At 38.2% G+C, this 72,089-nt stretch overlaps 2 protein-coding genes across 2 annotated transcripts; one reads left to right on the top strand and one right to left on the bottom strand.

Moving 5' to 3' along the window:
• Positions 1–39,785: 39,785 nt before the first annotated feature.
• Positions 39,786–44,837, bottom strand: en1a (engrailed homeobox 1a). The gene is made up of 2 exons (XM_088930448.1): positions 44,031–44,837; positions 39,786–40,566 (listed from the first exon to the last, which is right to left on the bottom strand). The coding sequence occupies exons 1-2, from the start codon at positions 44,539–44,541 to the stop codon at positions 40,247–40,249; spliced, it is 831 nt and encodes a 276-aa protein (XP_088786574.1). The 5' UTR covers positions 44,542–44,837; the 3' UTR covers positions 39,786–40,246.
• Positions 44,838–58,202: 13,365 nt separating this feature from the next.
• marco (macrophage receptor with collagenous structure) lies at positions 58,203–71,876 on the top strand. The gene is made up of 16 exons (XM_088931072.1): positions 58,203–58,360; positions 58,590–58,685; positions 59,684–59,932; positions 60,997–61,041; positions 61,995–62,084; positions 64,077–64,184; positions 64,761–64,805; positions 65,615–65,713; positions 65,801–65,854; positions 66,444–66,542; positions 66,642–66,695; positions 66,892–66,945; positions 68,798–68,842; positions 69,397–69,480; positions 70,392–70,562; positions 70,804–71,876. The coding sequence occupies exons 1-16, from the start codon at positions 58,231–58,233 to the stop codon at positions 70,932–70,934; spliced, it is 1,554 nt and encodes a 517-aa protein (XP_088787198.1). The 5' UTR covers positions 58,203–58,230; the 3' UTR covers positions 70,935–71,876.
• The last annotated feature ends 213 nt before the right edge of the window (positions 71,877–72,089 follow it).

Genomic DNA, 72,089 nt, shown 5'->3' with positions numbered 1-72,089 from the left:
CTTTCAGCTGGCAGATCAGAATTTTATAGTCTCTTGTTAGCAGGTGTTCTTGCCCTAGATGGACAGCTCTGCTCGTTCATAAATGTCTTATTGATTGAGATCCCCATGAATGTTCTTTTGATTGCCACAAAATTGGAATAGTGGCCATGTAACCAAAATCTATGCGTAATGATTTTTCTTCCACTGTTTGTTTAAATTTAACTAGTCAAGTTATGTTTTTTGCATCTGGGATTGCCCAGTGATGGAATAAGGCATACCTCAATAAATAAAAGAGTACACAAGCTCTTTAAAACTTCAGTAACTGATCGCAATGTTTCTTACCAAAGATGTTCTGATTTCCCACAAAATGAAGATATTTTGGGGTTACAAATTAGATGGTAATGTGAAATCTGTTTTACATGTAGCACAAATCATTTTCTTGATACATGTTGTGTTTAATGTGGTTTGCTTTATATCTCTAAGTTGTCTGTGTATTCTTCATGCTAAAACAGATGTGAGTTGTTTGCTGAAAACATTTCAGATAGTTTGAAATGATTTCAGAGTGGTAGTGCAGAGACAGACAGCACTTTGCTTTCCAAGCTATCTCTTATGTGTCTGCGCTTCAATTCAGATCTGACAATAATGCAGATATTTACATGTGCAAACATGACTGAAGCTGTGAAAAATATTTGTCATGGACACTATAGCCATAGCAATTGTTTATTTTATTACTGGCATTAAATACTGCTGCTGATGAATTCATTTCTATTTGCCTCCGTTTTAATTGCGCTGGAAGACAAAATATTGTTCTTGTGTATCATAATGTACTGCACTTGATGTTTTAGGTTGTGTTGAAATTGTCTACGATTAGTATTGTTTTGTTATAAAAGTGCATCTGATACTATGCAGGATGCAGACATGCAACAGAAGTCACTCACTGCCCAGTATCCATGAGTGGTTAAAGCATCTCAGGAGGAACTATCGTGAGTTCAGGAAAAGACCCTGAACCTGCTGGCTCCCCTGGGCAGACAAACGAAACACATGATCAGTCCATCTGTTACAATAACACCTTGCAATTATGATCTAAAAATCCATTAGAAACTGAAAACAAAGACCTTGACCATTTATAGATGACTGTAAATTCCAGTTTGGTGCGAGTAATGAAAAAAGAATCATGATGGAGGCAAATCCTTGAAATATATAAATAGCGGGTATGTGCTTGGTGTAGCAGTACTGTACTCTAATGCACACTAAAGCTGCTATGATCTTCCAAGTTGCTTTGGCATGGAGCTGTGCTGCAGTGTGCAGCAATCCAGTCCAATCGCACAGTTCAGACTTGAAGGGGCCAGTGCCTATTTGACACTGATGACCCCTTTACATTTCGCAACAAAACATTCCAAGCAGATTGTGGGCAAGACAAAAATGCACAAAAGGCAACCAAACTGGATCAACTTAGCATAAATGCCATATTTAATCAATCAAAAGCAAACTTTAATTATTCTTGCTCCTCTATGCTTAGCCTTATATACGGAGAAAGTCATGAACCTTGGGAAAAGTAGGCAGCTTGTTCAAATTGCTCAAGCTTTGGAATAATTTAGAGCAGATTTTGGATAAAAAGCACTCATCATAATTTTCTTTCATGCTCATCTTCAATCCTATAGGTCGCCCAGAACATAAACATAAGGAATCCAGATGGAAGCTGTGATTTGATGTTCCGTAATTGCTCAATTATTACATTTTTAGTATACACAAGCACAAAGCACTGTGCTGCTCCTGGGCGTGCACGCTCTAAGATTTCATCGTCTGGCAGATTCTTCCCTAACATTTCTGAGTGAGCAGATTAAGTTTTGGAAGCCCATGGCTTTGATTTTCAGCCTCAAAAGGTTCATTAAAACTTAACCTTATCTTCTGAGTTTGGAACACAGCAGAAATCTGCCCAGTTTTGGAAAGACATCTAAATAGGATCTTCAATAAAACCATGGAATACTTAATGGTGTCCCACACTAATTAAAATGCAAGATTTCTTGTTTCAGATGAAAAAATTGCAAGCAATTTAAATAGTTTGTGCTGCCCACTCTTTAGGTCAAAAACCGTGTTATTTCAGTTGATCAGCAAATCAGTACAATTATCACATTCAGGTTTGTTTATACATTATAACAGTGCATTAATATGTTTTTAGTACACCATGCAAAAGGACTGCCAGCTGGGTTATGGTCTGGCTGGTTATGGATGGCTTATGACCCTCTTATGATTAAGTGCTTTTTGAAGATGGATGGAGGGATGATTGAATAGATAGTAAAAATCCACACAACCATCCATTTTCTAACTGCTTTATCCAATACAGGGTGGCAACAGGCACAAAGCAGGATACACCCTGGACTGGACACCAGTCCATCACAGAGATAATAATAATAAAGTAGGAAATATTTTGTTTTTCATCTCATGTGATGTGAATATATAATATTCTAAAATATATCAGCAAGTTAAAAAATAATGACCAAGAAACATATCACCTATCATTCCTAAGGTTGTCAATACTTATACAGAATAAATGATTTATGGATATTCTAGGCCTGCCCACCTCACAAAATGGTGTTGGAACAGGGACACCTACTGTACAGTATGTGCATCTCACAAAGGAGGAGTTCCTCAGGGGTCTGTGCTCAGAACAATGGTCTCCTCCCAGGGCTGGAGAGCATAACACATTGAGACACAGTAATAGTAACACTGCAAAATTATGGAGTTAGACATGGCTTCAGATAAATAAAAATTATCACACATTCAATGAACAATCAACCAAAAAGAAACTGGTAACATGATGCTCAAAATCTAAAATTTGCTCTATAATTTCAGAAAGTCATGTTTGCAACTGGCACAGAACTCAAGGTAGAGAACAGAAGAATCATTCAGTACAAAATTTAAATAAATCTAATCAATCAATTTGCTTAACCTTTTATACTGTTACAATTCTAGGGAAATATTTGTTTGCAGTTACAAATATTAATACATTTTATTTCCATAAGTAATTCAGACAAATTCTAATAAAAGCAGAGAAGAGGCGCAAATAGTGATCTTTATTGGAGTAACTCACCTGGATGAAGAGAACTACAACACATCCAAAAGGAGGGATTGTTGGAATCCCCCTCTTAAACAAGGATGAGGGATTGATATGAAGGCAGGTGGAAGACGGCGAGATTAGGGTCTGACCTCCTACCAGACTTTTATTTTAAATTCCATTTCTTTCAAATCCAAGCCAAGAAAAAGGTGTAACACAACAGACTGTACTGAAACACCTCAAATACCGTGCTGTTGCACACTGTTATTAACCTTTTCTTGATTGTTTTTTACAACAAATGAATTAAACAAGACTGATAGAGCAAGGAAGATAATTGAATTTGTTATACAGATTTACTGTCCCTGATTTTTCACTTGCTGGAAAGGAAGATTTGAATGACCAGAGACAGGATGTTTTTACAGACAAGGAATCCACCCAATTTGTATGCAATTAATAAAGATGAGTAAGAATTAGTCCGGCTTTCAATAGGATTTCCTAATAGTAGATCCTGAAATGCAAAGATGTTTAAATATAACCACTTTTTTGGTCCAGACAGTCTCCAGAAGGAAAATAAAATGTAGAGAATGTTGAAATGTAGGAATAAGTCAAATTGGTATTATATTGCACACATGAAAGATTCATCTGGTAGTGATTTGTTTTGATTGTTAAAGTATATCTCATGAGTATCTTTCATCAGCTCATTACCTTTTTTCCAAAACACCCTTTTTACATTTGTAATGATGAATACAGTGTCTGCCTGTCGTTCTTAAATTCATTGCATCTGCTTTGATAACAAGGCACATACAGATATGGTCAAATTCCACGGCTATATGCTAACTAAAATATAACCCTTTTGTGTTTTTTGTACTTCTTACTGTGAAAAACATAATTTAAGGAAAATTACATTTCACTATTTTGGGGTGAAAATATATTCAATATATCTTACAAACCATACATATTTCATTCTTTTTTTACAAAATTAGTATACAGTATTTGAAAATATTCCTGGATAGATAGCGCTTACTTAGAATACTGGAATGAATATGCTTTCACTAGTCTCCAGCTGACAAGTGTTATTGTTATTAAATGTCACCAGTTTGAACATTTGAGACACATCTTAGGTATCAAGTTTAAAATCCCACTGATCAGATTTAAATTAGGGCTGCAGATGAATTCTCTTGGTATGAAGAGTAACCCTTTGAAAGAGCTAATATTTGGATCACAAAAATCCTGCAAGGATTTAATCACAAGTCCGCATAATTGCATTGGACACCTTGTGGATGTATGCTCTAATTTGTGTAATGCCACTTTAAAATGAAAGGCAAAAGCTTTCTCATAAAAAAGTCCTAGAGTACTGACTGTGTTGAAAAATGCAAAAATGTCCAATTATTAATGGCTTTAAGCAAGCGAAGGTTCTGCAGATGTCAATCATTTTACGCTGAAATAAATTGAATAGACAAATGTCTATGAAACACCTGTAGTTGACCAGAAGGGGCACATCAGCACTGTGATTTGACATGCCGGCCTCAGCAGTGAGCTCAGCACGTCCTCTTAACCTCTTGTGACTTTCTTGAGCAATCCACCTGGAAAAGGGCTCTACTCAGACCGCAGACATACAACATAATCTGAGATCTTACAGAGCAGCCCGCGTTGGAGAAAAAAATTCCTGCTTAATCACACTTCACTTATTCCGGAACACTACATGTGGTTTAACTTTGATCCCACTTTTCCAGTTGAGGACTTAATGTTAACACCAAAAGACACCTGTGCTGCGTTAAAATGCCAGAAAAAGAAAGTCCAAAAGAAGAATTAGCGAGCTTATTTGAGAAACAGTTATTTGCAGTACATAGCTCACTTAAACGTTAACTGCAACATTATTTTTTCAAAAAGAACTTTTTTCTTCAAGAGCCTCCCAGTCCTAGGAAGTAGGGCCCTATCTCAAGCACTATGCCTGGGATGACACAGCTTTGGAGCACCTGAATCTTTTCAGGCACATTGTTGCCATACCGCCGTGTCAAAACAAGTGCAAAAATTGAAGTGGTCTGCAGAAATGGACCAAGAGGGCAGGAAAGGTTTTGAGAAGTCATCTGTCCTAGCCTGGAAAAATTTCATGCTTCCAGCTGTCCAGATGATTTGTGCTGACCTCGAGCAATATGGTGCTACCTGCTGTGAAACTATCCCAGTAGGTTAAATTGAGGCAGCTGGACTGTAATCCCTTCAGATGCATACACAGGCACAGAGGCAAATTCAAGGCAACATTGTACCAGCTCTGTTTACCTTAAGATTTCCTTTTTTCCACACTTGATTGACTTAAAGTAAATGATTAGCCCTTAATTTTTACTTAGAGTGTAAATAGGATTTTTGATGGAATTCACTAGCAATTAGAAAATACCATAAGAAAGGATCAATGTTGATTAGCTAGACAGGTATTTTGTTTTCTTCTTCCTGTGAGATCAATAGCTCTCACTTGCAGAGGTTTTAATGTCATGAAACATTCATAAAGATCCACATAAGGCTCAAAAGCACATGTCTGCACAACTTTTTAAAAAAGTACTTTACCGTCACATTTTTAATTCAGCCTCTGACAAGGAATAAGCTGCAAGCATTTACTTAAGGTCTTTGTAAATTAATTGTCTTAACTCCATCTTCCATCTTGTGATTGACAGTTTAATGCATAACAAGATGAAGACAAACAATGGGCACTTTTCATAGTACAGATTTCATAGCTGGCAGCATTTTAAGGTTACTTGCACATTTAGTTTAGAAATGAAAAATTAAATTAGCTAGCAATTTCCCCCAGAACACATCGTAACTCATACTTACAGAATTGCTGGACAATTTAAATGTGCAGAACTATATTCTAATCAATTTCTAGATATGAATATGACTGGTACTTCATGTAGCTTGTGTCCAGTTCACTATCTGAGACAATGGGCCATTTTCATTTAAATTGTATTAAACGTATACACCATGTTCATATTACCTCCTTTTTTTAAACAAAAAGAACAGACTCTTAATAATACAAAATAAAAGTAAAAACAAACATTTAAATGTATTTAGTCAGTCTTTAATTGTCCTGAAAGATTTGCATCAGTTCTAAACGTTTACTGTTTTATTTTCTTACAAGGAGAAAACAGGAGTTAATTAAATGCAAAAGCAAAAGTTTTAATCCTACAGCCAAACGTCTTTCTTTTAAACTTTTTTTAAACTATAAAACTAACATTTAAAACAAAATTCTATACCTATTGTGAACAAAAAATTTCGTCTAAATGTACCTTTTATAAATTATAAATAACTCATATTTATGAAACCCTAGTAAAATGTCATATCTGACAAATTGATCTGAGTTTTCAGGTATTTCAGTTGATAATTTTCAGGTATAATTCTCTCAAATTTAAATAACTTAATAATGTCTTTCTTTTCAATGCTGTGCCTCAGAGTTAGATTTGACATACAATCCCTGTGCCTGTTGAGGTTTCCATGGCAACAACCCACACAGACATGCCAAAAACAATATTCTTAATATTAATACTGAAATGTCTTGTGATCTACATAATTTAATCATATAAACAGCACATATATGTGGCATTACAAAGTCACTAGAGTTATTCATGGCAATTTAGAAAACTGAATATCTGAATATGATCTTAAAGAAAACTTAACCCTGCCAGTTTTTAAAAATCTTTAATTTAAAGATTTCATGTTTGGATTTTATTTTTATTTCTGCATCTCAAGGACATTTTGTTAAAACTTTAGAATAAGACTATTTTCTTTTTTTGATATATTATATACACGTATCCTTGTATGAGGAGATGGCTGTTGATATTTTATTTAACAGAAAGGGCATTATCATTAAACTTTACTGATTATGGAATTAATACACATAATTACATTTTTTTTAATTTTACATTCCAAAACAGAACATGTTTTTTTCATAACAAGTAGTTTTTAATTACTACATATTAATATGAATAATATAATACATATGTAATGTCATTTTAAAAAACAGATTTTACAGTATTTCTGTAAAAATCATGCACATTCTACTTTACATCAAATAATAGACTTTAATGATGTATATAATTATCTAGGCAAGGTATCTATTTGATTTCATGTTTGACTAAGTAAACTTCTCTCTAATGTAAACAGGACAAACTGCACACATCTGGCTCAATGCTATAAAAACATGCCTAGTGTCTGTGAAAGAGCTCCTTAACATCTGTGTTTCCAGATCTCTACAAGGACTGGGGAATTGGCTATTTTTTCATGAGCTTTCTTTTATTCTTGAGAGATTATTCTAAAAGATATTTGCAACAAAACACGCATGATTTTACAGCCTCAGTGGAATACATACAGATCAGGCTTTGTGTCTGTCATTTTCACAGTCTTCCCCTTATGAGATGAGCAAAGGCATAAAGCATGTCTCTTTTTAAGGTTGGCTAGCCCTGCATACTAAGAACACTGAAACTGCCCCCCTTCCCCCTTTGCACTGATATGCAATCCATTCTGTAGTACTTCAGTGGCCAAATCACGCAGTTTAGACAAGGATTTCAAACATAAACCAGTTGACAGTAAACGAAATCATTATTAGGCAGTGGAGTGGCACAGCACTGGTGGTGCTGCCTCACATCTCTTAGGTTCAATTCCCAACAGGAGGCACTGTCTGGGTGGAGTCTGCATGTTCTTTTGGTCTTGGTCTTAGTTTTTGCCAGATGTTCTGGCTCCTCCTCCCTTCCACAGACAAACTGGGTAAGTTAATTGGGGTCTTGCTAAGCTGTACTTGTAAGTGTGTGCTCTGTGATAGACTGGCATCACTTGCAGGCTAGGCGTGACTTGCCTTGTGCCCTGTGCTTTCACATTACAGCACCCTACAAGAGGAATGAGCAGCTTTCTGATAATGAGAAGATGGATTACTATCAGACGTGCGCAACAATATGAAATGTATTGATGGAAGTGTGTTGGAAAATTTTGAACTTTTCAGAAATAAGAATTTTTGTAGTTCTCTGAATAACACAAATATAATAATTGACTTACATGGTGTTTTTAAAAGCTGTATTTCCAAATCGCTTCCTTTTTTTCATTCTGGATGCCTGGGAGAATATGCTGTTGCAGTAAACAGGCTTGACTGATGCAGCCTAGTTCACCAAAGATGATAGGTCACCTTTAAAAAAATGTGATTTAGCAAAAATGGTGTCCTTGTAGACTGCGAGGGTGTGGAAAATAGACTGCCTGGCTGCCCTCTTGTCCTGTGTGACTGGGACCAGCACAAGCCTCTCCGAAGCTCCAAGCCTCACACTGTGTGCATATTCATCTTTTCACAAATACAATAACCCGTTACAAACCATATACCAGACATTGGAAAAACTGGAAGAATGCCACTGAAATATGCATGAAGGTGGGGGCATTTGTAAAGGAATTCCATGTGTCACTACAACTGCTCATACAACAGTTTCCATTCCTATGCATATGGTAACAATGTCTCTGCGTGGACCTGCAAGCCAGCAGTGACAGTCAAAGAAGCTACAGTACTTGCTTCTTCTCAGAAAACATACGCCTGGTGTTCTAATGAAAAGGAGCCTGAATCTCAAGCTGCACATCTTTACTGTTTATACGACCAGCCTGTACTGAGCAAAGTCCCACAACACCACTGTGTGACAGTGCAAAGGAAACACCAGTTTGCTCTGATTGTGCTTCCTCTGTTAATTTGCAGGTTTCAACATCACTACAGTTGCAAAAAGTGCCTGCTTCGTGTGCAAAACGTTTACTGTCTCCTAAGATTGCTTTGCACCCCGTACAACTGAAAACACCATAAAAAAGCAGAACCTGGAGCTAGAAATGTGAAAGTGGTGTATTCGGAGCTTACCACCTAAGAAATTATAGAGAATGCTACCTCATTCTTTTCAGTGTTAAATAATTGACTTGCTTGTTTTCAATGAGGACCAGCAGGGCTTTCACTTATTCTAACTGGTGCAGAAGGCACATAATTCAGGAAACATTCCCAAACCATAGTATTCCCCATCCCATGAGGTCAAAGAAAAAGACAAAGACAACTCAGGACTCTTCCCTAAAGTGCTGTTTAAGTCAGTGAGATGATAGTAATTTACTTATAATTGTCAACAAAGAGTTTCAAAACTGAAAGGAAAATACAAAGAAAATAAACATTTGAACGTTTCCTTAAAAAGCACGAGAATTAAGAAGAGAGTGGGAGAGATTAAAAAGAGATAACGAGATCTTCAGAAATCAAATGTACTGCAGACACATTTTTTCTTGAAATTTAAATCTTAGATCCGACACAATTTAAAGCAAGAAGAAATGTTTAATTAGTAATTAGATTCAAATGCATGTGAAGTGGCTCCTATGAAACTGTGCAGGAAAAATAGTCAATTTAATTTATATCATTCAATTAATCCATTAAACCCTCTGAACGCCTTGCTATCATGATCTATTATTAGCCCTTATACATAATTATAGAAAGTGATGGTTTTTCCACGCTCCTACCAGTCAGATTGGTAGTAATATAATTCCTTTGACCGCTTCTACAGCACAAGAATCTCTACAGCATCTTTCCCTGACTGCTATGCTTCCCACAGGCACACAAATAGCACACAGTCAGAAGGTATACCTCTGCTTGAGAAGAGCTATAGTAATGAAATACTTATTTCTTTAGAAAAACAGAGAATCGACAAATAATAAAACAAAAATCTTAAAGGTAACTTTTAAGTTTTCTAAACCATTATTGAATTAAACTCTGCCTAATTCCACCACTTTCTGAATGTTAATTTATGTAATGGTTGTAGCAGTAAGAGTTATGTCACAGCAAACATTAGTATCAAAATTTACCTTGAATTTGGTGAATAAACCTCTGGGATTATGCATTTTTTAGCTTTGATTTTCTAATTCATAATGTGAAACTTACTATCTATACCCAAATATCTACTCCTGACGAGAGAAAATGACAGTTGCTGGGACCAGTATCATCTCTTTTCACTACATATTGAAGGTATTAAAATGCCTCCATGAATTTGAAGACAGGAAGAATACACAGTCCTTTGCACTACTGAGGTATTATTAATACAGTAATTAGGTACAATATTTTTTAAAGCAATTTCACCTTTTTAGTTTTATTGATAAATACCAACAATTAGAATGGCAATTAAGATGGTCTACTGAATTAACAAATTTCAGTACAGGGTTTCAATACTTTATTTGACAACTGTCTGTCCGAGACTACTTATCAGTAGAAATGAGTGTGTGGACCCTAAGTATAGTTCCTTTTTTTTCTCTGATAAGTAGCCTATTAAACTCCTTTTATCTGAAGAGCTCTGAAGACCAAGTCTCCATTTTGTGGTACAAGAAGAAAATCCAACATACAATTTTAATTCTCATTTTTAAATAGTACTATGGCACCGTTCAGAAATTAGACAAAATAATTCAAAAATATATACTAGGCCACTTTTCTACTGTGCTCCTTAAAGTACAAGGGCGCAAAAACACTCAATCATTTGCTAACGGACATCCATACGGTCCTCGGCGTTTCGCAATACCAAAGTGCACCTAAAGTGTATTATTAATATCAGCGGTTTGATGCGAACCACATGCAAGGTGTTCAGCAGATCCTCTTTCCTCAGAAGACCACACATGTACCAGTCTCTTCAGAAGCTTCGCGATGGCAGGGAGCCCGAGACAGAGACGCAATAACATACGGAAGAAGTCATTATTAATTACTGTCTTCACAGTCCTGAATTCTTTAAAGTTCAGTTCAGATTCCATCGAAATTAATAATAACAGTAATTAAATAATGATTCTATTCGTGGCGCTTCAATAATATAGAGCTGATTAATATAACTAAAAAGTTATTATCATACTGTTATTTTAACAGTGAGGTTACTATTGCGTTTTCTGCGCGCTAAAGCAAAAAAAACAACTTTTAAACGCATTTGTAAACTCAGGGCTGTCTCCCTCAATCTTTTCATAACCGATTGAAGCGTTTTAACAGGCAAGCTGTTTCCTGGAGCCTATTTAATTGTTTCCACCTGAGACCTCTGATCCAAAATAGCGCATCTCAAGGCGGATCCAAGAAACTACGAAGGTGCGTTTTTGTTAATTAATTTAGTGTGGACCCAAACGCTTTGGCTTGTAACGAGAGACATATCGACCGGAGGACAAGATGCAGAGAAGAAGTAATGGGATCAGATGTGTTTTCACAACAAACGTTTTCTAAGGACTTGCAAAACAATGCAATGTCGAAAGGGATACATACATCCGCTTGATTTAAAGGGGATGACTATTGGACTACGGTAATAACGTGCATCAGACTTAGTGCTCCACGTAGTTCAGAAGGAAGTTTAAATGGAGCTGTTGACAAAAAAAAGGCGATTGCAACTTTCAAAAACTTGTACAGGGGATGATTGGAGTCTTACTTTTTTGTGTCTTCGATCTTCCATGCTTTTTCTTATCCCAGATTTATATATCATGCTACAGTATATTACACGGAAAATATAAGTAACACTCTGCTAATGATGAGTTTTGTCCGTTTCTCTTTTGTAGTCGTCACCCATGTTCTTGCTCTGAATATTTAGACACAATCTCCCCACCACCCACACACACACACACCTGCTACCCCAAAACAAAGACCGCTTATTATTCCTATTCACCGGCGTCTTCAGTTCATTTCAGGAGATCACTACAGTGAACGTTAAGAAAGATTAAGTAAAAAGTACGATTCCCTCACAAAGACTTTACTTGTGATTCGAAAATAAATATGCAGCTACGCGATATTTGTATTTCTTGCTTTTGTCAAGAAAACATTTAAAATCTTTTTTTTTTCCTTAGGAAAATGAAGGGCTATTATCGCTGAAGAGTCTTTTCAAACGCAGCACAGTACTAGTTTCCATTTTCACGCGTTTACTTTTAGACAGGGATTTGAAAATGCATGCTGTGGTAATTTGGAAACGATATTCAATGACAAAATGTGCAATCCGTTTAACACTTTAGCAGGGTCCATTCTCCATCAATATCGTGGATGTTCACACTTTCACAAGCTGATAATAGCGATTACACAGGCGCTGGCTTTTGTTTTGTTAAACTTCACAGACAGGTTACCAATACTGTCAGTTTGCTCGCAGTTTTTTCAGTCTCGCTAACTACCTGTGATGAAAACCTGGCATGGTAGCTTTTAGCATACAGTAAATGCCCTTTTTTTCTTGGGTATTGAAAGAGATTTGCAAAGGCCAGCCGTTTGTTTTTCTCCGTAGTCCTGGGCTACCCTGCCGCCCTGCTACCTCAGGAGCAATAGATCCACAGATCAGTGTGATACCTGAGTGGATCACCTATATTGCTTCAATAGGCCTCACATGCACAGTATTCATATTGAATCAATCGTGTAGTCCAAGTCGCCTATTTAACGAAATAAACATAATTAATATATTAATCCAACGCAAATGTGAAAATGTATACTGTAGATATTGAATTGGGGACTTCTGAAGGTAAAGGATTTATTGGAAATAAAAAGTTTTTCTTTTTCAGTTTCTTCCCATTTAAAAATAAAAAGTCTTTAAGCATTTGTGCCATTTCAATCATATTCAATTTAAAGAAAGTTTTAATATAATTATTGCAATAGAAAATAATCTCCTAGCATTATACCTTACCATCATTGCCAGTAATCCAGAAAAAAAAAGTTTCTGCAGGTGTGCCTTTGAAGAGGCAGTAAATATACTTTTGATAAGACTAAGCCTGCAATAAACCGAGGGGATTTCAGCCTTCAGATATCTTTATACCAGGGATTTGCGTCACTGTCTAATTTACTGGCCTTTTTTAAAGGATGTAGTCAGTTGTACCTGTGCTTTACAGAAATGAATAAAAAATAAAGCTAATAGTAATAAAAATGTATGTGATTAAAAAGATTAACAATAACAATTAACAATGTGATTAACAAGTCAGCTTCATACAAATTCTGAATAAAGAAAGGTAATGTTTGATTTGCTCATTTTATAATTACATACTTTACTAAGTTTATAATATTTCTCCAAATCTAATTATACTGACCTATATAAAGAAGCAGCTTCTACTTCTTTTCAATGTTATGAAGGATAATGTCCCCTTTCGACTTTTATCTTTCCACAAAATATCTGCTTTGTTTTTATTAGCATACAGCCTACTCAATATTAATAGTAAGCCACTCTTACTGTGTAGCAAATCATTTTAATCCAAGTGTATTTTTTTTAAAGTAAGGTCAGTGTGGAAATTTGGTTCCTATGATGTTTTCAATTTGTTTACGTGATTTCCAGAGCCAAAGACCAGAAGAGCTGGCAGAGAGCGCTCCAGTTCGCTGGCGTACCGCTCGGCAGTCACGACCTACAGGGATTGACACCTCCCTGCTTCTGCATCGCTGAGAGGACAGCGAGCAGCACGGGGGTGAGGCTCAGTACTGGCCCAGAGAAAGACGCTCTGCTAACGAGGTAAATTCATCCCAACTTTTTTCCCTGTCTCTTGGCTTTTTCTCCGATTGATTTTAAATTATAATGTGCTTCTTCTTTATTTATCTGGCTCGTCGACTCACTCGCTGTCATTCTGGAAGGAGTTTGCATGCTTAATGCAATATGTTCACTCCTCAAAACAACAAGCTGTTATGTGATCAGAACAGTGAGTGATGTTGGCAAAGTATTAGTGCAAAACCCTGTTGTGTAGCCTTCAGCTGTTTTCAAGTTGCAGGTACAGTAAGTGAACATGACTAATCTTGCAGCAAGGGATATACTATATGACCTTTTTAGTGGTGTTTTCCTGTTTTCGACTTTTTTCATCAGAGCTGTCCGATGAGTCACCACCACACTACAGTATGTTGGCTTGACATTTGTGTGACTGTCATGCCTGAAATCAATAATAAAGTACATGTGCAAGTTATCTCTGACGTGTAATTGTAAGGTCTGTGCATCATGGAACAGCTGAAAAATCTAAAACAAATAAATTATTTAAAATAAATAAATAAAAACATATCTTAAAAAGCTCAGCAAATTGATCAGCAGGAAAATGCAAGACGATTGTTTGAAAATGTCTGGAAGATGCAATGTTCTGACCGGAGACCATTGCGCCTTTAGGGCTATAATTTGTTCAGATTTCTTTTTTTTGTACTATTTTTATTTTCCCCTCATCGTAAATTAAAAACTTTTGGAATTGCTGGAACACAACAATGTTCACAATGTATCCCCGGAGAACTATTACATATGAGCAGTAAAAAGTTTGTTAAATTCACCTCATTCACCCGAAGACAACCTTCTGTTGCAATGTGATTCTAACCCGTTCCTACTGAAATTTGTCAAATATTAAACCAAATAAAGAAATAGTCCAGATGTCTCAAATCATCATGGTAACCTTTACAGTTTTCAGTATTTGTCTTTCCAGTACATGTTTTGGTACTACAACATTAAAAGACCTGATCTTTGACAAACATCTCCTCTATCTATACTATTACAACTAATTGCAGTAATAAAAGTAAGTCTGCAAATTCCTATCACTATCACTGTAAATGTTGATCAATTTTTATACATACAGTATAAATACAAAGGTTAAACATCATAACACATGGGAATAAAAAGACATGTGGTCCAAAAAGCTTTTCTTCTCCCTGTGAAACAAAGTCACTCCCAAAACAGGATGCGTCTGTTTCTAACGGATCCCTGGGTATTCGAACTGACAACATAATGAATGTGACATATCTGGCCTCTCATGCACAAGATTAAGTGCAGCTGATAAAATGTGTTAACTTTCTAGAAATCTGGGTGATTTCGGGTTTAAAGGCAAGCATTCTTAGACAGAGACCTGCTTCCCTGAAGCCCTCAATGGCTTTGTCTGGGAACGTGCTGCAAAACAGACATCACTGCAGCTCACCTAAGTTTTAAAAGCATGCAGCGAGGTGTTTGAATGAATGTGGCCTTTACCATGTGGCCTTTTTCTTAGTACTTTCCTAAAGTTTTATTGGTCCCTGGCAATCATTTCAGAACCCAGTTCTCTCCAGGAACATCTACAAATATAACGGAAACACTCTTCGATAAAAGGGCCAATTTTCTGTTGGGTCTTGGTACAATTTTACGTGTGTGCTGGTACCAGTGCTAAAGGCGGGCTGCTGTGTGATAAGGGTTTGTTAGAGTGAAGACACTTGACCTAATGGATCAACTGCAATTAAAAGACGAGTTAAATGAGAAAAGAAGAACTGCACTCCGACTCGTGGCTTCTGAAAATCCTCCACTATAAAACAAACAAACACATTGGAAATCAAAGACACATATGAATTTTGTAGATCGATGTAAGGATAGAGGAAATAAGAGAATGGCAGTCTCCCATTATGAGGGCGTTTGGCAGGACAAACACTATGCCCATCATGCATTTCAGTTGCCTGATTGTCCTGTATTTCTTTTGTGGTTTCGTTCCCAGCTTCCCACACATGGATTAGAAGCTTGTGCTTCACAACACGTGTTGTCATGTCATTCCACCACAGAACCAAATTGCAAAACTGGATTGAGCATAAAAAAACACATGAAAGCATCATTTAGCTCAAGTTTCTCCCCATCTCAGATCCGAGCTCCTGTGTGCATTGATGGCCTTGAGGAAAACCTAAGCTGTTTTTCTCCTTCAAAACAAAAGCAATAGGACTTGTAGGAACACAGTGATGTGGCTAATACAATTCTATCCTCATCACCACTGCCATTCTGCTCTCCTCACTTAATAAAACAAAATTCACACACAATCAAGCTCAACTACTTCTGGCTAGCAAAAGATCAGCAATCAATTTTCAAGGCTTAGTCAGAGGAGCCTGTTATGCCAGATAACATAACACAAGCAGTCAGATCAATGCAGAGCAGCAGTTCTCTGGATGCTGTCGGGTTTCCTATAGAACTTTATTAAACATTCTTTCTTGTTAGTTAAGCTCAGAGGCACAAGAGATGACTTTCACATTGTTTACGGAAAGCTGTCCCTTTTGTATGGCCTGGTCTCTCATGTAGTATTGCTGCTGTTTAAATAAGAAAACAAGACTTTCTTCGATAATTTCTGAATTTCTCTAAAGCCTCCGTCAAGGTCCATGATGCGTTTCTGGAATACCTCTGTGATGACAAGTTAGATTAGGTCCAGACAGAGAGATGATACTTTTAACATGATGATGTGATAGTATTAGGCACAGATATTTTACGAGTACCCTGCTTTATTCTTGGAGTTATATGGTCCTAGTCATTACAGAATTAATTTAAACCAGTGGGGGTTGTTAGAACAAGTTATATGTTGGTGGGGTTTTGTCTGATGTCCAGAATATTCCAGATACCACACAATCACACCATATTCAAAGCAGGCTGCATGGACAGAAGCTAAGCAGGACAGCATCTTACCCTCCACTTCCTTTTACACACTAAGCTGTTTCCTCTCTTCATGTGTCTTCTGCTCTCTTTTTGTACTTGAGGTGCAAGCAGATGCATGCAGAATCTATATCTCCGTTTCATACTTGCTTTTAAGATAATGCCATTGTGACTGAAAAAAAGCTCTCTCTATATGCCTCTCAGTGCACATCATATTTCCCATTTCTCTATTCACCTCTATTGAATTGCAAATAGTGCTTCCTACAGCAAGAGGCTATTGTTCATACCGTGATGTCCAGAATGGAGAAACAACGAAATATTTAAAAGGACGCTCAAAGAGCAGTGGCCCAGCAAACCTTTATTTGCAATCTGCACATCTGGCAGGAAAAACAAAAAAAAATGAACTTATGTCTTATTCTTAGAGCCTTTTTCTGCCAATGAGGAAATGCATGGATATGTGTGTTTTCATATTAGAACTATCAGCAAATTGACAGATTTGTCACTAATGTATTGTATTTTTGATGACAATACGCTGAAAGACGTGAAAAATAATTTCTTAATGAAATGAAAACAGTGTTTAGAGCTGCTTGAAGATGAACAGTATTAATAAGGCATCTAGCTTTTGGGCAAACATAAGGGAATTAAAGTGAGTTTAAGAGGAAGAAGTGGGGTTACATTTGAAAAATTTCCAATAGTAAGGTTGTAAGATAGCAATAATATAAATTGATAAAATAATAATAATATACAATATAAATAATATATTAATATTATCAAATAATGAGATAATAGAGTTGTAAGATAGCAATACAGGCAGGGCCTTTACAAAACAGGAAGGTAACTTGACTTTTTCCAGTCTGATAATATTCTGAACTGCAAAATAAGGTCTGACACTGCTTGACACAAGGATCCAGACATCTCTATTCCTTAGGCAGATGTGTTTCAGCTAGGGACAAACTGACAAAACAATACTGGTGTCCTTTTGTCACACTGGGGCTGCTGTCCTGTCTCACTTGCCAACAAGACAGCAGTCAACAATATGATGATTCTGTAGCAGAATGTGCTGTACAGTATGTGTGTATGAGGAGTGAGGTAGGAGCATTTTTCTTTAGTACAGTTCTATTTTCATACACAAATATGTACATTGCCTAAGAAAGAGTAACTAAAGTGAAAGGAAAATGGAAAAGTCAAAGACAACCCTAAATTAAGCACAGACGGTTACCTTAACGAACCCCACAATCTTTTTCAGTGGTCTTTCTGCGTGCAGTAATTGTGATTGCCATGGCTTTAGAAGAAAAACACCTGTCTCTTTGAGGTTCCCTGGTCAGGTTGTGAATTTTGAGCAAAGATTCAGCCACGAAGTCTAAGGATCTTTTGAGCACTTTAAAAACATTGAAGTCTCTGAACATCCCCATGAGCAGTCTGTGGAATCATCAAGAAATGGAAGATACATCGTACCACACATCATCCTTTCAGACTGATCAGCTGGGCAAAGAGGAAAAGTCTGGGCAGACGTCTGAGTAGCTACTGTGGTACTTTGAGGTCAATGACTGAGATGGGAAAAATGTGCATCAGTCAACAGTATCACTCAGATTCATGATCACTCTACCCAGCAGGTCTGTATGGCATAGTCAAAGCCCTGGCTCTTTTCCTGACTGGAATTTGCAACAGAGTGCTAGAGTCATCTTGCAAAAATTTGGCAAAAGGTGTTGTGGTCAGAGGAGACCAAATTGGACATTTTTGGTCTTAATGCTAAGAGTTAGTGCACAACCCAACACAGCAAACCTCCCAGTCTACACCATCCCTACAGTCAAGCATGGTGGTGGCAGCCTCTGGCTGTGGGGCTACTTCTCTACAGGGACTGGAAATCTCGTTAGGACTGAAGGAGAAATGGACAGAGCATAGTGTAGGCAAGTACTAGAGGAAGTTTAGTGTTTTCAGTTTCAGTGATAAAGTCTTAAAACTGGGATGAGAATGGACTTTTCAGAAGGACAGTGACCCAAAGTACAAGGACAAAGATAAACTGCAGTGGCTTAAGAATAAGGAAGTAAGTGTCCCTGAGGGGCCCAGTCAAAGGTCTGGCTTGAATCATGTCGCAAATCTGTAGAGTGACTTGAAAACTGCTCTTCATGAGTGATTTAAGATAACTTGATCAAATTTGCCAAGATTAGGAGACAGAAATTGTACACAGCCAGTGTACAAAGTTGGCGGAGACTTATCTAGAAAGACTGGTGGCTGCAATTGCTGCCAAAGGCACTTCCACCAAATACCAAGTTCACAAGTCGTGTTCAAGAAGAAGTATTCAATCTACGCATTTCATTTTTTTCCCTGCAGTTTTTGTGGACATTTACTGCAGTATATCTTCCCCTTAGAATTCCTCAGTTTAAGCATTCAGTTTTTGCACAGAATATTAATTTTAAAGCCATGTGTATACTGTATGTCATTTGGTAATTTCACCAAATGGAATATGGTAGGATGGGATTGAATGCTTTTGCAAGGCACTGTGCTGTACATATGTCAGTTCAACGTGCTTGCGTGTGAGAAAATGATGCAGTCAGCTTTTAAAAAATGGGGAAAAAAGCTTGCCGTTTGCCCACTAAATATGTAGATATTACTGCAAGTGTTGTTAATGAGGCTTTTGTCCCACTCGCCTCAATAATTGTACAGCTATTTTAGGATTATATTCTGTGTGAAAGCCTTTCACCTTTCTTTACACCAGTGTAAACAGCTGCTGATTGTAAACTGAGCATGAAAGAGAGAAGAAAATGGACGGAGACTCGACACTTGCTCTTTGTATCACACATTCCTATCAGTAGAACCTTCCCCACTCCACCATTTTGTAAGAAAATGTATTCAGTAATGAAATAACTCTTGCCATACAGACCATGCCAGTCCTTTGACTTTTAAATGTGATTTTCAATAGATGTATTTTCCATGCTACTTATTAGTCGGTCATACCCGGTTATGCTTTGGGCTCATTTAACTGCAGGTGCAGATAAGAAAGCTATTAGCAGCACTACTGGAAACCATGTGGACAAAACTAGGGGAGTTTGGCAAGCATGTTGGTCTTATACCCTTAAAAAGATTGATGAGGAAATGTCATGGTACTAAAAGGTCTAGGTTTGTCTATGCAGAGACACACTGAAACGAGACATTACAGAAGTGTTTCTGTAGCTATCTCCTTTCCCTGGTCAAAAGAACTTTCTCCTATCTTAAATGTTGTATTTTTGGTTGGTGTAAAATATGAGTAACAGATTCAATTAATCATGCTGTGACATCTACTGGGGCCATCCGTGGACTGACATCAGCTTCATCAAAGTTCTGAAACCAGCTGCTTGTGTCAGCTCCTCTCATCCACAAACATCTGCACTTCATCTCATCTGTTTGAAGGAAATATATGATTTTATACATCCGTTTTTTCTGTTCTTTTGCAGCTTCTGCTGCTTGTTTTGTTTAAGGACCATCTGCTATGTATAAAATTTGGAATATTTTTAAAATATGCAGGCTGAGTTGGAATGCAAATCCCATTAGCTTTCTTATTCTAAAAATAATAATACTTTTACAAGTTGGATCGAAAGTATAAGAGACTGAAAGATTGAAAGTATAAGAGTGGAAACATACATATTTCTCTGCAACAACCCGATGAAGGAACCTGCACAGAATTAAGAATTCAGATACACTCTAAGTGAAAATATACTTCCTATTTCTTCCTTGACTGCTCATTTTCTGAAAACCCTGTATGATTGACACATGTAATCATCAAAATCAACAGTTTTATGATAAGAAGTATATATGACTGCAATTGCTGAATTTCAGAACTGGAAACGGTTAAATCCTTTTGGCAGTTAGTCAGGATTCTCTGCACAGAATCATTAATAGTAACCCCCTATCTGTATAATGGACTTGTCTTAGCTTTATGTCAGCTGATCTGTGGGATATGTGTTATAACCATTTACATAGGAGTTAAGCTGCAATGAAGTGAAACAAATGTTCATGGGAGGAAGAAATAGGCAAAGTATTTGTGTCTAGTGTTTAGAAGTGCTCATAATTGGCTGAGCACATTTTGCGTCATAGAAACACTGCTAAACAATAACTATTCACTTATGTGGACATAAGGAAGTTCTAGAAAAGTCAATATTATTATTATATATAATTATTATTATTAACACTATATGAGTTTACTAATTCTGTAAAATTGTTTGTATTCTGCTGTTTCCTTACTCTCCTGTTTTTAAAACAACATAGTAACCAAGATTTTTGGAATAAAAAATACAACCATCTAGGGAAATTAGATGCCTTTGGCTCTCCAGTGCTGTCCTTGTAACTAGTTCTTATGCAGCATGTCGTTTATTTAGATATATGTCAGAATTTATTCCCATCATGCTTAAGGATGGCACATGTCTACTCCTTCAGCGATATTTTACAGACATCTTGGTCTTACACGTTTTATAGATAAAGTTATGGTGGCACAGACGCACTCACTTGTGGATTTTATGGTTTCTATTCTGAAATTTTATTGCATTTTTTAAAATACATATTATCAGTATTTAATCACTATAATCAGCTAAAGCCTAAATCAACCACAAAAAAATAAAATTTGAATAACTGTGATATACATATTGGCCATTAAATAGCTATCCTTAAAATGCACATAATCCAGGGTAAAATGAGTCACACTGTTTGTGAACTTGTATGTAATGCAAAAATAATCCACATGGTGGTGGGAGAAGTGTTCGTTTTATATCTGGACAGTCTCTTTGAAAAACAATTCAGTATGTGGTTCAGGGGGTAGGGGATAATACAGTTTACTCATTACATTATATAGCAGAAAAATAGGAGATATCTGAAACTTTTTTTCAAGTAAAAAAAAAACAGAAGCAATGACTCTTTGTTTTACTGCCTACACGAAACCAAAAACTTCCTTCCAGAATCGGGTGCCACTGGGTGAAACTTCACATCAGTTTGCAAGTGTTAGTAAGATTTTCTGCTTTTACTGCATTCCACACAAGTGCATGTGGGCTCAAGCATTAAGTCTCTGTCAAGATGCCCTTTTTATTGCAGATGTTTGAAAATGTCTAGCGTGTACAGAGCCTGTTCCCTTCTGGACAGGATGAATAATTCCTGGGAATGATGGAAAATATAATTAAATATGCGTGGTGATGCTAAGGAAAACTTGTCAATTTGCATAGCATGATGTGCCATAACGTTAAACGTTATATAAAATCCCTAGTTTCCTTTGGAGCACTGTGATCAGATCACATTCCACGGACCACACATATAGCTGCCTGTGTTAAAACAGTTATCCATGGTCTACACAGCGCAGTATTCCAAAAATGTCTTGCAGTTGTAACTTGAACTTTTGGTCAAGGCATATGGGATGAACAGTACTTGTACAGTTACATCATTGAGAGCAAAGCGGCACTGCACTGCTCTCTAAAACATGCATTTCCAGAACAACACTTCCCCCATTTCTTCATTTGTATACAGTTTGTAATACATGCATGCACACATTTACACACACCCATAAATGCATAAAATGCATAACATAAATGTATAGTTGTGTGTCTGTGTTTGTGTCTAACTCGCACCTGTCAGCCCACTTCATCTGAAATGGTAGTTTTCTGTTTAAGCATGAATATTTAGCAATAATAGGGTTTTTGTTCAGTTTTTACTAAACCAAATGCACAATTTTCTTAAGAAATAAACCTACCATAGAAATGATGGAGAAAGGACCACACTTTTGCAGTTTTGAAGATTTAAATCTCTGGGCTTTTGTGATTTTTTTTTCAAAGGGCAATCCTAAAACCCGATTTTTTGCCTCCAATAAGGGTTCCAGCTGTGTCGCCTTGAGTGATCCAGATGTTCTGAGTCAGGCAGCACCTTCCTGTTGCAGGCGTTGAGTTCAAGTATTGTTTTCTTTGTATCATACTGTATCTATGTCTGTGACACATAAATTGCTTCAGTAGCTTCTTAACCCACAGAATACTAATAATGAATAAATTGTGGTTCATTTTCTGTTCTTTTGCCTGGTATCAGGAACTTCAGCCCAGGGATTTGTCTATGCAAATGTGTTTCAAATAGCCTGCATGTAATATTTGTCTGCAACAAGACATGTCTAGAAATCAATAAATGTTTATTTTAACCTGAGCCCATACTTACGATGTGAAAGCGCTATAAGTGGAATAGCCTATAGGGATCCAGCAAAGGGAATGTTTTACACAAAGGGTTGTGTGAGTGTGGAACAGGCTACACAGCCATGCTGTCAAAGATAATTCCCTGGCCTGTCTCAAGCAACAGCTAGATGGGATCCCCACATAATGTAGCTACTAGCAACCAAATGAGCAAGATGGGGAGAATAGCCTCCTCTTATTTGTTCTTATTTCTTTCTTATGTTCTTATGAGTATATAAAGCACGTTGCTACCGGTGGCATTTTAAAATACCGCAGACTGTGCTCTGCCTCGATCTGTGTCCTTGATTAGTGATTAGAGCCGTCCATGGCAGTCAAGCAGGTGAGAGTCTAGTTAAGCCGGCAACATCTCTTAGGAATGAAAACTTGACACAAGCTAGGTTACTGCTTTACAACCACGGCCCTTAACTTCTTTCCACTGTCATTCTGAAAATGACTACCAGCTCTTGACCCTTATCACTATTCTGAGCCATATCTGAGCTTATGTTTCCATGGGTGAAAGGCAATGCCTCAGACCACCCCTTTAGTCCAGCACTCCATCTAGCTCCAGTACATATTAATGTTATTTTCGGGTCATTTAACTTACCCTCAGCAAAGGGTAGAGGGTGACACATGGCTGTAAATCATCTGACAGTGGAATGGATTGGTGCCACAACAGATTATCATGAAAATTCCTGTGTTGCTTGACCATGTACAACTGCCCCCTCCCCATACACACACACACGTGCACACATACCCTCCATTTATATCAAAGTTAAGGTCAAGATGTGCATTTTGCTGCCCTGTGATTTTCAAACCAGTCACACAGTGGAGCATCATGATTAAGGAATATGCATGCTATTTTATACTCACCCTTATCATTTCTTAATGATACCTTTTCAGCTCTTTATAACTCTCACTCTTTACTTTCCTTAAAGTTTATTTACAAACTTAACCTATTGATTTTAAAAAATTACTTTAACAAGGAATCATATTTCTATATTAAATTAGATGGAAAGGGTAATAGCTTTACAGAAATTTCGTTGAAAAGATATTCGGTTTTAGAGCATTTTATCTGAAAGGCGTTATTTCACAGATGGTTTATTTATATTTAAAAGTATTTCTATTATACTGTAGATACATCATTCTGTATAAACTGGTTTGTTGTATTACAAAATACGTAAGAACAGAGTGAAAGAAGAAAAATGTATCCAGTTAACAGGAAAGAAAAACAGATTCCTGTTTTATTAACAGCATTGTAACTGCAGAAGATAAGCAACATACAGGATATTACAGAAACTGATATAAAGTTCTGTGCAAATACAGTACCCCCTTTTTAGCTTAGGTTTTGGAAATGTGCAAAGAAACATGTTCATAAAGACAGATACATAATTGTAACAATTGTATAGCCACAACACTGACAATCAGGGAGCAGAAATGTATAGTTTATTGTAAATATAACTGAATTAAATATGCAACTTACAAAATATGGCATAGTGCAGTTACAGTAACCAAAGTTATTATCACATTATGGAATTTTCATCCAAATTATTTAAAGTAACTCTGTAGTAAGTCATTGAGTACACTGCTTATGTCTAAATTTAATTTTCCAATGCACAGATTGGAATCATTAATATTTCTCGTTAGATGCCCTATCAGAAATTGACATTGAATATCCTAGTTTAGCGGATTAAGTGCGTCAGCTGTGTCTCTTTTTTGTCATGGATCTCAAACCTGAAAGAGTTGAATGCTTTGTGCTATCTCTCTGCCATGCCTTGTCGAGAACAACCGCTGCACACCTTGTCTTGAAAGTGAACTTGGTTTGGGATCCGTAAGTGTGTGAACTCTTTTAGCCTGAATCTGCCGCAAGCTGCTGTAATTGTGGCTTCAATCAATATGCCATTCCTTACCTTCGCGCCAACATGACGTCGGGTCATCTTTAGTTTTCTTTCTTGTGTGGAATCTTTTACAAACGAAGAGGAATCATGGTAAACTGCGTGTGGGCATGTAGAAAGTGTGAGTTAGCCGTGTGAAATGAGGTGCCCGTATTGTAAAACTCTCCTGGTGCATTTCACTCTGTTTAGTGCTCAAAAGAGAGAGAGTGAGACTCTCTCTAAACTCTGTGCTTTGCAACAGAATTGCGAGACTCTGACTGAAGAAATATGCAGCAAGTAGACTCATACTTAAAAAGACAGGTCCAGGTGGTGGTATTTGTATACTTTCTTTAAATGGTCACAGCGTGAAAACATTTACCAGCCTGAAGAAGCCTGTTTCACAGATGTCAGCGTGAACTGTAATGATACGCACTGACATCACGAAATCTGTAGCTCACGTTTAATTATAGATTTCATCACTACTGCTTCCTTTAGTGGTTCTTTCTTTCAGTCAGCTAAGACCTCAAAGATTATCTGTATTTTAAAATGTCCTAGAACTTGATTGTGAGGTTTTGGCTCAATATGTTTCTGATTTTGTTGCTTTGTCTGTTCTGTGGTCGGTGTCTTGGATTTGGTGTCTCATGTTCTTTGTTAACAGACTGAGTTATATCAAGGTGGTTTGTAAAGCCCTTAATTTGCAGTTTTCCTAAAAGAGTTGTGTACAATTATATGCACAGTACTGATAACATCATGCAAATAATTCTGTCCCTGTATTGGAGGTTTGCTTTAGTTTTTTGGCTGTGTAAGTAAAAGCAGATGATTTGTCAGTTGAGGTTGCCAGACACATGCACAGGGTGGTGAGCATGCAGGCAGAGGTGTAAACCCAAGTTATTGTCCACTGCTTAGGCACAAAGCAGGGTACAGGCAAAGCACTTAGATTCTATCATAGTTTCTTCACAAACACCAGCTTTAAACATCAGCGTTCGCTGATGAAGCTGTTTGTGCAGTGAAGTGTTCAGGCTCTGTGTTAGTGGGTGAGTAAACTATACTATAGACTGGGAGCATATGAAAATGTGCATGTGGTGGTCTCCCTCTGTTTTTATAATGGTCACTAATATTTCCAATTAGCACTGTGCTCTTAAAATGTATCTTTAGAATTGGATAAAGTTGTTAGAAAATGGATGGATGGACAAAAAAACATTTTATACATTTTCCAGTTTTGCCAATAGCCAGATTCAAATGAAAAGACTTCTGTCTAGTTACAGACTAACACAAATTTATATTCAGATGTTCAAAAAGAGGTTAATTGCACTCTGAAATGTTAAAAGAAATAAGAAAATGTTTTAACCTCCTTCAAATGTATAATACTGAAACATTGTTAGTTTATGATATCACAATTTCGTTAATCATATGGTAATCTCTATGAAATACACATATACATTCAATAGCTCTGATAGTATCTATAACTAACATACATAACTTATTGTATTTACCTTACCACTGGCATATTTGTTTGCATTTTGGGATCATTTATACATCATACACATTATCCCAAATTACATTATATTAAACAAAGCAAATGTGTGGGAAGTCTACTGTGTCAGGTTTGATATAATAAAACCTACAAAACGTGCTTACATCCAACAGCTCAACTAACAATTACATTTTTCAATTACGTTTACGTATCTTACACCGAGGAAATGAAAATAAAAGGAAAGGGTAAAATCAATCATTTTCGTTCTGATGAGAATCCTTCTGAAATGTTGCACATTAAATTATCAAATTATTGTTATTCATTTCCTTACCAAGTATCCATTTGAAGTTTGTTTTCTATTTTATTTATAACAGGGCTCCTATCACATGACACTAACTGTTCTTGTTCAGATTTATTTTTATTATTTTGATGTATTATTTTCTTATTTTAGTTGTAAATCTTATATAAGGGCTTATATAATATACATATATATTCATTAGAAAAGTTTAAAAAATATAACCAATATACTTCAAAACAAAAATCATTTTTTATTTTGTAGCAATGTAAAACTTAATGGAATTTTACTATTGTAGTAATAAGCTATATATATTTTACTTACTAGCTTTTTATGTTGATTTTTTATTCTGTTAAAAGCAGTTGTTTTTTTCAAATACCAGAAGCATTTTATTTCTATATTCTGACAATATGAAGCAGATTATATGTTGTTACATGACTCTCATTTTAAATCACGCCCTCATTAATTAAAGATATCAAAACCAAAAACTATCCAACAGTTGCCTTAGCACGCACACTGTAGGATTTAGCTGTTCTGCAAATTATACCCTATGAAATGTGCTATAAATCATATTTATATTTAAATAAGCTTGAGATCAGGAATACTCTTGAAAAAATAGAAATGTTTTTAATGCAGATGTCACTTGTACAAACAATTGTTTTGTAAGGCTCATAACGGGAAAAATCTAAAGCCATTATTGTATCAGAATTATAGAATAGCATTTCTGTTGTTCCTTCATTTGAGCCAGTGATACATAGTGCATGTATTCTGTATAACTTTATATATACTTTATGAAGCTTTCACGTTTCTGCAAGCCCAACCAACAGTAATGCGAAGTACACTTTATTTTTTTACATTTCCATGACATTAACTTTAGTCAGTATCTGTTTTTTGCAACTTTAAAATTGCTATTTGCTTTTTTGAAGTACATTCAAATCCAGCACACAGCAAGCGAGTTGACAAGCTGGGCACCACATGCCTCTCTGCACTAATGTGTTTAAAACCATTTCTGCAGTTTGACTGGGAGAGCATGCTCGTATTTGATTTACAGAACAAACCAGTACCGCCAAATATATCCACTATGTAATTTGTACTTAACTCTGTGATATTTATGGCCATTTGCCTTATCCCATCCCACCATCAGCTGCGCTGTGGGAGGTTCATTCTCAATGCGACCTTTGTTATTTACCCCACAGAGTATGGCCATTGTCTCGCCCTAAAATGACATCAGTTGTCTTTGCATCTTGACAGTACGACATTCCAGGTAATACCTCTAAATCAATATATGCCGGATACAGTGCGTGTTATTTAAATCATTGTTCAATGCATACTCTCCAAAGTGCAACATATTTAAGGAAACGCAAAGAACCAAAACCATATATTAGACTTCAAGGAATAAAACTTTGCAAGACCCACCCCCTCCGTTAAACACTGCTGTAATTATTATTGGAGAACGATTCGTTCACACAGTGGACATTACATAACAGTATTTCAATGGACTTACGGAGCCCGGGCTGGGGTCTGGGCACAGAGGGTATTAAATTGTTGCTAGTGTTTCGCTAAGCTCTGCCTTCTCTCTCGAAAAAAAAAAAAATCCCTCATAATTCAAGCAACAGCTGGAAAGCTTACTCTAATGTCTGTACTTAAATGTGGGAAGGTCACAGGGCGCTGATCTAAAGAGCAGGGGAGGCTTGCTCACCCGAATGGCGATGCTCGGTAAACGAAGGAGGAGGGACCTCTGTGTGCATCTTAAAAAGTCTGACCCAGCCTTCAAGAGAAAAGGGAAGTGAGACCCCATGGAGGACTTGCAGGGGTTCTTTAGAATCAAGGAGTGAAAGGCAATGAGTCTCCTAACTGCCTACCCACTACCTTGTATTCTAACAGGATTAAAGTACATTTAGCTCCCGTATTAGCATACTTTAGCCCCATTCAGGCTTACTTGATGTTTCCGATGGCCTTTGATCAGCCTTGCGTGCTGCTGGTCAGCACCATGGTCGAAGGAGTCAGAAAGCGAAACTGTGAAATGTCCCTGTTGTTGAGTCTCTCAGGAGATAAGACCCCGCCTTAAGAACTCTTATTTCTCCTGCTTCAGAAGTGGGCTCAGACCAAACAAAAAAAGGGGGTCGGGGGGGGGAATGGGGGATCACGCTATATAAGCCAATTGGCCAATAGGTACCTGAAAGTCATAAACGTATTGCGTTTTATTACCATCTCCTAAAATTGAGTAATTTCCAGAGAGTGTCTTCCTTTATTGCTTTAATTTGCATATAAATTAAAGCCATATTGTAGCTGTAAGGCAGGCTATGCGACGAACACACTGCATCCCAGGATTTCTTTGTTTTATATATACACCCTATGCACCAGTTAAATGACTAGGTGGGGAATGTGAAGTTAGTGTTGTTATTTTTAACTGCCTGATTGCTTTCTTCACGCTGGGATCCAGCCTTGAAGAGAAGCTGTCAGTCTCTAACTTCCCAACTCAAGAGCCCTTACTTCTGAGATTGCTTGCATTCAATTTTAATAGTGAAAGATTTAATTTCTTTTTCTTTTTTCTTTTTATTCAGATTTCAGACATAAACTGTCCTATTTAGCACATTCGTCAGAAAGACGCGACACATGCCACTCATAACGTTTGTTGAGAACTGATTGAATGTCAAGCTAAACTGAAAATTAAGCCTTTGAATCAAAAGGAAAAACAGGCTCTGCTTGAGTCCACTTTGAAAATGAAAACATTTTATTAGTCCTGACACCACGCTCCATATTGAAAGGTTAAACTGAATACATATGGAGTAGTCTATGGTTTTGTTTAGAAAAGTATGCAACAGCAGCAGCCTCAAAAGCAACATTTTCATGAGAAGAGTGTGAGTCTGGATCACCTTTAGGAAAGGGCATATTGGCACCATTTATCCTAATTACTCAATCCAGCCTTTCTTTATGACTGATCAGGTCATAATCAGTTCTTTGCATGTTGATGATTGCATCTCACTATAGTTTCTGCTTGGGACGTATTTGGGATGTAAACAGACTCTTTCATTGTAATAACGTTTACGATTGTGACTGTAATATTTCATAACACACAAAAAGAGTAGATGTAGAAAAATACAGTCTCGTGATGAGCGAATGCCTCATAAAAATAAGTGAACAGCTAAAAGCAAATGGCGTCTGAAAGTCTCCATGAAAATGGAGTTTAATAAGATGCAGTGCATTTTTTGTAACTTCTTCTTGGGTTGTTGCCTAGTATGTACCAACCACTGGGCCACAATTTGGGAAATATCTAGATCAAACATCAGCAGATTATGGGAGTGAATGCAAAATTTAATGTCCCTGTCTATAGATACCTATAATTTACTATTGGATACATTTGTAGTGGGACACAGTGTTATAGAGATCTTAGAATTTATTCCATGTGTCAAAACATTTAAGTATTAACAGATGATATTATGTTAATGTTCTAGTCAAACTTTAATGCAGAAATTGCCTAAAGAATCAGCATAAAATAAGAGGTAATTCTGTTCATTTAGAATAAAAGAACAAGCCTGGGAGATATTTGACGTCATCTTCATTTAGGACACATTTTGCTCTTACTCCCCCTAAAGCTCATTTGTTCAACCAGCATATTTGATCCAGCTGCTAAGGTGAGTGTTACGCTTTATAAAACTAGACCCCCTGCACAATCATCACTGTTCAACAGGCTGCCCTTACACACTCATCAGATCACCTGATCGGTAATTAGACAGTAAGACAACTCTGGAGGCTGTTTTGGGGCAGATTAGTAAATTCCGTTTTCCATTGCTTGATAGTTTTGGTTAATGGTCAAGAAAAGAATATAATGTCTATCTTCTATTAAAGAGCAACTCGCAATTCTATTTACTCCGTGCACAATGAGTTATGATTTAAAGTCGGCAAGCCTGCTTAAATTAGCAGTAAGGGCAGGGCTGCTGTGATTCTCGTCTCAGCCCTCAAACCAGACTTAATTGTGGAGAAAGCTCTACAGCCCTTGCACGATTTGGAAGGTGGGTTTGTTTTTCAAAAACAGAACTTGGGGAGAGCGTATTTAATTTCCTACAGTTTCAGTTTTCTTTTTTCCCGGTTTTCTTAACTCTCTCACTATTGGCAGATGAAGCTCTTAAAACATACAGTATGTGAGACAAGAATGGTTAGCAGACTGCAGTCTTGCATTAACTGAAAGCCTCGCTAACAGTGCGATTTTTTTTTACCTTAATGAGACGAAGCATAGCGATTGGCATCTTCATTTGTAAAATATGATAATGAGTGGCTCTTTGGTAAAACTTTAATTGTAAGTGCACCGATATGTTGTTTTCTTTGCCTGTTTTAATGTATACATGTTTCACTTTGCCGGATCTTTCGAACATCTTTCAACGAGATCTAAAAAGCATATAGTCAGGGTACTTTATAGATGCTGTGACCATGTGATCATATGAAACAAAAAAGTTTAAATATAGGATGGAAGAGAAAAAATATCCCGAAAGCAACTTTTGATTTTAATGTATGATTAATTCCGCAACACTTCCAGAAAACTGATTCTGCCTCTTCTTCATCTATACGTAAATCTGCTGGGTGTTTCATACCTTAAAATTAATTTTAGATCATAAATTTTATATTAAATATCTTACATTAATGCGAGTAAAATTAAATAAATAATGTAAATAGGTTAATTAAAATTAATTATTTATTTGTACTTTGTGTTTAATAAACCCATTTATTTAATTGAGCATCAGTACCCAAAGCAGTCTGAACAACTGTGGGAAATAATTAAAAACAACAAGAACGACAGCCTCTGGGCGTCAGCAATGGTTGGGGTCTCCTCTTGAGGAAACTATATTTAATTAAAATTGAGCTAATTTTTCTGAACCACTTAATAAGCATTTTCAAACACAAGTCATAATTCACGGACGTACACGATTTGCGTTCAGGAGCTGAAATTGCATTCAATATTTAACAAGAAGAAGTTTTTTTTTCACTTTTAAACTGGCTCAAGCGGATCACTAGGAAAGAACTTTGTGAGTAAAGTCTGTAAGGTCTGTAAATCTTTTGCTCTGTTAACACAAGTTCTTCTGCTTTTCCCTGGAAAACTGGCGAGACGGAGGAACATACAGTATTCCTCTATAATGCAGATAGTCCGCAGTCTGGAGGCGCACTTATACAGTATGAAACATAAACCAGAAGATAAAATATAAGCCAATGCTGAATATTTTTGCAGTGGACTTTTGGGGCATTGTTGTATAACCCCAGAAGTCCTGACCTTCACTGCCCAGATGAAGAACAGACTGTCGTGCTTCAGAGAGGTAGCTGGAGCAAGGAATTGTGACAGATTCAGCAGCTGAACGTCGCTGTATTCTTCATGGATAAGGAAATTATTGTGTTTACAGATAGCATCATGATGATTTTTTAATACGCAACTAAAAATGTATCTGTTCAACAAGAAGAGTACAAATGTTCGCCAACGTCGGCGCTACACAACAAAAACTGACATGTGTGACCGTTTTTGAAGCTAGCATTTTTCTGCTGAGAAGGAATTTCCCGATTTCGGTGTTTTCTTAACCACCACGTTTCCATCTTAAAGATATTGTTTTTATCCTCACATGGGATTTTAACTCTTCTTGTGTCTGTATTATGACTGTTATCACAAAAGAAAAGCGGTGCATTATTAGAATTGCTTAAAACATTACTGAATGTGTATAAATATATACGTTTATTACTTTTGGAGGAAAACTTCCCTCATCTCTGAATCAGCGCGATGCACCGCGACCCCACCCTCATCTCCTCCCCCTCGTTACCAGAGCATCTGATACCCTGTCCTTCCTGCTGTAGACCCTTCATTTTTAAAAGTGATCCATGACAACAGTGGCAAACGAAGTGGTGTTCACCACTTAAGTAGTTATGGCAACACGTACCAGCAGTGGTTTCTGCGGGTTATAGTTAAAATGACAGATGATGAGCTTGTAGCGGTAATGGAAGAAGACATGGAGAAGGAATCTTGCTAGGCTAGTGTTCAGCACCGCCTGAATCAAACTCCCCACTGGCTATTGAAAGAGCCGCAGACAGTTAAAAACACACATACAGCGAGACGGCGATCTGGATTTAACCCCTTGAACGAACAACACTGCGTGTTAAACGCAGTCAATCAGGAAAATTAAATAGTTTCTAATGTGGCCAGCAGTGCGGGAGGCTGAGACGACTTCGGTTAACCCTCTCGCGTGAACGGTTCATTTGAAATATTTTGCGTGTGAAGAATTTAAAGAATTAATTCTTGTTGGTGATGTTGTTGCGGATGCTGAAGTACACATTTGGATTCCGACAAAATCTATGGTCTCCGCTGGACAATTCACATGTCCGGGTTATAACACCACTGCTATCTATAGAATGACCTCATTAACCCCCCTACTCCGCCTCCACCCCTGACACACACCTCCAGCCCCAGCCCTGTGCCGGCGCAGCACAAAGGAGAGAAAGATGGTTCTCTTTGTACATATCTGAATTTCTGCGAGGCCGGGTTATCTCTGATTTCTTTCATCACGCGTACGTCTACTGTCTGTTGACACTGTGTTCCGTTGTATTGAAATTAAAAAAGAAATAAGCTTTCCTTTTTTGATTTCTTATATATAATGACACGAGGAAGCTATATCGCGAAATAATCGATAACGTGATAAATAGTGTTACTTTTGTTTACTTTTTACTCTTTTACATTTACCTTTCATCTTGTATTTTAAAGGGACTTTGAAAAAGACAGTTTCATACAAACCCTTGGGAATAAGGACCAGTCTGATGTGCCCTGCTACACATAACAATGCCGTCTAAACCAGGAGTTTTCAAAACTGAAAACATTTGTATGAATGCTGACATCTTGACTCAAAAACCGGCAGGACTGCTACAACAAAGTTTGCGCCGAAAGGGGATGTACGGGACAGGGTGTCTCTTTATAGGCCTACACTACTAAAATGAAAACTATCGAACATTTGCTTCTAAAAGTTCATATTAATAAAGGGAAAACTTTGGGGCTGAGTGCCATAAATGTTTGTTTCCAGCTATGCAGCTGATGTCTGAACAAGTTTAAATTAATAATGCAGTTGCTTTTAAGTGAACATTTGCATACGTAAAGTGGTTGGTACAAGCGCAGTTAGAGGTCTCACAAATTACAGGAATGTTACAAGTTCACGGTCAATAGAAATATAAAATGCAAAATCTGTCCACAGCCATTTCACATAGATTTCAAAGGAGAGCAACGAGGCTGGTGCATTTGAAAGACATTGAAATGTCGGATTGAATTGGTGGTATCTGTGTATTGCGGAGTTTTTCATTCTTTTACAACTGATACATTAAGATTCTACCAGCCGAACGCCTTTGAAGATCGGTTATTTTTAACACGTGTGGTTTTGGTAACATTCCAAAGCCTCTTTTGTATAAAGTAACGAAGTCATATGTTACACAATTATGATGAATGCCCGTTACACCTAATGCGGTTGAAAACAAAATGTGGAAATGGCCATTCCTAAATAAAGGGCTGTTAAGTTCGGTCTGCTCCAGGCGTCTACATTTTCAGGTTTAATACTCTTATTTTTCAGAAGAGTCTTGCCCTGCATAATATTTGCGTTATATTTCTGAGTGATTTATTAACAGAATTTTGTCAGCTGTAGCCTAAAGCTTTTTCACGTTTACAGTAACAGACTGACAGACGTTTACTGGTTAATCGTGAGAGCGGTGTTATAACATAGGCAGCGTGTATTTTTTAAACTAGAGGCTTAGTGTTTTCCCCCATTTTCCCCAATTCAAACACATTTTGTTTCTTTTGTGTGTACCTGAAACTTTTAAAAGTTGCTCCGAGTTGTTAATCGTCGATGAATTATTGTATCCGTTAATAATTGTCTGAAAGTCGATGGTGGGATTTGTAATAAACTTGAATTTGATGATAATTTTTGTAGCCAGTGTCACATTTCTGTATAGAATAATTTTGAATGTACTGTATGATATATTGTTTTGTGATCTATTGTTGACTGTAACACAAAACTGTTTTCTCTAGATGAGTCCATTCTCACGGTGTCAAGACGAATGTGCCAGTTTGTGTTTGTTGGTCAACAAAGCAGTTTACTCCTCATTTTCAAAATATCTGTTTTCAGATGTTTTAACCCATACACACACCACACACACACACACGATTCGACATAACCCTATGAATTATTCCAAATGCACATAAACCCGCTCTTTTGTAATGCAACAGTAAATATGACAACAATTCCATATTCAACTTAAGCCTTAATAGACTTTTATGAAGTACACAGATAATGATCTTCCCGTTTCGGAGGTTAGTCATTTCAACGTGTTTATTCTTGTACAGGTTTTAAACGTATGAGGTGATCTTAGCTTGTGCATAACTTCAAAGTACGTCTATAGAAGTAGAGGGGTATCTTCAGTGAGCCGACTTCCAAATTTTTAAAAAACAAATTATTCAACGTCTTGTTCACCCAAAGTCTGTGTTGGCAATGGTCGACAAAAATGTGTATGGGAATATCTAATTGCGGTCTTTCTTCAAAAGGTCATTTTTATTGGAAAAACTGGAAAGCACAAGCTTCCTTAATAACGATGCCTAAACTGCGTTAGTTTCAGCAATAATATTAGGCTACCTGCCCCCCCCTCCCATCTTAATAAGAAGAAATAGGTATTTCAGATTTTGTCATTTTCGGGAAACGTTTTATTGTTGTTTTTTTTTGTATTTACCGTATCTTACATTTACTAATTTGTTTCGCTTATATCAAGTTTCATAAAGTGCAAGGTTTAAAATTTGTTCCAATACACATAAAACTGTCTGAGTGGAACATGGAAATCTTCCGCCGTTATTTACATTGTTTTACAACAATATTCATATTTATTCGGGCTGTTAAATGTTATTTTACATTCTCGTCGTTGCTGAAAATAGTTTATTTTAGCAAAGTAACTTTAACCATCAAAGAAGTTCAAATCACGTAATATGTGTATACGTTTCGACTCTATGCAAAGGTAGAATACATAGAAACATTAGCTGTGCTTTTAATTTAAGAGGAATTGAAATATTGCAACGTTAGAAATAAGTTGTATTTTCTTTAAATTAAATTAACACAGTGTTAATACGATTTAAACCTCGTTACTTTTGTTTTCATATTTTTTAAACTTCTGCGTCGATACAAATCTGTTATCCTTTTGAGGAAGGTTGTATGGTCATCAAAATGTTCAGCAGGTTTTAAGTCTAATTTCCTGCCACAAAAGGAATCATTTGAGATGCAGTCAGCATGGATTTCTCAGATTTCGTTGCTTAAGAAGACGCCCTTAGAAAAGTGTGAATTACTATCAATATTTTAAAAGGCTTTTTTTTCAGCTGACCTTATATCATTTAACAAATGTAACAAATTAATGTAGCCATCTTCAAGTACACTTCAAATTAATACACCCCAAACAACATTATTGGGCTATTGTCACTGACAGACAAGGAAACAGATCAGGAATGGGTGGATGTATACGTCAATAAGTAGGTGTAAATTCAAGCAATAGAAATACTTTTGTATGTCCCTTAATTCTGTACTTCAGTGCTTTTATGCATGAACTCCTGCATTTTGACAAATTCGTTGCAAACCTATACGTTTTGTAATACGTGTGCATTTTCAGATTACATTTTCAAAACCGTCTGCTTCAGTTTGAAACCTTTATTCGTTATTCACAGATACAAATAGATATTTATGTAGATTGAAAAATGGCAGACAGCCTCAGCAGTGTGAACAATCTCGTGGATTTCTTATAGGGTAGATGAGAACATGTTTGTTATCCGCGTATCGACAAGCCAATCACACTGGTTTTTGCACGCTGTTTTGTAAATGTCTCGGCAAGAAACCGCCTTCTTTTTACTTTTTAAAAATATATTGCAAATGTAAGAAAAAATAATTACTGTTACGATCAAATCCCATGTGAAAAAAAAATATTTTGTGTTACTATGAAGTCCAAATGTAAGAAAAATAATTATTGTTATTAATAGTTTTATAACCCATTAAAAATCACGATCAATCAGAACGTATGGGGTTTAAACAAAAGCTCCTATATAAATCTTCCTCTTTTGATTGAAGGATTTAGTAAAGAACAGCATGAGCAAGGATTTAGTCTGTGGAAGGGAATAATTTAAACGATAATCAAACTACACCTACACACACTGTAAGTGCAAAAATACCTACAATGGGGTGCAATTTGCATATATCTCCGCATTCTAATGTTAACTATGGAAGCGTCAGGCGGTGTAACAGCAAGGTTTTTCCAAATATATTTGTGATGTTCTTCATCCTGCTTCGTATCTCTAAATGATTGGTTCAGTAACCTGTCTTTTGTGGCAACAGCAAGCTAATAATTCAACATAAACTCTGTCATGCAAAACCTGATCAGCAAGTTTCGCTCTAACTTCAGGCTGAATCAAGATGTCATTCCCAGATATATAGATCTTGAACATATATACGCACACTGGTTATAGATTTCAACGTCTGTTGCGTTACAGCCTATATTACAGCTATTCGAGCTTTCCAAAAGACACGCTGTGGCTCATTTAGGACCAGGACGGTTAGGTGTTTTTTTTTTTTGTCTTCAAGCAATTTCACAACAACTCGTTTCGCCGTAGTTTTAACAATGAGATGCGGGCCCCGGGAAAGGTTAACAACTAAAGTGTTCAGAATCTTAAATCGTAGGTTTTGACGGCGATGCGTGACCTTTGACCCAGAGGGGTAGGTCTCCCTTTTAGGTCTGCTTTGATTCCGGGACAGAGGCACAAAAGAGCGCGCTGCCCCGACACAGGCCGTCGGGAAATATAGTCCAATGAGGTTTGCGTCATAGCCGTGCCAACGCGTGTCCCCGAGCAGAAAAGAACGAGTCATTTAAGTCACGCAAGCCGGGGTTCGGACATAAACGTCGTGGAGGCGGCTTTCTGGCGTATTTTCTCCTGTGATTGCATTTCAGGAGCTGGGCGTTTTTAATATCCACCCGGCGTGTGAGGCTCTCGGTTGAGCACAGACTCAAAGAGATTTGCGCAGGGAGTCCGATCGGGGTGTGCTCCTGGGAGAGAGGAAGGGAAGGAGGAGGTGTGAGCGTCTGTTTGAGAGGGAGGGGGGAGTAACAGCGAAGGCTCAGACTGTACCCATAATTTACACCCTCGGAATTTCCTCACTTTTTTCTTAACGTGGTTTTTAAAAATGCCGTTTGATCTTGCTCTTGCTGACTGTATTTTTGGCGTCCCTCCACGCCGTCTTCATAAATTTATCCTACAATCGTAACAAATGCTGAGGACATTAGAAACATTAGAAAGTTCGCGCAGTGTGGAAAAATGCCTCATGTAGTGATATTTTGATAACTCAATAAAAATAGTGATGCTAATTCAACTGTTCAGTCGTCAGAAATGTTTGGAGAGCTCCCAACACTGAAAGGGATAAACGGTTTACGCAATATGATCAGAAAATGGGGGGGGGGGGAAACGTCATGGAAAAAACAGTGATGTTTTAGCCTAGCGGCGCAGAACGCAGGTTGCATTTTGTATTTTGAAAAGGGAAATTTAATGTGGATCCACTAGGCCTACTCGGTCTAAAAAAGGATTCAGGATTATGGCTTTGTGGGGAAAAAAAATCGATAAAATTCAAAACGAAAATATATTATTATATTTTCTACCCTTATCCAAAGAACATCAACAAGGCCTAACGTCGTGGAACATACGAGGCTACACACAATTGTGTATTAGTTTTCACGCAGAACTACATCACATAAGAATGCACATTTGCTAACCTTGCAAAGACTAAGCTGTAGACGTGGGGAACGATCTCTCCTTCAGGCGCTGCTTTTACCTGTTAGAATATCGCCGATAAAAGTGCATCCCGAGGGATACTAAAGTCTTCAACAACCAATAATAAGTGCAATTATTTATACACAATGAATTAAAACATCAGAAAGCAAAAATAGATACTGAGGACATGAAACAGAGTCGACTTTAACGTGTACGGAGAGCACGAAACTGCCCGGGGTTTCCTCTACCGCCTGCCGTCGACTTCAACCCGCTACAATTCTTCCAAGACGAACCTGGAACTAGAAGGTTTCTCTGCAGACCGCTTTCCAAACGCGGCATTTTATCGCTTGAACATATTTTATAGCATGACAAAACGTTGAATGACTAAATAGGCATCGGCAGCACGAAACTTTATTTTGTCGTTTCATTTTGTATAATAGAGAATCGCTAATACATTGCACGGGGTTAAGCAATTGATCTCCCTAAGCTTGCATCGTATCTACTAATGATTATTTAATGTCTTTACTTAGCGTTTAAACAGCTATTGGCTCCCTACTGCGTTTGCCGATTTTACTGTCCTTACTTTTCATCGTTATGAGCATTAATGTCTGGACGCATTGCAAGACTAATAACGAATACCCTATTCCAGTAATTAATTAACAGTGTAAATAAGTAAATATCAAAATCGTATATCCAAAGACATTTCTATATAATGTGTTGAATGGATGCTGTACAGCACAGTATATAAATGTAGACGTCTGTACTGACAAAATACACTTACAAGGAACATTGTTAAAAAAACACAAAAATACAAACAGATAATACATAATGAAGGTCCTTTGCAAGATTGGATATAAATTGAAATACAAGTCAGAAATACACACAGTGGTAACAAATGCCATTTAATAAACGAAAGTGTCCCATCATTTTGCCGCGACACAAACAGTGGATTCTGCTTTGTTTTTTTTTTTCTTAAGTGATAGTCGGCCTTAGACTTACTGAGCGACCTTGAAGACACTCATTTGACCTCACAAGCTCTCCTTGTATCGATTCCTTCAACCAGAAACGTTAGACATTTGTGCTCGCAGCTAAAGCACATTATCCTAGACACTACTAAATAACATCTATCCGCAGAACACGGGAGCCTACTCTTAAGGAAACTCCTCTTTGTTTACATCGTAGAGAGAGCAACCCCTCAGACCTGGAATAACTTTTGGTTCAATATACCTGAATTACAAAACAGATTGAAACGTAACAAGTCCCCTTCACATTTATTAGTTATATTAATTAAAAGGGATGCGACGGAGGATTTAAAACGTGCATTTGATTAAAGCATTATCATAATTGTCTGAAAACCATGATATATATATAGTCTGTGTACATGTACGTAATGTCTTAATTCATATACGGGGGAAAAGCCTCACGTAAGCGTGATTATAGGAATCCCCTTGTAATCAATTAATCTCTCCTGAAGCCTCCCCCCGTTCACCCCCACCCCTTCCCTGCGAAAAAGGCTTGTTTGAGAAAGTGTAATAGGACGGAAAAACAACCATCGTTCACATAGAACAGTAAAAAAAAAGTTTATTTTCCATTTTTCCTGCATTACCGAATCAAATCGATGGGCGCGTTTGGACATACTTTGACCTGGTATAAACTCCGACATTACAAGAGCTCCCTTGTGCGCCCTCCCAGCTTCGAGGTCTCCCGCGGACTTGAGGTGGCTCGGTTTAGTCTCAAGGTGTATTTAAAACAATAAACGTTAAGGAATAGTGATGAACTGCAGCCAAGAAAAAAAAAGGAATCGAGAGCACATTCTACACTTTATTTCAGACTACATATTTCTGAACATATTAAAATCTTTGGCTTGTAGCGACGGTTCAGGAGCGCAGTCTGTATAGAACTGTGAGTTAAGAAGAGTGAGACAAAAACACGTAAGAACCCCTATTGAGTCAGACACGTACTAAAACAGTGAGCAACAACATCATAAAGAAAAAGATAAAATCTCCAGCAAGTAGGGATCGCTATAGACACATCCTTACCTGAAATCAAATATATACAACGTCTTATGGTGTTTGGCTATATATAGACTTTTTATATCGTTCGTTATTTATATAGTTTAGTCCATATACTATGAGATAGACATAGATCTGATTTAAATAGCACCTGTCCCACTCCATTCGCTGTGTTAATTTTTTTTTTGTCTTCGAAAGCTTCGTTTCTGGCCCTCCATCCAGCGTCCGGCAGTACATGGAAAAGAAAAGTGTGATGGGATCATTCGCTGTCGTCTTTGTCTTCCTGAACTGTGGTGGTCGAGTGATTGTAAAGTCCCTGGGCCATGAGCTGCAGGGCCAGGCCGTTCTTGAAGCCGTTGGCTTTCTTGATCTTAGCCCTCTTGTTCTGGAACCAGATCTTGATCTGTGACTCGTTGAGGTTGAGTTCCTGGGCCAGAGACTGTCTCCTCTGCTCTGTGATGTAGCGATTGGCTTGAAACTCGGCTTTAAGTCTTTGCAGCTGCTCGGCTGTAAAAGCGGTTCTAGGTCGCTTGTCTTCCTTCTCATTTTTCTTCTTTTTCAATTTTCGTGTCCTTGGGCCTAGTGTAGAAACAACAATAAAACGCATACGTAAATATCAGTAAGCCCTGGGTATCTGTTCCACAGGCTATAGATATGAGATGACAGGAACTACAAATTCCGAAGTCGTGAATAAATCCATGTCATTTCCCGACCCGATAATAATTTTGTCTGCAGTGGTAGGCAACGATATATGTTTTCTGCTAGGTGAGAGAATTTTGATGACACGCCACGAAATCACTACATTACAATAAGTGATTAGATTATACCTTTGCGTTGCACGAGCAGTTTTTGGTTTTATTTGAAAGAGATTCCCAATGTTTAGCTCAAAGCTGCGACAAACCTAGCCTATTTCCCTAACAAAAGAATATTTATTACAGTTCGGTTGCGTGTTAGAGTATATCCTGGCAAATTATGGCTAACAAAATATGACCGTTACAGCAGTTGCTGGGGTTAGTCTGAAATAAACTGTACACTAGTATGTACATTAAAATACATTTATTTTTTTTATCGCTCAGAACCGCTTATTTAAAAGCGTAATATACAAGATAACGTCTTCATAATATACAAAATTTAAGTTTTAAAGAACGTTTCCGATCTTTTTCAACATTTTTCTGAATTTCAAAATGTGCACAGAAATATACATATACAATATGAAAAAATATATATTTTTAACATCCTGCGTTTTTGAAGAAATTTCAAAAACATCCCATTATTCCGGCCTAACCATACACTATTCCTGATAAGGTAGGAGTTTTAGAAGGATCTTTTACGAACGATCTTCGTTGTCACTACATAGTCTAGTTCCATTTTCGGGGGCATTTCAATATTACAATAATCATTTTGTTATTATTGATTTGGTTGTAAGGTTGTTGTTTTTTTTGTCAGCGATCACTGTGTGCCGAGGTGTGAGGGTGTTCATCAAAAAGAAAAATCATTTATGACATTTAAAATATTTCAGAAGTTCCTTTAACGATATAATAATAGGTGGCATATTAATACTGTCTTAAATACGAAGATAAAGACCGCCATGTTTATTATGATCATACTAGGTCTGCCCGAGGAGAGAGCCACGAGTTTTGTATCTTTATGCGGGCGATCTATTAGACTATATTATGGTACTTTTGTCACGCCGAGAAAGACAAAAATGATCCATTCTCTCCTGACTGAGAGTTCAACCATTCGACTACAGTGCGAGGCCCCACTAAACAAAGTATATTTCAAAACAAAACATCACATAACTAATTTTACATGCAAGGAATGCGGGCTAAAGATTTTAAGAATAAGCCACGCCTTTTACAGTATTTGGAAAATTGTGAACACGCTGCGGTATTATTATCACATTTCCAGGAGTGTTCAGTGTTTATAAAACAGATAACAGCACAGGCCAATTTTTCCCTAGTGGAAATCCAGTAGATATAGTGTTAAAGGTAGGTATTTCCACGCCAAACGAAAAATGTAACACTTGCAGCGTTTTGCAGTTCTTTTACACAAATAAATTTACACTTATTTTTGAGAGGCTAGAAAATTGCGCAATTTCAGAAATATGTACTATTTTTACTTGTTCCTTTCTCGAAAGCCGCAAGGGAACATGCTTGCTCCAGATGACTGCGGTTAGAGACCTAAGAGAAACCACCATAAAGTTTACTTCTACTTATAAAAGTACTCTTTCCAGTATGATGCATAATAATAAGTTTTACATGCATTCTATATATTTCTATAATTCTATAATGCAAGAGGCTTTGTTCAAGTCCGTTTAATAAATGTCAACGAAACACAACAACGGATAGTGCACTCAACACCCCTTTGTTTATTTAAATCACACTTTCTGAACTTATGAGTAAGCAATACAGCCCTAAATGAATGGCCTAATTTATTAGGGGAAGGTGTGCGTGTTTGCGTGTGAACTCCGGGGTCTGTAGTTGAATCTGATCGTTGTTGTAAAAGAATTAATGCAGAAGATTACCCCATCCAGGCCTAAAATCGATGCGCCCGAGAGTGAAATCAAAGCAAATGAACTGACAGAGCTTCTGTATAAGTGTACGGGGTAGTCTTGTCAATTTGTCATTTCTATTAAATTCACCATAGGGTTCAGCAGTGCAAGGAGTAAACTAGAAATATCATAGCCTACAGGGAACGTAACACAGACCTTGTAAAGCAGCAAATTCGAATATTGTATTTTAACTTTACTGGGCTTAAGAACAAGCAGTGTCGTGTCGGTGAACTGTTCGCACTGACAGCTTAATCAGTCTATCAATCAACTCGGTCAATGCAACTTTCCTTCCTCTATGGAGAAGGACCTCCAAATTGATCACTTTCAGAAGTGGAGGTACAGCAGACTGCTAGGATGAAGAGTACGCGCAGAACCCGTTTTAGAAAGCGGTATCCGAGCGCTGTCCTGTCCCGCGGGTCTACTGCAGTATCTCAGTGTTATGGGGAAAAAAAGAAAACATAATTTGCAGTGCAGGTCACAAAAAAGAAAATAAAAATATTTATATTATCACACAACAACACTTTTTTTCTTATCATTTTTTCTTCTTGGATACAAAATATCCATTGATCGATTTTGTAACGTCGTGAAACATGAATCTTGCATAAATGTTCAAATGTAGCCGATTATCTCAAAGGCTTGTGAATGCAGTGTTATTAAAGTTATTAATGCATTTCGTTATTATTATTTCCTTTTATGTTACTGGTGACTGTCTATCGTGTTTTATTGTTTCTGCACTCATGTTTATATATGGTTTCATGAAAGAAATTCTCATTAGCTCGCTTAGCCACACAAAGGCAGGCTACAGTAACGTGTTTGTAAAGGCAGTGCGATATACGGAATGCTCAATTAACTTCAGTGCCTAGTGTTTTTGTATCAGATGTGCCCGATTGCCTTGTTAGAATATTCATCGCCTGAAATGCATATTTTAAATAATTTTTTTACACACAAAGACTGATTTTCGTACTTGCCCAAGTTGAGAAGAGATCTTCACGTCCACCTACAATTTTACAGTTGCACGCGAAACGGAACAGCCACTGTTTTCCAAACCGGCAACAATTTACTGGTTCCAAAAAGCAAAATGTGCTCTTAAACTGCGGCCTCTAGGCCTCCAATTAGTATTTTGTTTGAAAGGCCCTGAATTTAGCTTAATGACAGACTGAGATTTAGTCATCCTAAAAGGACCAAGAGATCTAGCATCTAAATTAATTTGTTGTGAATTGCGAGTTAGCATTCAGCGGGTCTAACGGCCATCGAAACTTTTTTTTCCCCCCTCGGTCGCCTCGCTATTCTGTTGCCCAGCTGAATGTGAATGTACAGTATGTTATATCTAGTATTGTGACTGTAAGTGTGTACAAATATCGTGCATCGACGTCGTTAGATTTTCTGTCTGTGTTCAAGCGTGATCCATTTTCTGTTACTCTTTTTTTTTCCCCCGACGCAAACAATATATATATATATTTTTTATTTCATAAAAAAGAAACTATTGCCTTACCAGATGATGGTCTGTCTGAATACCTTGTGCAATATACCCAGGCAGGCCATAGTAGCGGCTGGGATTCCTTAGTCGGCGCCGTTCCTCCATTATTCGCGCTCATAACCATAAGAGAGGGGTTATTCTCGCCGTATTTGGCCGTGTTAGTTCCATTTCCTTCGCCCGGCTTCGACGGGCTCTGTTTCGACGCTGGCGAGGGCGAGGAGGACGAGGAAGAGGTGCTGTCAGTGCTGCAGTTTGAATCCTGGCACAGCGTGCTCGGGTGAGACGGCCTGATGGCCAATGGGTTCACGTTCTCCCTGCCGGAGGTCTGCGCTCGCTCCCTGTTCCCGAGCTCCTTCTTGCACCCAAAGTCCGGCCTCAGTATGTTGTCAATGAAAAAGTTGGTGGTTCGGTGAGCCTGCTGCGCTGCCGGGTGAGGCAGGATCGGCGGGGAGGGCAGATTCGGAGACAGCGAGACGCTCTCCCCTTCGCTAGAATCCCGGCTACTTGAATCCTTGTGCTCTTCCATATCTGGATCCAGTTCGCTTCGCCTCCTCTTTCCGAACCCAACTCCACTTGTTGGCGAATATTTATTTGTATCCCGTTTCTTAAAAACAGCCTGGCAATATAGTCGGTCAATATTAAAAATAACAATAAATGCCTTTTTTTTTTAAATGGAACCAACCTTCTCTAAATTCGCGGCATCCTACAAGTGTGTAGGATTTTAGCTCCAAGTGTCATAATCTGCCCGCCTGGCGAAGCTGACAACACATTGCGCACCGGTTTGAAGTCCCTGCGTTTCTCTTATCTATGACAGTGCGATCTTTGCAAACTCTCCTAAAATCGCTCAGCCCCTCCACACTTTTTTTTTCCACACCAACCGGAAGCACGTGAGCCTGCACACACGTGCAATGAACCAATCGAGGGCAGCAAGCCGCTCTGACACCAGCCCCGGCGCCCAATTGCCTCTTGCGACTCTTCGCAAATAAATAATAAATGGACTTCAGAAAAGCAAGCAAGGGTTCACAGCGGTACTCTGTACATCCGTGCAGATGCTTGTTGTATGTGCAGTGCCGACTGCCGAGAATTTAAAATCAGCCCCAATGCCGATGCTCAGTGTTCTTGTCATGCGGGTTCCTTAAGGTTTTCCAAAACTTTGTATTTTGGATTTAAAACCGCATTATTATTATTATTATTATTATTATTATTATTATTGTTCATAGAAAATATGCCCAACAACACAAGCCCCTCCCAAATAACCCATAATAACCAGGCAATTAAATGAAACACAAGACTCTTTCGGTCGTAGGTAAATTAGCATTATGGCGTAAGGTAAGTTGTAGGCAATACTAAAAGCGCACAAAAAGTTTTATTGCTGTATGTACGGTTTTACAGCGACTTACATTGTGGAGTTGAGGTTGCAGCATTTTCTGGCAATACAGGTGAAGCTAACTACAGTATATTCCTCTGATGTTTCTCGTGGGGGGGAAAAAAATCAACACGCGATAATTGCTTTTGATCACATTCTCGGTTTTTGCGTCCGGTGTTTAAAACACTTGGATTAGACCTTGGCAGGAAAACACAAAGGACAAGATTACAAATAGCTGCTTTTCGCTTTACTTTTTAAAAAATTATTATGATAGGCAAAAGCAGTTAGAAACATTTTTACTTTATATCATTGACCACATCTTTTAATATTGGTATAGTTAACGTTGTTCAGTATTAATAATTAACATAGCGGACTCCAACTATGTGTTTCTGTCTGGAGCGACTTTCTTGAACAAGTCTCCGTTATTTCAAACTGCGCTCCCAGACCCGCAGTTGTAAGGGACTTCATGTCTGTTACCTGGATATAATTGCTTTTAATTGTGTACAACCTCTTGCAGACCCCTAATGTGTGTTACCGGCCTCTACCCTTGGTGTACAACACTTTGCAAAATAATTAAAAAAATACTCATCAAAAATTAGGTAAAAATTTACATTTAGAAACTTCTTTCTTTTTGATTTAAAAAAAAACACACAATTTGTGGCGTAAAGAATGATCGCTCGCGAGGAGTTACAGAGGCTCGCAAGCTGAATGTAAAATGTTCGCCGGGTTTTAAAACCTGCTTGACCCCGGACACGTGCGTGGCTTTTTCGACAAACTTCAAACCGAATATCCGAATCAACTCGCTTGTGTTCCGTTTTATAGAAATTGCGTGGCCGCTTTCGCTTATATTTCTTTAACACGAGAAAGTCCCGAGGCAATGCTATGTCTATAACTTAAAAGGGCAACGAAACAAATGTAAAACTACAGTACAAACATTGCCCAACAGCCTTCATACACCCGGTACCTTCCGATCACTCTGTGCACACATATAAATTCAAGAAATTGCTGAACGATATTTACTCGTTCACTAGTCGTTTATGTAAAGAAACACGGGCCTAATGCATAACATCAGACGGTCCTGCATTAATAAGTTATCCCTGTAATTTTTTTTTTAAAAAAATAGCATTGTTATTTTAACATAAATGATGAGGGAAATATTAAAGTAGTTATTTGCAACTCGTTTGAGTTTATTTATATTTAAGGTTCCAAAATTGAAATCTTTATCCCAAAAGCTAGTGTGGGTACTTAATTAAATTCTAATTAGGACACTATCAATATCCTATTTAGCCACGTAGCCATTGTGAGCTCCGGTCCCTTTCAGTCGGTAAATGGGGGCTCGCAGCCTTATCTTGCCTGCAAGAGACGCCTTGAGAAGGACTGCAAAAGATAATTTATAGGTTTTAATTACTCTTCATTCCGCCTGATCAGCTTGGCGTTCATCACAGGAGAGTGAATAAAATCTGGTCAAAAGCACTGTCACTATTCCCTGGCAAGACGCTTAATCAAAGTAAGCAGGGCCATATTACACGCTGCGAGCTTCTCAACGTAATTTTCAGGCTGCTGATAAAGCTGGTTGAATAATGCTGGAGCCTTTGGAGACACCATTTACAGAAATGACTTTATTGACGGCTTAACGTCGGTAATTCATTTTACCTTTCATGTACTGGAGCCTGGATTTGTTACAGTAATGGGATGATAAATGCACTAGCGGCCTATAGCTTGTATTATTGAATATAATACACACACCCTTTGCTAAATGTCTCGAAAATCGTTTAGAAATCGATGTAGCAACTGTTTTAATTTCATTATGGTCAGGTTGAAATTAATAATCTCAATTTTATATCCTGTGCATGTTCATAAAGCCAACACAGGTAGCTAGACAAGTCCAGACAACTGCACATTTCACACAGCAGCGGGGATTGTTTTATTTACAGAACAAAACAAAAACGAAAATAACGGGCTTCGTGCTATTTAATTGCAGGACTGAAATAGGTTGTGCAAAATGCAGGGCATCACTGTACTTGTGTGTACAGTGTGTTCGTGTGTGTGGTGCCAGTCTGTGAGCATGCCTTTGTGTATGTACACAGACATACTACTGCTCAGCACTAACCATAAACCGCAGTAAGAAGGAACATATAGCATAGGAAATGAAATCTACGCACGCCTGTGCAAGTTACCCCGCGATTCAATTTGAGAACAAAGGCTGCCGTTATCTAAAGAAAAATTCTAACTGACGATCAAGGCGGTACCGTGAATTTTCTTTCTTTGGCCTCCGTTTGAAGCAAACTCTCCGTTTATTTTTGAAGTTATCTATAAACGTAGGCTTTGAAAAGCGCTGTTTTAAAGCATATTTCTGAATACACGGGCTACGGTTTTATTTCTAATATTAATTTTTAAAAGAGCTTCCTCTGCAAACAACCCACGTTTGGAATTAAATGTAGCCTTTGGCTCCATGGTTATTATTATATATATTTTTTTGTTTGTTTACAGCCTTCAAAAGAACGTATACGTTAGCGACTTTACCTGTTCCGGGTGTTGCCTCTCGCTGAAACAGTAAATCCATGAGTATCGTGTGATAAGATCAGAGCAAAGTCCTTGCAGAAGGACATAAATGAGTTGTTTTAATACAATGGATTTCACCCTTCCTACTGGGACTGAGTGACCACAGGTTTTGTTTGAATTCAATGCGAATAGATTTCTGCTACAAGTGCACCATTATAATTATGAGCTGTAAGGTCAAACTATACATTCTGGGTCCCCAAAGCCTATAGACCCAGGGAAATGTGCAGAGTATAGCACGTCATTGTACCTGACAGTCCTTTCAATAGACTAATTCAATTATCGCTAAGGGATTTTGCAGTCACTTGAAAGCTGTAATTCACAGGAGAAAGTATAAAATGTTTATTTTGTTCTTTTCTGGTGTTTTAAAGCGAGAAAGTGCCCGAAAGCGGTTCCGAAAGAAAACGATAAAGTATTACAATTGTGCAAAAATTAGAAGTGACTTTGTGCGTGGCGTTGCGCGGGGCTCCGTTGCCCGTTAGACAGAAATGACATGATCGCGAAGGAGGTTTTCAGATGTTTAAATCTTACAGTGACGGCGGCGATCAGTGGGTCACGAAGTACGGAAAAATCGAATTTCATTTTGCCGGCTACGAGAAATTACTCCAGCAAAAATAACATTATTTCCCAAGGTATGTAGTCGAACTTATCTACAACATGTATTGTTGGCATCATTAAACGAGTGTCTGAAGTTGGTAATCTGTTTCCTATAGTTAAACGTGTTGGGTCTCACATGTACAAAGGACTGTTCAAGGGGTTAGAGTGTTGAATTATAACATATGCAGTAAGTTCACGCGTTGTTTGATTCTTTTTACTTTTGCACCTGGGCAATATGATATATATATAAACGCACAATATTTTACAAAAAATGACAATTTTTAAAACCTTTTTAATATTAACAGTTGAATGACACTCGATATATGTAATAGATCTATAAACTAATATCTTTCGAAATGAGGAACAGTTTTTTTTGTTTGTTTTTCGATTATCTGCGTTTTGTTGCTCTTCATTACCCTCGTGTTAACTACACCCTAATTGGGAGAATATTTAAATATAAAAAGTTTTTTTATCCCGGTCAAAGTAACACACCTGCTTTTTGAGTTAAATTCAAAACGACATTAGGGCTTTAGATATGTGCGCTACACAGTCAACTATTATTATCAGCTAAATTGTTCGTGTTAAACTGAAAAATGGACAGGCGACACATTAAAAATTCTTAACGAAATTAAAAATGTTAAGACTTGAAAAAAATGATTGCAAAAACTCTATATTTCACAAATCAGATTGAAACTTAAACATGCAGAATATAACTCAAGAAAACAACAATTGCGTTCTACATAAGCTTGGTTAACAAACTTCCAACATGGATAACGAACATAAAATGGTAGAAATTCTCGGGGCAGAAATATCAAAACAGCAAGACTAAATAAAAACCCATCTCCCCAGAACTCCGTTCTCAGCACAGCAACAACAGATGAATATATTATATACACCCGCCCATCACCTTTCCCCAAGCACATGCATCTAAATAGTTTTTTTATAATAATATATTAGAATTAATGTATTACCCTAGCGAGTAGCGATATGGTATGAATCACACTGACACAAGATAGACAGAAACTGAGAATGTGGTAGTTTTATTATTTCAAATGTCTCTTGCGCACCAGACGTCCGTAGATATACCTTGCTTACGATGGTAAATAATTCATTTTTAAGAAAGGATGTCTTATATTTGAAAGTACAGTATGTAGTCCGTGCAGACTGAAAGCTGTCCAAGATCTATCTTGTTGAGGGGCATTTTAAGTGAAGCTACAATGATTTATAGAAAGCTTTGGGCTTCCGCAGTTTGAAAAATTCGAATGCCCTGAGCACACAATCTGGTATTGAACAATAATCAAGAGAAAGCGTTTGCAAAGCGTTTTGAGACGCTTTGGGGGGGAAAAAAGTAGCTATATACATGCAAAACATGATAAACTATTATTTGTTTCATCTGACATGATTGTGGATGTTTTCTAAGTGATAACCATGTTATAGAAGCCAAAGGTTAGTAATAGTTTCTAGTATATTACAACTTAACAGACTGTAGTTTCGCATTTAAAAAAAAATCGTGTGGCATTAGCCTATCACACTTTAACGTTAGAAAACGTACCCGAATTGTTCATTTCGTTAATGAACAGGAGAATGTTTAGGGGAACGGCGTGATATCATTTTGTAGTTTAATGATGCAATTTTGCTGCTTCCCAGCGGCGAGAGCTGGAACTGGGTCATCACCGCGACACAAATTCAAGTCACGCTCACTTCCGATAAAAGGGTTTCCTCTCCAAATTGTCATGCAAAAGACGCACACATGGGGTCTTCCGGCAAGACGAGAAAGTCCAGTGGAACAGACACACTGAACCGCAGAGCAACGTATAGATCTCATATATCTATATAATGACTTAAGTATTTTATCGGCAAAACGAGTGTGCACATGTATATGTGATTTTTATATTATCACTGATGCATTTACAGTTTCCAGGAAAGTTTTAATTCAAAGCAACACAGAAGTGTACCTGTGTTACTGCACGGTCTAGTTTTCGACCCGCGAGCAAAGCTCTCCTGTTCTCAGCGTGGGTGTCTGTCCGTTGTTTTTATAAAGCCTATTTTGAGCACATCCTTTTAGTGAGTAATGGTTTGAAGAAATAGACCCGAAATTTATTCATATTCTTATTGAAAATTAAAAGAACAGAGACGTTATTAGTACCCTTACAACATCAGTCGTAATTCTTGTATAACGATTCTTACGTCCGAATAACGCAGTCATGATCGAAACGGTTCGCTTCTGTATATCTCTGAATGTTACTGTTCAGTGTAACAAGAAGACAGGCCATTGCAGATTGACCCTGCATAATTTCCACATCAAAGAGCCTCCTAAAGCTTATTAAGACCTGCGCTGGAAAAGCCTCATTTAAAGAACATACGCAATATCTGAAGCCTAACCCTATTTCTGTTTGAAATACGCCGTACCCAAAACATACATAGAGAGAGGTAACTGGATTTGATTAAAATGCAAAACAAGGCTTTTTTCTAATGAACAAACTATTTGCTTCTAATTAAAACAATAAATTTGGCTTCTTGACAACCTTTTTTGACAATTACTGTAGATATATGTATTTGTGTATGCATTTCAATGATTAAACTGCGCATTTAAGCAAAATTAAAAATTTATCGTCTTTTAACTGGACAGACGAACTTTGAGTCTAAAAAAGAGGTGCAAGAGTATTAACTTAAATAGCATCTTTTATTTTATAAAATAGAATAAATCATTTTTGTCTTCATGTCAGGATCCTCTTTGGTAGCATAAGTCTGAGTTATAATTACCTTTATATTTACTCCTCAGTACACAATTAAGATTACATTTTTATTCATTTCTGAAATGATGTGTTTAGGAAGTTTTTTTATGTGAATTTTGTATTCCGTGTTACTTGTGACCCAAACGTTCTGTCTTAGAACCGAACTGAAATATCTATATTGTACAAGACAGCTTCTGGTAATTTCATTACTTTGAAGATTAATTTAAATTATTTTAAGTTAACCAAGATGCAAGATTAATCTGAAAATTATTGCATGTACATACAGACAACGCTTCTTACTTGATACACCAAAACAGCTCAGGTTTTCAGTTCATGCAGAAATAGCAGTTGCTTTTTAAATAATAGATCAAATACAAAATGCTCGTTAACATTAGAAGTTCTTTCATAACATCTCATTGATCAATGAGACAAAAATATAAATTACACCATAGAGTGACGATTTACAGTATATAGTTTTTTATAGTATTTATAGGGACTTATAAGAAAAAGGAAGCATGAATCTAAACATAAGCATCAGTTGGTATTTTTTAATTCGATTAATTGGGCTATGAATTCCGAGACTTGTGCAGGCTCCACTGCCTTTACTAAAAAATTGATTGCGGTGATTTTCTCTGATGCAGAGATCGGTTTCCTTATACACCGAACTGGTGTGTGTTACAGCAAAGTTTATATAAAATAAACTTCATTCTAAAATCGGATTTTCAGAAGCAAAATTAAAATGAAAAATTCTAGGTTATAGAATTCTGTTCAATTTCAGTTTTAAAAAATAAATCAACATGCCATATAATCCTGTAAGCTTCCTTTTCAATAGTTTTCAATAGTCGGTTTCTGAGGAAGCGAAGTCTGAGAGACATCTTGTGGTCACTCAAGCAAAACTAGATTTTCCAGGGGAAAACCGTGCACCCTAACTGAAACTGCCGTATTTGTGTGCTGTACTGACTAAATGCTTTATTTTGATCGTATTGCATTTGCATTTCTCACAAGAAAGACGATGATAAATATATCATTTTATTTTACACTAGTTTCTAGCGCCCAGTCACCGAATGTACCAGACAGACCCATTAAACGTGACGCCGTTATCGGTCTCCCTTAATCGAAGTCATCCTGTGCTAAAACAAAAGATTATGACGACGTATCGGCGTCGGAAAGACGCGCTCTGTCCCTTATTAAAATGCATGAATGCCCAATCTTGCGCGCGGCGCTGTTACACCGGATCACATGATCCAGAACTAGACGAAATAATTTCCGCTAGATGGCAACGCAGTGCTTCGCATCGCACCTGCAGAAACTGGCCGAAAAGAGTTTTAACGTAACAAGTTAATGTTATAGTATCGCATTACCTGGTGATATTAGGCATCACAGTTTCACTGCCCTCGAATATCACGCCAAGCTCTGTACGATGGTACGCACCCTTTTACTAACAGTACAATATGATTATTATACAGCCGATACGGACGCCTCTCATAATTATATGCAAATATAAACGTGAATAAAGCCTCCAGTCTTCATTTACTATACGCTTTGTGACAACAGTCAAGCCATTTTTTTAAAACACGCAGACAACGTCAGCAAGTGAAAGCGATTTTTTTTCAGCACTGTTTGTTTGAATGATTCTCCATGTCCAGGCATCCAAGACAAAGAAAATGAGTGCCTAACACTTATTCATCGTGTGAAATACAGGCAAAATAATTTGGGATGGCAGTGTTCTCTTTCGGGGCTGGGTGTGATGTGAACCACGGGATGGTCATGAAAGTAGATCTGAAAATGAAGTAACTTCTGTTCAATGTGTCACGCAATGTGTTCATTGTGTGTGCCAATGGGCATCTGTCCAAAAAGGTGAGAGTTTGTCATTGTAAACTGTTACTCAGACCACAGTATTTGAGCAAAACATCTTGACAAAACAGGGTCTCTCATAAATAGAGTCCATTGAGGTGACCATTTTATTGTTGCCGAATAGTACAGTTTCTAATGCCGTTATTCTTCTAATAAATGGAATGAACAGAGGTCTCTAAGTTAGGTAGATTCTATTCTAATACAAGGTTTGAAGGTGCCAGAATTCAGCACCATGGACAGTCCCCTAACGTTAGTCATTGTAATTCTGTATGCTCTTCCTTTGAGTTAGTAAAAACAAAGTTTTAAGAAAAAACTCAGATTTTTCTTCTGAAAAACATCATGAACAGGATTTGTTACCTGGTACCATGCAAGTATTTCGATGTCCCAACTCATCAGTGTGTCAAAACAGTCGTACCCACAGTACCCACTATTTCCACAACCAAAGAAGATTGGAGGCAAAATTTAGCAGAAATTAATATTACATTTTACATTTTGAAAAACTGAGATCAGAAAGACCAGTGCAAATACAGTAATACAACATATATTTTAAGAAAGGATGAATTACAGGGTTGACCACATAAGTGTCTACAAACAATCTATTAACATGTTATAAATATTGTTATAAATAGTTATAAAAGATTATAACATACACATAGGGCTGCGTTTTGGATAAGGGTTATGTTTAGGGATATAGTTCAAGGTTAGAAATAGGGATAGCATTGATTAGGTTTAATTCAATGATCAGAATTGAGCTGTGTTGCCAACATCCAATTAACCAAGAGTTATTATCTCATTTACATCACTTTATTTACACTTCATAAATATACCTCAATTATAAAATGTTCTTACATTAATTTTTCCAACCTCAAATCTTACTGGAAAAAATTGAATGAATACATTTTTAAGAACATCTGTTCAATGATCATTTGCTACCCTTTTCTCAAAAGTTTAGGCTGAGTAACAGTAAATTATGTCATATCTGTAAATGGGTTAATTTGAGATAATCTAATTCATGGACTACATTGTGAGAGGTGTAAGCTTTGGTAAAAAAGAAATTATATCTGTTGTTTGTGTTCATATACAGTATATATCTTTATATTTGTTTTCTTCCTAGAATAAAGATGTTGCAAAAACCTGTATAAATGAATACTTTCCTGCTGCTGCAAGAAATGGAACACGGGAGACTAACTGGTCATTATAAAGCCAGCATATATTTTTCATATAGTCACTATAGTATTCTGGTGTATTTCAGTGAAACACTGCCTATGGACATCAAGATTATACTTTTAGGAGTACCAGTAGTCAGGTGCTAGTTAGTCACGAACGATATGCTAGTACTTCGAAAATGACAAACTATGTGTAAAGTCTAGATCAGTACTCCAGTAATAACTAATTTATATCCTGCATATACTGTATCACTCTTAAGGCTGGCATTAGCCAAAAAATTGACATTTCCAAGCTCTTAGTTACCTACTGTAACACTAGTACAGTAGTACTAGTAGCTCTTCCTATGTCAGTTTTCTCAATTGCACAATAAACAGCAGTCATGTGCCAAACGTATTCATACAGGCTGTGCCTGCTTGTGATGTAACACTTAGGCAGATGAGTTTAAAAAAAGTTTTAAAAGGTAGTAATGCATAATATACAGCTATCATCTACACCGCAGTGTTCCCAGAATTCACTGGATTAACAAAGATGGCTTTTTTGGTATCACGGCAGTATTTATAGCAGGGTGAACCACATCAAAGATCACTTAACGACTATTGAAAATGAAACTGTTCCTTGAATGTCTCTTCATTTGGTTTTAGAGAATCTCAAAAGGGTTACGTCTTAAAAGAAACCCCAAAGAGCTAAAGCCAGTTCTATAATGACAAATGTTTTGGTATAAACAGCAGCTGGATAAAAGACTTGTCCAGTAGGTGGCATGGATTAGTCAGGAATACTATGAAGCAGTTAACAGCTGCTACACTATTTACTAAAACTGAGAAATGTATTAAAATTTTTAATGATGACAATAAGACTGTCATTCAATTCTTTTTCATTTAACTGAACTATTATGATTAGTTACTTGCATTAAATTATCTAAATTTAATTGCGTGATTATTTCTGATTTTGTTCTAATATTTTTAATTCATCTGTCCAATTTAATTTAATTTTTCTGCCTGAATATTCACCAATATAGTTCTAGGATGTGAACCATTCATTGCTGCTCATTGTGAGTCTCCTGGTTCTTACACAGAATCCGTTAGATGGTTATGGCCATACAGCCCTGCTAAGATCTTTCTGAACATACCACAGTTTTCTATTTCACCTGCCATTTCAAAAGATCAACAGCTCTGTAGCAAAATGTTATAAGGCTGGTAATGGAGCATTTGTTTTAAGTGTAAGGTGCATTTTCTGCACACAAACCACTATATCCAACACTATATATATATAACCACTATATGCCAGCAGCCATATCACCCTGCAACTCACAACTGGCAAACTAATGAAGCTAAGCGGGTATGAGCCTGGTCAGTACCTGAATGAGAGACCTCCTGGGAAAAACTAAGGTTGCTGCTGGAAGAGGTGTTAGTGGGGCCAGCAGGGGGCGCTCACCCTGCAGTCCATGTGGGTCCTAATGCCCCAGTATAGTGACGGGGACACTATACTGTAAACAGGTGCCGTCCTTCGGATGAGACGTAAAAACCGAGCTCCTGACTCTCTGTGGTCCTTAAAAATCACAGGGTGTTTCTCGAAAAGAGTAGGGGTGTAACCCAGGCGTCCTGGCCAAAATTTCCCATTGGCCCTTACCAATCATGGCCTCCTAATAATCCCCATCTATGAATTGGCTTCATGACTCTGCTGTATAGCTGATGTGTATAGCACTATGGCTGCCGTCGCATCATCCAGGTGAATGGTGGAGGGGAGTCCCCATTACCTGTAAAGCTCTTTGAGTGGAGTGTCCAGAAAAGCGCTATATACTGTAAGTGTAAGCAATTAATTATAGCAATTATTAATTGATTATTATATCGTACTAAGACCTTTCAAAGGATTCTTCTGCCCTACTAGTTTATACAATATTAAGAATGTTAATGCACTGTATCTGCACTGCTTCTTTTTTTTCTTTGGAAGGGGGATATTTATGTTATAGCTGCCTATGAGACTCATATCTCTGAAGCCCTTTTCTGCTGGCAGGAGAAAATTACGAACTTTAGGCAGACTCCTCCACCCTGACACTTCCCAGCCATTCATCTTTTAACCCAGCCAACACAGTCCTGTACTGCACCAAATACCAATTACATTCATAATTTTAAGATTGCAGATCTTAAATTACATATGGGATGCAACAATTAAAAGGCAAGAGGCAACACGTTTAGAAACCAAAGCCAATTAAAGGCTTCCAATTAATCCTATTATGAGGTTAATCAAAGATTCACTTATGTAACTGAGAACTAATTTGAAATTAAAAACAGAAAGACTCTAAAAGAACAGGACAGCATGGCCTTTATACAGCATACTGCATGCTGCCTTCATGAGTCCCTTACATTTCCCTAAAGATTTCAAAACGGGAGGAGCCTTTCTTGTTCCTGTAACCAGATTTCCTGACACACTGAAAAAAATCCCAAATTTCAAAAGTGGGACAGACCATATTTCTTCAGAATAAAGGAAAAAGTGGCCTTCGGTTTCAAGGCTATTAATACATGCTCCTTTCATCATGAGGCGTGTGCCTTAAAACATTTTAAAAAAAGCTAAATTCAAAATGTAGAAAAGAAATACTTAAGTATAATGCAAGTTCATACAGGCTCTAGAGACTCTGCTTGTCAAGGCTGCTTTTCAACTTTTTCTTCCTTGAATCCATTGTGACTGGACAGTATAGTATGAGGGTGTTTCAATATAGTGTATAAGGTAATAAGACTGACACCACATTACAAAACAGACAGTGTTGCTCTGGAATCAGTCTAGAGAAGAGCAAAGCAAATCAATAGCCAATAATTAGGGCTTACACGTCCCTGTTCCACATAGTTTCTAAATCTGTGCAGGCACGTCTGTCACACCAACACTTACTTCTGACACAACAGAAAGTCAAGTCGGGCTCCTGCAGTCATGTTTGAAATGTTTGCTTTACCTTGCTGTCGGCTGCATATCACCTGCTGGACAGATGTTTCTTTGAGGGACTGGAAAGATGGCAATCACTTTGTGCCAGATGTGGGCTCTGCACAGTAAGACAGCATCCTGAAATGACAACCCAGGACAGTTTTAATAACAATACTCTTGCTACTGACCCAGCATGATGCCAGCACTTCAGGACTTCAGCATTAGCATGGACAAGTGGCTCATAAAGGAAGAGGACAGTAGTGTCTCTACAATCTATGCCCGGTGCTCTACCTATTCAAACCTGCCTTCATGCTAATCTGTACTTCAGGTTAAAAGAAGCATGTGCGCGCTCGCACACACACACACACACACACACACACACACACACACGGGAATCTGCAGCACTTAGCCAAAACCCTGGGAATGTTGTATCTGAAAGTTGGTGTGACCAGCTTGAACAGATCATTTCATATTGTCTGTGTCTAATTTGTAATCTGGATATACATGTTGTGTGACTCAGTTTTCCATAATACACGGATATCCATACATACCTGTGTGAGCAGGTATGTTATGAAGTCTAACCATGACAAGACTGCTTCCTGTCTTGACCTAATAGGGGACGAGGCATCGCACTTTTGCTGTAGACTTGATGAAATTTGATTGTTTTTTTTCCTTTCACTGCATTTCACACCAGAGAAGCAACAGTATGCCTCACCATTTGTGGTTGTGGCATATAATTGGTTTCTTTTCTGCTATGAGCTAGACTGAATCTTAAATTCCTATCATACAGAACCTAGTGTATTTCTGTCACAAAACTTAAACCTGAGCATAAGTATCACTTCTCCAACTTAACAATTTCCTAGTAAGCAAACAACGAAGAAAGAAATCACTGAAATAGCATTTTTTAATAATTTCACTAGACCAGCATGTTTTATTGAAAGCAGTGGATTGGGAAATACTGCCAAGTGCTACATAAATAGGAGCGCAACTCCATACCTCCAACATCTCATCACTAGATGGGAATTACATGCATAATCTAATGGAAACATCAGTAGACAAAGAAGACAAAGAAGTCATTATCTTAACTAAGAACAATCCTCTGTACGATTTGGACATGCAATTGAACAGATCTGGCCATTTCCAACTTGAATCAAATGGTAAGAACTTGACGATTAGTAGGATTAGCTGTGTATAAATGTATATATATATATCTGCATGTGCTGTCTGGAAATTATATGAAAAATCTGTTTTTTTAGATAATAAATAATGTTTAATAATAATAATAATAATAATGTTTATATATACTTAATTTTCAGTATTTAATCTTTAATCACTGTAACCTTTCTATTCACTGTGGTTTTACATGTTTTATTTATATCTTTTCAGAAGTAAAAACTAGAAATGGGAGAAAAGGGGTTCTTACACTGATTATTATATATCTCATCTTGCTGACCATAGGAAATGGATTTTTGGCTTACAAAGGTAAGGATTCTGAGTCTTAATTTGTTATTACGGAAATATCTCTGCTGGACTTCACTTTTAACTACTGAAGTAAAAGTGAAGTCTAGCAGAGGTATTTCAGGAATAACAAATTAAGAGATAAAGCATTGCATTTCATCCACACATCCACCCATTTTCTAACTGCTTCATCCAATTCAGGGTCTCGGGGGAGCTGGAGCCTATCCCGGCATGCAACAGGCAGGATACACCCTGGACAGGACACCAGTCCATCACAGGGCCACAGACACACACCCAGGACAGGACACCAGTCCATCACAGGGCCACAGACACACACCCAGGACAGGACACCAGTCCATCACAGGGCCACAGACACACACACCCTGGACAGGACACCAGTCCATCGCAGGGCCACAGACACACACACCCTGGACAGGACACCAGTCATCACAGGGCCACAGACAGACACACCCTGGACAGGACACCAGTCCATCGCAGGGCCACAGACGCACAAATATACACTCACCCCAGGGCCAGTTTGTCCTAGAAGCCATTTGAACCTAGCATTACGCCTTTGGACTGTGGACTGTGGAGCACCCAGAGGGAGAAAATGGGGAGAACTTACAAACCCCAAGCAGAAAGCACCCCAGGAATCGAACCCAGGGCCCCAGCACTGACACTGACAGCAGTGACACTGTGCCACCCCCATTGCATTTCATGACAGTAAGAAATGTTTACAGCCATCAATTATTATCATCCCCTCCACAAGTATTAATTAATTTATTTTTGTATTAATTTCACATTAATACACTTAATTTCACATTAATACATAGCTTACATCATTTCTTTTTAATACAGTAGATGAGAAAAATAACAGAGAGACTGTTTTGGAATAATTCAGTGTTTAAAGCCAAAACTCCCCGAACACTTCAGAAACAAACAGACTTTTAAACATCTACTTTGAAAAAAAAAAGTGGACTGCACGCTGGACTGAGAGCTTCTATCTGCAATCTGCTTTCCAGTTTACAAGCTGCACAGCCGGGTGGCGGGCGTGGAGGAGACGGAGAATCCGGGGGCACAAGAAATGCTTCACTCGGGCCACGGCTTTCACCTGCAACAGCTGCAAGAGGAGATCTCGTCCCTGAACAGCACCCTGGCCAGTATCCACGTGAGCCCTGTCCGGATCACGCAACTGGAAGCGGACCTGGAGATGATTAACATTAGCAGCTGTGAGCTGCGGAGGAAAGTCGACACGATATCTCTTACGCCAGGTACGACGTCAGATGGCCGCCTTGTCCTGCGTTTCATTGGGTTCGCGGATAAACCCACTTTTGCCGGCTCATGCGCTGCAGTTAAGAGGATGGGGACTTTGTCAGACTGTCTCAGTACAGATATTAAATATTATTTACATTCCAAAATATTTCACTTTATAGCAAAACGACATATAAAGGGAAATTAAGCGCCAAAAAAATGTCAGATATATTTTCAACACATACAGTACAGTTCGGACACGTGTATACGCTCCTACGTTTGGTTTCTCAGTCGCCTACGTGTGCTCGCTTTTTTGGTGCTTTGAAAAACGATGTAAGAGCGGGCTTGTGTGACGTACAAATAATTAAAAAAAATTAAGACGTGTGTGCGAAAAGACGAATAATGAGAGACCGGTAACACACGAATCCGAGAATACTGTATTTTTTTTTTTACTTTTGATATTTCCTCTCAGTTATGAAATGCAAAAGAGACGTGTGTCCTTTTTTGGCGTGAAAACGTACTGCAAATTTATGCTGCGTTTGCCACGAATTCATCCTTAGCGGGGTTTTTTTTTCTGAAGGGTTAGATGTGTCCACTTAAGATGTAATACGAATGAATGGCTCACGCACAGGTACAGCTGCACAACATATATGAAATGAACCGCTTTCCTCTTCTGTTTTCATCGCTATTCGAATTCATTACACAAGAGGTGTCAGAACAGCACATTTGTTATAAGCCCTTTGTGAATGGAAACTCAAGTCTCTAATGAGAGCAGTGGAAGCTCCAGAGGAGTTAGTTAAAAAAAATGTAATATGAACGTTTCTCCAATTTATATATCGAAGCAATCAGGGACACTCATTGTCTTAAAGCAACATCCTAATCTGACAGGCTGAAGAAACTTTGCCTTTCAAGTCTTGAACAGAGAGAAATGTTTGGCTTTGGATGTGCAGCTGATCTCTCTATGTTGCCAGGTTTCTTTACGTGTAATGACTTTGGTGTGTGTGGCAGCTCATCTTGGATAAGAGAACAGCCGTCCGGCTGTTGTCTCTCCTCCCTTACCTGTAATCCGTGTCACTGCTTCCAGGTTTGCCAGGACCCAAAGGTGCGAAAGGAGACCAGGGATTAGTGGGTAAGACCCAACGTACCTTTATTATTCAAGAGCATCCTTGATGACACCAAGACTTTGTAAATGTATCTGTAAATGTACCGATCACTCAGTAAATGTAGGATTTGCCACGCCTCGTAGGCATACTGTAATTTAAGCATTCTGTTTTCGTGTCCTCACATAAATGAAACATCCAATCCACCTCTTCAGAGCTGTTCAGAGAGTTCTTTTTATTTTTTTTTATCTGTGATTGCAAAATGGGAGATGTTCTCTGCTTTCCTGCCCTAGATACTGTGAAGCAAAGGGAGTTCTGGACTTTGAAAACGTCTTCTGTAACTTCACTTATACCGCAAATACCTCAAATGTTGCACACAAGGTCTTTTGCTTCATAAATTCCTAAAAAAAAATGCTGTCAACTTTGTAAAAAATGCTGTCGACTTTACAAGATTGCTGGAGCGCAGCAGCATATGCTGTGATGTGTGCAGTGTGTGTTTGCTTTCTCAAACACCTCAATAATTACACCCATATATACTGTATAACATTTTGGTATAAAGGTTTCTCCAGTTTATATATTGGAACAATCAGTGACATTCATTGGCTTAAAGAAACATCCTAATCTGACAGGCTAAAAAAACTTTACCTTTTAAGTCTTGAACAGAGAAATTTTCAGAATCCTCAAAGGTATCGCTAAAGTCAAGCTGGACTGAATCAAGAACCAGAGGATATACCCTGATATAACACCAGGGAGTGCCTTTAAACTGAGCATGAGAAGGACATTTTACACAGAGGGTAGTGGGAGTAGGTAACAAGTTACCCAGTCATGGTATCGAAGCCAATATTTGGCTTGTTTCGAAACAATGTCTGGGTGAGATCCTGTGATCCAAGAAATACTATCTACCAAACAAGCTAACTGGGCATCCCCTTTCTGATGTCCTGTAGTTTTGCAGCTATAATTAAGAGAGAACTTTTTTATTAAGGTATACCTGGTGCAAAAGGTGAGAGTGGTGCAGCTGGTGAGAGTGGATCTCCAGGAATTCCTGGTACAAAGGGACAGAAGGGAGACCAAGGTGAGGTTTCGCTGCACCATATTTGATGTAGGGGTCTGCTGAGGCTCCAGAATAATTCTTGTCACACCAGTGGAATCATCCACATCACGCATCTTTATCTGAAATGTCAGAATTTGGGGTGGTAACTAGCCAGTGAGACTTTTGGTGAAAAGGACACGCAGGACAAAACCAGAAAAAAAGTCCATGGTCAAGTGAAAATGCTCAGATTTAAATCATTTAGATGTATTTAGCTTTAATTCTTATGTCTTACATGTTTTTAAAATGATTGCCCTCTGGAAACTATGGAACAGGGTGTGGGAAAATTCATGATTTGGGACCTCAAAGAAGTAGAGATGGCACTGTTACATCCTAGAACTCGTAGTATGGGAAACACCTCACTTGAAGAATATTCTTTCACTCTGCCTTTGAAATCCGTGTTGCCTTCGGCTCTATATAGTTTGTTACTGCTCCCAGAAGCAGTTGTTTGTATATCTTGCCATGTTACAATGGCCATAACAAGATGACTAACATATATTTAAGTTTTAAATACAATTACGTTCCTGAAACGTGAACAATTCTTCATGTACACATTTGAAAATATTCGCTCTGGCTATTATCCACACATTAAGTAAAAGGAACACAAATCCATCTAAGCAGATGCGAAGCTGGTTGCGTGGTCAATAAAACAATTTCATCTGTGATAGCTTGTCATTCTGCGCTCCCAGCTGGTGTGCCTCCTTCAGATTCAGGGAATAAAGAGCCTTCACCGCATAACTCAGCATTTTGTCAATGTCCTGACATTTCCAATATGAAATCTTCATCAGGGATCGACTTGCCAATGTTAACAAATGACTACATGTGGGTCATCCATGTCTTCTCAAATAGATCGTTTCATTATTCAATAGAACGTTCTATCTATAGTTTGAAAAAAATGGTCTGAAAACGTCTCTGCCTTACAAATGAAGTATAAGCATTGCAGCAGGTTTCTAGGAGATTCCTAGGATGTGTTTATCTGGCCTGTTAAGTAATTATAGGCTTTAGTGCATTAAACAGCATGTTTAGCCAAGAATGAGATTCCTTTTGATTTGTCTCTTCTGTGGATTTCCTCTTACTTACGGTATCACATATGAGAAGAAATTGAAGTGAGTTGTCAAATCCACTCTTTTTAGTAATTTATTAATTATGTTTCCATCATCATCTTCATAGTAATATAATTTTATTTATTAGTGATTTTTCAGAAACCAGAAAAAGTTCTGTACAATAAAAAACAAGTAGTATGCATAGCAAAACTAAGAAATCTGAGAAAAAAGAAAAGCTTAGGAAATAAACCCCATTTATAAATAAAAATAAACCAAGATTCAGAATTGCACTTTAAAACCTATAGTGAACAGATCTTTAAGCAGATATTAAGCAAGTAAAAGTAAACAGCACACATGGTAGTACATACCAAAGGCTCTGTCACCCATTGTGAAAAACCTAGTCTTCAGCGGAGTGAGAAGACTCTATCACACTGTGTGGAGCCTGGTCTTCAACAGAGTGAGAAGACTGTATCACACTGTGTGGAGCCTGGTCTTCAGCAGAGTGAGAAGACTCAACACACTGTGTGGAGCCTGGTCTTACAAAGAAGAAGCTGTCCTGAATTCCTGGACTCATCCAATACTCAAGAACCCAAGATAACCTGGAGCTAGACCATTCAGTTTCTATGCAGCACATAACTTCAAGGTTTCAAGATTTACACTGAAGAAGAGGCCAACAAGATTGCTACAGTGTTTTTTACTCACACTAATGTGATCCTGGATGGATGACAGTTTAACTTTCAAAGCCTCTCACTCCACTCCTCCTCAATCACATTAGACTAATTCTCCAAAACTATGTCAACTTAAAAATAGGCATGTATTCACTTTGATTTACTTGTCCATAACATGCATTGGGCTTTTCTAGGTTTAGGGTTTTTTTTTGTCTGGTTGGAATATCCAAGGAGGCATTGCATTGGTTAATGAAATACCTTTTCAGGTGTCCAAGGGCAGACCGGTCAGATAGGCGCCACAGGGCAGAGGGGACCAGCTGGACCTGCTGGGCTTTCTGGGCCAAGGGGTGCACCCGGGGCGCCAGGACAGAACGGTAGGGTACAGCTGACTCATCCCCTGCCCCTAGCATTTTCACCAAAAACAACTAGAAAGTGTGAATGCACTCTGTAAGTGCCTAGTGTATGAATGCTCCACACAAACTATATATCTGTGAAGAAATATATTTGATAGCTGACTTCTCTAGCAATGTATGGCGGAGATTGCCATATGGTGCACACACTCCTGTGATGTCTGCTTAGCCCTGAATTATTTCTGTTTGCCCTGCCTAATTATTTCTCTCTATTTTATCATTTGATTTACTGTTTTCTTACTGGGTTGAATTTTGTCCGTGCTAGCCTTACTGTTTCTTGTTTTATGTTATCTCATCATTCTCATAGTTCTTTGTAAAGCAGTTATAGATGGTGCTTATCATGAAAAGACTTTAAAATGATGAGATTGCTACTCAATGCTATCTGAAGTGCTGCAGAATCAAATCTGAGGTTCATTTAGAGAACGCATGTAAGATGTCTACTAACCTGCATTCTGAAATTTCCCCCTTTTCACATCTTTTAGAACAAACTCACACAGCAGTTGTTTGCTAATCTTTCCCATTTTTCCGGGGGAATCACAGGGTTGAAAGGAGAAGGCGGCTCACCCGGGGAGAAGGGAGCGCAGGGTAAGCTGGAGATCCTGTCTGTCGCCACGTGTGATGGGTCCAGAGGGCCCTGGTGGGAGTCAGCTTGTCTCTGTCACCTGAGCAGGGAAGCATGACATCTTTTGTTTTCCTTTTTCAATTACAAGCAAATTACAGTAGCTGTTCCTTTAGCTCCTTCCTGAGGCTAAAATATAGTGGAATGCTTTGAGGTATTAAATAATTAAGCAAGTCCTCTGGTAAAGGTTGTCCACGTCATTCAGTTATGAAATGGTTTTCAAATTGGATATTGCCCCCTTTTCAATTTTCCGAATGACTCTTAAGTCCTATCACTTTGCAAGTGCCAATAATGGGGCCAAAATAAAGATGCCCTTGATTTGCATTTGATATGCACGACTATGAACTGGTGTTGTGCATTTTTCATGCACAGAATATGCAGCAGGATTTTTCAGACTTCTTGATAGCTACTGTACCTGTGCTTGTTTTGAAATGCTAAGGATGAATATTGTATTTCTGCAAATCAAGGGGATGATGACTTTTATGAAGGTTTGATACCACCTTTTAAACTCCTGATTAACAAGCGTCATAGATCTTTTATACTGCTCTTTGACTTACATAAAACGTCCCCTTTGTATGTGGACAGGGCACTATATGCCCGATATTTTATGACTTCCAAAAACCGTACTAAGGCTCATATGTCTTCACACTATGTTAGATTTACTCTCTTGGTTTCTAGAGTTTTGAATAAACTCTTTCATGCTTCTCTGCTTCTCATACATGGCTGGTGCTGGTTGGGGTGGCCGTTTGCTCTTATTTGGGTTTCCAATGTCGAGGTGCCCCTGGAGCGAGAGGAGAGCCTGGAGCGCGGGGTACCCCAGGAATAAAGGGAGAGCAGGGCGCCATGGGAGAAGCTGGACAGAAGGGAGCCCCAGGTAAGAGCCCAGAGAAAGCGGAGTAGTGGAGTAAAGCATCCGACGTCCTCTGCTGTGCCTGCAGTCTCTACCCTCCTGTCTCCACAGGTGCCCCAGGACTGAGGGGGTCCCCCGGAGAGAAGGGAGAAAGAGGAGTAACCGGTACTGTCCGCTTATCTCATGCCTCTAACCTCACTGATATAGATTGACCCCAAAATACAGAGAGACTTCCTTTTGATCATCTCCTTTCTATAAACCATCAGGAGTAGGAACACTTAAAGAACTAGAACAGGATTTTTTCCCCTTGTAGTACATACACCCCCACTGGCCCAGTCTGTCATGCGCACAGGCATTAGGTACAAACTACAAAGACCCAAGAACCTCGTTATTAGACAGAGTTTATTTCTCATTTTTTTCACTTCTTGTTTGTTTTTCTTCTGAAATCGATTTGCTTGACAAAACGGGTTTCTTTGTTGGAGAGCAGATCCTCACACTTCGCTTTGTGAATGTGCTGATGGCTTTGGAAAAGCCTGGGGCGCCCAACTTTGCTTTTTAGATTTGTCCAAAAAAAAAACATGCTCACACTTCCCTCTTTAATTATTAAGATCATAAAGACATGAATGTAGCTTCCCCCTCCTGTGTGATCTTGAAATGCATCACCAGCTTTGAGACCTTTATTGACTGAGTCGGTCAGCCCTGCTCAGTCCTGCTCTTCAGCCCAGTGCAATTCCAAGCGGTGTTGAAACTGCAGGTGTGCCTGGAGCTCCCGGAGCTGCTGGGACGGCGGGGATTCCCGGGATGAAAGGGGAGAAGGGAAGCAGGGGAGATACTGGACTACGGGGGACACCAGGTGAGAGCAGTCGTCCTCAGCACAGAAGTGTGGTCAGATTTGCTTGACTCTTTGGGTGTTTCGTGGAACCAATTTATTTTTTGAATTTTTCCACATAAGGAGCCCAAGGAACGTCTGGACTCACTGGCCCAAAAGGAGACAAAGGAACAGCAGGTACTGCATTCGTCACCCACTGTATGTAATGATCCACAGAATGTTTGTCAGCTACTGTACTTCAATTAATCTTTTCCCAAACTATGTATATCCTTTGTTTCCTGTATGCTGAGATAATAACTGTTTAGAGAGCAGGCATGACCATGAATTTGCATCCTCTCTTTTAACTGATAGTGTTTTTTTACCTGTCTTTCAGGATTCCCAGGAGCACAAGGAAGTCCAGGTGTCAAAGGTAGCAATGGGGCACCAGGTAATGTAGCATTTTTCTTCCCGAAAAAGCTTAAGCATGTAATGGATTACCAGTGTCATCTGCTACACTGACAGCTACGGTAGGCCAGGTCCCTGCTGGGACAGATCAAGCCCTAATCACTAAGGTTAAAAACTTACTCTTTGCCATTGCTCCATCCAGTCCAGTACACATCTTACTGTTCTCTGATTAACTCAGCAAACGTCTTCCAGAGAAAAAAAGACACATTTTTCATATGAAAGCAAAATTTAAAACATACAGTCTTCCCATGGGAATCATAAAAAACACATTTTCTCAAATTTGCTTCAGGCTTCTTATTTTTTCAATAAGATATTTAAACATAAAAGTGACACAGGGCTTTGTACACTGCATCATTAGAGTGCAAATCATATAAATACCGAATTGTTATGAAGGAGCTTATTGTAAAACATTAGGACAGATGCCATTGACTCGTTCATGCCCTGTAAGTTTCCTGTGAGTCATAAAGCAAACTCAAGTTCATTTACCAGTAATGTAAATTACTTCTTTCTGTTCATTTGATTTTGGTGTCATTGTACGCAGAAACTGCATATTAAATGCACTATATTACAAGAAGAAGAAACTAAGTTTCCTTCTCATATCATCTCAGCAATTATAGATGTTTCGTTCTGCTGACAGAATCTGTTGAAACCAGGGTTCTGAGTCTTGGAACAAGTCTGTTAATTGCATAATGTCGTAGATATTGACGCTCACAATATTGCTACATGATATGGGGGCAGCAGGTTCTGTTACCAATTCTTTAATTTAATGAGAATATTTAGTCAAACCAAGAGAGGACATGTGTACTTTACAGCAATTTGGTGGTGGAGAAATACTTTAACAGGCACTAGGCTGAAAGACAAGAGCAAAAGATGCAGAAGACAAGGGGACTCTTGGCCCATTTTACTCAATACACAGTTTAGCATCTAATATGGGAAACTTCAAGTTTATATAGCCAAACATTACATGTACTTAAGATCTCAAAAAAAGAAATTTGCTGCATTCTATGTGGCATATAATAATGAATTCATGCTATACAGTGCAGTGATATGTGTTTGGGGATATGTAGAGTGGTGGGTATGTCTCTGGTCTCATGCCCGACAGGATGTGGGTTCGAGTCCCTGTTGCAGTGTTGTTGTACCTTGTTCAAGGTACTGTACCCCATCTGCTCCCACCCCCCAGTGGTATAAGTGGAGACATTCATGGCAGGGAGGTGGTTCCTACAGTGAACAGATCTGTCTCTAGGAAAAAGTATTACAAAAATCAACAGCAGACAGGGAACTACGTACCATAGAAGGCTCTCTCACCCACTGTGTAAAACGTGCTCTAAGGAACGTGTCCTGTCCAGGGGAAAAGTCATGTTCTCTCCTGTCCAGTTAACACCACTGAAACACGGATAAGCTCTGGTCTGCTCCGATGAGCTGATCTGGCTCAGCTATGATTACCTATCTTTAGTAATAACAATGCAGTGTTGTTACTGCATTACCGAGCATACTTGTTGAACTCATAGAGCATTAGAAGAGAGGCAGACATTCAATAACAGTGGACGGCACTAAGCCATATGTCAGCTCGATACCTTGTCTTTACACAGTATCTCTTGCCTGTGTTTATTCATACCTCTTGCTGAGGAAGTCAAACATTTCACTTTCACTTGTAAACATGATGCATTTGTCTTTCTTGCTAAACTGATTTAAAAGCAGTATTCATTTACCAAAATGCTTCACAGACGGCATAAAGCGTACAAAACAGAGCAGGCCTGAATGAACGGCTTTTATTCTGCTCTCTGGATGCTGATGGTGAGAAAGAGAACTCAGTTTTAATTTTCTTTCTTTTGCAGGACCCCAGGGACTGCAAGGCAACAAGGGCGAACCTGGTGCAATGGGTTAGCAAATCTGTGAAGTCTCTGTACATACAGTATCTGTCGTGGAAACATTTTAAGGATACAATATAGTATGTGTGTATTGTTTTCATTGATTAGCTGGATCCAGCTCTCTTTTGTACTAGGAGTCTGCGTGCTGTTTCTAGGGAGTCTTTAAGGGTTTGCTATATGCTTCCATGGGTGGTGTGATGGTGGAGAGACAAGGTCTGCTGCATGGATCCTGGCTCCAGTTCTGGCCAGGGGACCGCCCTCTGTGTGCAGCATGTATGTTCTCCCTCACTGTGAACTCGCCTTGGTTTTCACTGTGTGTCTCAGTTTCCTCCCACCTCCCCAGAGCGAGTTGCCTAGGTTGTCTCTCTTATTATTATTATTATTATTATTAATAATAATTGCTTACACTTATATAGCACTTTTCTGGACACTCCACTCAAAGTGCTTTACAGGTAATGGGAAGGGAGCAGGGCATCACAGCTCATTGGCTCCCCCTTTCTGCCCACCGTGTGTGGAACGTGGGTTGGCGTCCCCACGATGTGATAGGAAGATTCTTGTCATTTTAGGATCAAGAGGACTACAGGGTGAGAAAGGGAGCAAAGGATCTCCTGGACAGAAAGGAGAAAAAGGAGCAGCAGGACAAACCAGTTGTAAGCCCATTTTAAACCTGAAGTGCCCCAACAATGGCCAACAACTTGCTAAGTAACCTGAAAGACTTCTGCTTACCATTCATATTTTTTTGCTATTTCATATGTTACTTCTTAAATAGCATACTACTCTGTTGTTGTTTCTGCCTGGATTATTTCCAGCCCTATGAAACACATTTCCAAACCCAGCATTTTGATAGGCTTTGTTGGAAAAACATGTTCTGGATGTGCCCACCCTCTTACAACTCTCTTGGGGGTAACATCTGAGGCATCTGTTGCCACATAAACTCCAAACACACCCACACTGATATAACCAGTTCCTTGTCCAAGTAGTATTCTGTATTGGTCTCCGGAGCCAGAAATGACAGGACAGGACCAGAAAGCTGTAAGATTATCACCCTGAGGTTCCAGTTGCTGCACATAGAACTGGAGAGCTTAGGTCTGCAAACTGACAACCCACTTGTCAAAGCTGTAGGCCAAGTAGGCATGAGAGAGACACACTCCTGTGTCCATCAATGTCGTTTGGCATTTGTAATCAAGGACAACACTCACATAGTCCCCTCACCCCTTCCTTCTCTTCAGCATCAGGTAACTTGTCTAGATGTTTGTTTCAGTGTAAAAGGTCTACTTTCCTGCTCCCAGAAAGGTGCAGTAAAAAGTGAGAGAGGAAAAGGAGGCTTCAGGATACTGTTCTGCTTTGCCATCAATGTAAAAGCCTCCCAATTTAGAATACCAAGAGAAATGGTTCACCATTGTCTTAATGACATCTAAAATTTGACAAGATGTACATTGAAGCTGGCATACCTTGTATTTTCTGGCATATTTGTACCCCTTTATACTCCATCTTCCTCCGCTAAGACCACAGCACTGTGTCGTGTCATGTCAGTGACACAAACCTCTGTTTCCACCTTGAGATTCTGTCAACGCCAGGATAGACGGTGGGGGATCCCGCGGACGAGCTGAGGTTTTCTATAATGACCGGTGGGGGACAATCTGTGACGACAGCTGGGATATTACTGATGCGACAGTTTTCTGCCGCATGGTCGGCTTCCAAAGAGCCACCTCGGTCTTCACTGCTGGAGGCGGTAAGGCAGCAGACCTCGTGGCGACTCGATCTTCCCCGCCAGTTCAGAAACCCATTTGGGACGTGGAGTTAGCTTTCCTTCACGCAGAAGGAGTCAGTCAAGGGGTGGGTCTGGAGTCTGGGTGGTCGCTTTCAAGAAATCTAAAGACCTAGACCTGTGTCTCAAGTACCACCTTTTTGTTTTTCTCACCTGGCTCACTTTGTCCCAGATCACAAACGGTTCCATGTTTAATTGATTCTAGGAACCGGGACGATCTGGCTGGATGATCTGAAGTGTACAGGAACAGAATCATCCATTTTCCGGTGCACGTCCAATGGTATGGGAGTCAACAACTGCGGCCACAGTGAAGATGCTGGGGTTCAGTGTTCCTGATTCCATTGAAGCAAGTCATGTAGCCTGTCTCTCCCAGTGTTCAGCCACGAGTATTCAAATAACATTAGTTTTTTTTTTTCAGATGGCCAACAAGAAACGAGGTCTAATATTTAAGAGAGTATATTGAAATTTGATTCTATTACTTTTCATCATTTCATCTACAAGCTTACTTTAATAAATAACAGGCATCAATTCATCATTGTGTTAGGACAAGGCTTTTTCACTGCAAACCATTTAATTAATCTGTGAATTGAGGTCCAGGCATCTTATCAGTTTAAGGCATGGCTGGCATTAATAAAGCTTGCATGATCTGTGCCTAAAAACAATGTTTTAGCTGGTTGTTTTAAAAATGTACATGTTACTTTGCTAAATCATGTCTAGAGTCACTCTTAAAGGTGACATTCACTGTACTCAATCACTCATTCATCTCTCAATAAATCTCCAAGGTAAATGGTTTTTACACTGTATTCCATAGTGACAGCAGCTGTAAACTTGCTAATTTTTTACACAGTCACATGTCACACACAGGTGCACAAGTATTATATTGCCAGGGCATATGTTTTAATTAGTTTTTAGTAGTTGTTTGCAGAATGTAGTAAGGAAACCATTGTCATGTCCATAGTTGTGTTAGGAGGCCTGAAAAAAGCTGATTGCTGAGCTTATCTGTTTTGTCTGGCCTAATTTCATCTACTTAAAGCTGCTGAAGATGTATCAAAATATTAATTGATGTTTTCTTCACAGATGTAATATAAACATTTATATGAAGATATTTACTAATTATACTATTTTGATCCGTTGGCTGAGTGACTGAACTGCTGGCTGTAAGCAAATTGCTGAGGCTATTATGAAGTGTGAAAGTGAAGAATCGTAAGGGGGGATGTTCAGTAAAATGCTCCACTGGAAGAGACATTGATTCCCAATAAATACATAACACCATTATTATTTCAAACTCCAGTGCGCTCTTCCTTTTCAGAGGACTCTTGAAATAGGACTGTAATTCACCAGCACCCATAACTTGTCAAAACTTGTATTCATTCATGCTGTAGATGGGTAAAATGTCTAGCTTACCTAACAACAGGTGCGAGCAAATCAAGGTTATCACAGGTTGCATCCTGGGAGGTTCACATTCATCTGCACAGCTCTAAGATACAACTG

Source organism: Atractosteus spatula, chromosome 13 (genome assembly GCF_055471065.1).
Source record: "Atractosteus spatula isolate fAtrSpa1 chromosome 13, fAtrSpa1.hap1, whole genome shotgun sequence".
Classification (NCBI taxonomy): Eukaryota; Metazoa; Chordata; class Actinopteri; order Semionotiformes; family Lepisosteidae; genus Atractosteus; species Atractosteus spatula.
This window is presented reverse-complemented; position numbering and strand designations above follow the sequence as displayed.

Bases quoted from the DNA above. Each gene is read 5' to 3' on its own strand.
- en1a (XM_088930448.1), bottom strand. From the start codon at position 44,541: ATGGAAGAGCACAAGGATTCAAGTAGCCGGGATTCTAGCGAAGGGGAG. The intron at 40,567-44,030 runs GTAAGGCAATAG...TTTCTACACTAG, and splicing joins TTCAGACAGACCATCATCTG to GCCCAAGGACACGAAAATTG.
- marco (XM_088931072.1), top strand. From the start codon at position 58,231: ATGCATAATCTAATGGAAACATCAGTAGACAAAGAAGACAAAGAAGTC. The intron at 65,855-66,443 runs GTACTGTCCGCT...TTGAAACTGCAG, and splicing joins GGGAGAAAGAGGAGTAACCG to GTGTGCCTGGAGCTCCCGGA. The intron at 66,696-66,891 runs GTACTGCATTCG...CCTGTCTTTCAG, and splicing joins AGGAGACAAAGGAACAGCAG to GATTCCCAGGAGCACAAGGA.